This window comes from Pogona vitticeps, chromosome 4 (assembly GCF_051106095.1).
Source record: "Pogona vitticeps strain Pit_001003342236 chromosome 4, PviZW2.1, whole genome shotgun sequence".
In the NCBI taxonomy this organism is placed as follows: domain Eukaryota; kingdom Metazoa; phylum Chordata; class Lepidosauria; order Squamata; family Agamidae; genus Pogona; species Pogona vitticeps.
This window is the reverse complement of record NC_135786.1, coordinates 158,011,756-158,083,844: the sequence shown is the minus strand read 5'-3', so window position 1 is coordinate 158,083,844 and position 72,089 is coordinate 158,011,756. Positions and strand designations below refer to the sequence as shown.

The 72,089-nt window shown below is 42.0% G+C and overlaps 1 protein-coding gene across 1 annotated transcript; it reads left to right on the top strand.

Moving 5' to 3' along the window:
• Positions 1–16,690: 16,690 nt before the first annotated feature.
• On the top strand, positions 16,691–55,692 carry PXDC1 (PX domain containing 1). Its single transcript, XM_020789793.3, has 5 exons — positions 16,691–17,748; positions 36,025–36,116; positions 39,645–39,762; positions 45,709–45,820; positions 52,334–55,692. Exons 1-5 carry the CDS (start codon positions 17,493–17,495, stop codon positions 52,449–52,451), a joined length of 696 nt encoding a protein of 231 aa, XP_020645452.1. The 5' UTR covers positions 16,691–17,492; the 3' UTR covers positions 52,452–55,692.
• The last annotated feature ends 16,397 nt before the right edge of the window (positions 55,693–72,089 follow it).

Sequence of the window (72,089 nt, the reverse complement as noted above, 5' to 3'; positions counted from 1 at the left end):
GAACCCTGTCCTCCAGAGACCTAGTCACTTGATCCACTACACCACACTGGGAATTACTAATAGACTAACAGTGAAGGAAAAGTCAACTGCAGTTTTCTTCTGTATGCGGAATTGGGAGTAGGGGGATATTGTGCTTTGCCCCAAGAAGCACAATGTCTTGGACCAGCCCTGCCTGCCATCTTTGAGCTCAGGATGGAGTACAATAGAAGCAATATAAAACTATTCAATATTTCAAAACTATTACCAAATAAACCAACCAACCAACCAACCAACCAACCAACCAACCAACCAACCAACCAACCAACCAACCAACCAACCAACCAACCAACCAACCAACCAACCAACCAACCAACCAACCAACCAACCAACCAACCATAATAATAAAGAAGCCTCCATGGCCTATTAAAGTTGTGGGATCCTTAATCCCCCCAAATCTTGGTGAATAACAATGTTTTAACTTGGCACTGTAGTAAGATTAGTGTTGGTGCCAGTTAAGCCACTAAGGGGAATGTATTCCTTAAATGAGGTGCTACATCTGAGAAAGGCCTCCCCTCTAGTCTCTGCATACTGGATTGTTCTCCATGGCAGGATATGGAGTAACTCCATCCCCAGCAGATCTTAATGGTTGGGCAGCTGTATATGGGGAGGCATTCCCTCTGGTATCCAGGACCCAACCTGTTCAAGGCTTTATAGGTTATCCTCAGCACCTTGAATTCAGACCAAAAGTATAGACTCATAGAATAATTGAGTTGGGAGTGGCCTATAAAGCCATCGAGCCCAACTCCCTGCTCAATGCAGGAATCTAAAAGCAGATCTAACAGATGGTTGTCCAATTTTCTCTTGAATGCTTCCAGTGTTGGAGTGCTCCCAAGGTAATTGGTCCCGTTGTTGTACTGTTCTAACAGTTAAGAAGTTTTTCCTGGTATTCAGCCTAAATCTGGCTTCCTGTAGCGTGAGCCCATTATTACATGTCTTGCACTCTGGGATGGTTGAGAACAGACCCTACCCTTCCCCTCTATGACTACTTTTCAAGTATTTGAAAAATCCTACCTCCCCCACTCAGTCTTCTTTTCTCAAAGCTAATCATGCCGAGTCCTTTCAGTCTTTCTTCATAGGGCTTGGTTTCTAGTGCCCTGATCATCCTTTTTCCTCTCCTCAGAACTTGCTCCAATTTGTCTACATCCTTCTTAAAGTGTAGGTGTCCTGAACTGGACATAGTACTCTAGGTGGACACAGTATTCCAGAGTACTACTCCAGTACTCTAGGCATAACCAGTGCTGAATAGAGGGGGACTAGTACTCACAGGCTTTGGAGACTATACTTCTGTTAATGCATCCTAAAACAGCATTTGCATTTTTGCAGTATATTTGCAGCCAGTGCAATTATTTCAGAACCAGGGTCAAATGGACTCTGAAAGGTGTTCCTGCTAGCGGTCTAGCTGTTGCATATTGCACTCACTGCAGCACCTGTGTTGTCTTCAAGGGCAGCCCTTTGAAAAGTGCACTGCAGTAATCCAACTGGGAGGTTACCAGTGCGAGAACTAACATAGCCAAGTTGGCTGGGATCCTATTGGCATTCAGTTAAGGTCTGTATCATGCTGTGGTTAATAGCAATGAATGGATGCCAGGGAGCATCTTTGTTGAGCTACTGGGCACATGATCAGCTATCTGGTGCCTTCTCAACAGCTGCAATCAGCTGCAGCAATTTACATGGAACTTACACAAACACCAATAGGATTCTGACCATTTTTAGATTCACCTCAAGTGGTGTGAAATTTCAGGGAGCTTACCTGAGTTTGGTTTCTGTTGAAAATTGTGGAAGACTTATAGTATTTTATAATATCTGAGTTTAATTATAAACACATAGATTGACACTCAAAGTCAGTGATGAGGACCGCGGGAAGTGGCAGTTCAAAAGCATCCAGATGGCCTTCAGGCAACCCAAAGTCCTGTTTGCAAAAACTGGACAGCAAAACCCTTTCTAATATTCTTTGCCAACCTTCTCCACCTTTGCTCTAAAGTTTAAAAAAATAGAACCAAGGTAAAGCTCTTGGATTGAACTCGATTACTCGGCTTTGCATGTTATTTACACATCCCTGAACTTTTATTTGACATGTTTTAAGGCACGAATCTTGGTCCATTCTATTGTATGAAATTCCATATCATCGTTGGAAGAAAGGGGATGGCTGGTTTTTCAAATTGCTTTCTTGCAAGAAAAAGAATGCTATGCTTTTTTAAAAATAACTATTTTAGTGTACATTATTAGGAAATACATGACAGTGTGTAAACTGTCTGGCTCTGCAAAGCACGAAGGGTCGTCTCTCACTCAGTATTACAGTATAGTTAAAGGCAGAGGGAGTTCAAGGCCCGAGGCTCTCTATCTTGACATGAGTGGCTGGATGTAGAACACAGACAGTGGCTGGATGTAGAACAAAAATAGCTCCATTCAGCTTCCTTTCGGAGAAGCCACCCTTTAGCTGCCTGAAAGAGCTTGCAAAATCACTTGCCTCTGAACTCATCATTTCCTTTCAGGGAAAGGAAGATTCCTGAGAAGATTTTGTCCCAAAATAAGAAGTATTCATTGGAAGACAGCCTGGGGATGGCTTCTCCTGTACAACTGCCTATAAGAAGTACTGTACATCACTGTGTCAATGAGCAAGGATGAGCGTGTCTGTACCAAGCTGGTGTAACCTGTGGTCATCCAGAATTCATGGGATGGCAGCTCTCTTTAGCCCTGCCCAGCATAATCATGGGAGAGAAGTGAAAGGAATTGGAATCCAACAACCTCTGGAGAGTCCTACCTGCCCCATCTTGGATCTATCATATACCTTTTTTTTTCTGTGCTGACCAAAGACATTTTGCTGTCTGGGGCAGAGAACGAACTGCATGCTCTCCCATCCATGGATCTATTCTCTGGTGACTACACAACATTCGTGTGGCTGAGAATCAACCTGACCCTTATCCATGACTACCTGCACCTTTTTTTGATCACTATGAGGGTAGGATCACTCCGTTTTAATTCAGTTTCCAGCACGTGTGATTCCTGGTATCAAACCAAAACAGATCCCCCCAAAATTGTACTTATCAATCAACAACAAAATTCAGCTTTTCCCTGTTCCCCCACAGAGACAGAAAAGGACTTCAAAAATAATATTTCTTTCTCTCTCTTTCTCTACAATCTAGCACTACATTACTTGAGTGACAAAGCAATTTAGTGGCATGTCACTTACTTTTTTAAAAATTTCAACTTTCTTCTACTCTCTAGAGAAGGAGACAGGAGAGGATATGGAAGCTGAGAGGAAGGGGTGGGTTAAATAGTCACTTGTTGGTGTGGCTTCCAATCCTGAAACCACTTAACCCTTGTGTATGTGGATGCAAGGATTGTTCTAAAAGTCAGATTGCACTTTCAGGTGACACTGTGCAACCTGATCCAGCCTGGGAATACATCACTGTCTAGTCACACCTCAACAACATTCATTTTGAAATGGATGCTGAATCGGAACCGAAATCTGACGACAAACATGCAGAACTGTTCCATGGTGTTTGTTCGCGGTGATGGCCAGACATCTGAAAACATGCAGGTGGTCTTGAAGACCAAAGTACCAAGGCAGGGCTTCAAAGAATCAAGGTAAAAAAAGGTCTTTCTGTTATCATGAAAAACTGCAGACTCAAGCAACAAAAAGGTAGAACAATGCAGAAATGAATGTCTTTTCTTGAAGAACCCTAAGGTAGATTTTACAAGGGTTGTTTCCAGAGAGCCATCCCACTGTTCAATCAGGGAGAAAAATGTCTGTCCCTCCAGATGTTGCTTGATTTCAGTTCCCACTGTCCTCAGGCAGGATGGTGTGAGAGGGTGGATGGGATGCGAAGTCTAGCAACCTCTGTGGGGCACAGGTTTTTCATCCCACTTCTAAACCAATACCGTTTTCAGAGGCTGCCATTTCTTCAGTGTCTCAAGAGGTCAGAAAAATGTATTTTCTGCAAAACTGCCTTCTGTAGAAATGCTTTTTTATAGAGCAAGATGGATGGCTTTCAGCAACTGCCATTGGTACAGCAGGCACATTCTAATGGCCATATTCTCTCGGGCACAAACATTACCAACAACAATTATTCTAAATTCCAGAGAGGTGTCAAAGAAGTCTGTTCTCTGTATATATAAAAGGCACTGGCTAGGAAATGGAAGGGAAAATAAAAATATGTTTTAATAAGAGATCTCTCCACAGAACATGGATAAATATCACCAATTACTTTCTGGAGAAGCAGATGGATTTCCTTCCCATTCTGAATTTTACCCAGAAGGAGCTGAACATAAATTTTCATAAGAGGTGCAAAATGAATAGCTGAAATAAACAAATACGCACACTCTGGGGAGGCAGGGTGGGTAAACAGAGTTAGAAATTTTCATCTCCAAGATGCATATCCTAATGGTAATTCACTGTTTTATTTCCTTGTGGGACTGGACATTTCTAAAATGTACTTCTCTTCTAGGCGTGCCATCAAATTGTTCTGGGTGTACCAGAATATTTCAGCCAAAATAATACAGCCATGAATAAAACATCCTAAAGAAAACAAAGCAAAATAAAGTTCCACAGTAGGGTGTACAAAAAAGGACAGAGAATGGTCGTTGAAATGGTTCATTCTAAACAACCCTAGGAAATCCTGGGGGAGGGAATCTAGGGATCATCTTCAAATTGGTTGTGTCAATAGCGTTCCTGGGCATTTGTGGAGATTCCTGTGGTGCACCTTTGAACAGTAATGGGGCTCCTGTTCTTTTCCTGGGAGGCCCTGCTGCAGCTGGTAAAAGATCAAACTACTCCTGGGCCTTGGGTGGGTCCCACAGCATTAAGCCCTTGTGACGGTTCCATGATGATCCCTTGGTGTTTCCGTGAGCAATAACAAGATTCCATGCTTTTCTCATGGCATGTTCACCTCATGTTCACCTGAGGCATCTCAATAGACATTTGGAAGGGCAACTGTGTGTGTGTGTGTGTGTGTGTGTGTGTGTGTGTGTGTGTGTGTGTGTGTGTGTGTGTGTGTGTGTGTGTGTGTGTGTGTGTGTGTGTGTGTGTGTACGCGCACACACGTGTGTATTTTAGATTCTAAAAGTAATGAGCATATTGCAATATTACCCTCTCAACATTTTGTGACTGATGGAGTTTGGTAGGCTTTCTAGTTACATGGCATTTACAGTCCTGACAGCACCCTGCAGGTATTCTGTTGAAGTTTTGTGATTACTATACACTTACAGAGAAACAAATGCAGGTGTGGAAATCTTTTGTCTAGATTTTAGACATGCCACCCAATGCCTGTGTAACTCACTAGTTGGCCTGGATTCTAAATGTTGTTTTTTTTTGCAGGGTGTATATGTTAATGTTAAGTCTCCAGCCTTATAGAACCGGAGATACAAGCCAAAGATTTGGGCCAATTGTTTTGTGAGAGGAACCAAGCCTTTCTGTGTGAAAAACCAATCAGTGAAGCTGTTTATAGTTTTAGTGAAGCCATCTATATGAAGATTATTAGCGTTGTGTCTTACTTTCGTGTAGTCGGGGCCTGGCCAGACAGGGAACGCTGGAGCAGTCTGATTCACACTTAAAACATTCTTATCTTCAGTGCAATATATCTTATCATGAGAATGGTCCAGACAGGTCTTTGGGTTGCTGGTTTACTTACAAGTAAGATTTAACCAGTTTACTCATGAGTTAGGAGGCAACAGTGCAAGGGGGAAATATTGGATAGAAGGTTGGGGAGATAGAAAGGAGGTAACCTCCCCGCTTTCTCCTCAGCCAGGTCTCTGCCTTGTGGAGACCCAGCCCATGGAGTTGGTCAGTCAGTCCCTCTCTTTCTCTCTCCCTCTGTGAGGTGTCAGTGAAAAAGCAGCAGTGGCTCCACTGGCAGACTCCAAAACCCTGAGTAGGCTACCCAAAGATAGGCGCTTCATTCTTCAAGAAGGTGTGTCTGTTTGAGTTTGAGTAAAGTCCGTCTTCAATCTGGCTGGTTTTCCCAGTAGTTGCTTTTATTTACTTTCCATGTACAGTATATCTCCCCCTCCCCCACAAGCAACCACTAAGCTCCCTTCACGACCTTTTTTTGCAGTCCTCATTCGGTGGGTGGTGGTGGCTTTCTTTTTTTATTTTTGTAAAATAAAGTAAGTGACATAGTGAAACAGCAATGCATCTACCCTGTTTTCCCCAACATAAGGGAAAGCACCCCAGAGGAAGACCACTGTTGCGATACAAGGACATCTGCAAGTTGGATCTGAAGGCCTTAGAAATGGACCTCAACAGATGGGAAACTCTGACATCTGAGCATCCAGCCTGGAGGCAGGCGCTGCAGCATGGCCTCTCCCAATTTGAAGAGACCCTTGTCCAGCAGGCTGAGGAGAAGAGGCAGTCCCGAAAGTAGCAAAATTAGGGAGCTGGACAGGGGACAGATGTCTTCAGTGTGGAAGGGATTGTCACTCTCGAATTGGTCTTCTCAGCCACACTAGACGCTGTTCCAAGACTTTTTTAAAGAGCATGTTACCATAGTCTCTTGAGACTGAAGGATGCCTACAAGTTCCTCTGGAATCTCCCTTAGTCATATCCATCTGCCCATCTGCAGGACTCTTGCTATATCAAGAAAGATGGGACCTGGGTCATGTTTGTGACAATATATTATAGATTCGGAGCACTGGAGTGTTGATATGGTAGCACTTTTGTAATACTTGAAAGGTGGTTATTCAGAGGAGGAGCAGGATCTTTTCTCAATCATCCTAGAGTGCAGGACACACAACAATGGGCTCAAGTTACAGGAAGCCAGATTTCGATTGAATATCAGAAAAAAAAAACTTCCTAATAAGAGAGTAGAACCAATTTCCTTGAGAGTTGAAGGAAGGAGGCATTCAAGAGAAATTTAGATAACCACCTGGCGGATATCCTTTGATTTGTATTCCTGCATTGATACAATTGCTCCTTAGAAATAATGGTGTCTGCAGAGCACGTGTAACAGAATAGCATACTGGAATTATATATATACAGTATATATAACAAATAAACCAGAAGCCAACATTTTTAGAAGCTACCAAATTCTAGAGATATCATCAAAGAAATCCAGCCCCACTAAAACCAAAGGGCATTTTGCACATGTACTTCCATGAGAGTAGAATTGTGCCTCATTGATTTAAATATGACTTTGTAAAAGCAGTTCTTTGCATGCCCATCTTGTCCCATCTGGTTGCAATTATATCATTTTTGGCCACAAAATCACTGTCAATTGCATTGCTGTTTGACTTTATAAAGGATGGTGAAGTTACCAAATTATTGATATTTCCATGCAAATTACATAAATCTGCACAGTGACTACTCAGTAGTTTTGAGACTAGCAGAATGAATTTCTGAAAATTGACTATTGTGAACCAGATGAGTCAGGAGGAGAAAAAAAAATCATACCCCTTTTCAGACACTTCTCTTTTTTCCCTTATTATTATTGCAGCTGTCTTGAATTTGTTTGAAAGTACAGTACAGTATTCCAAAAGGGAGCAAAGTACTCTTGATTTGTGCTTCTGTATACAAAAATGCTATGGATATGAAAGCAGCAGGACTTCAGCCAAGGTGTATGAGTTGCATGCACCTCAAAATCACCAAAGGAAGCCTTCAATCAGCTGCAGTTGGGCATTCCCACTGTGCATGCAGAGCTGTACTACAGGATTTGAGCTCACAGCTTTAAAAGCACTTTGAATGTTAGAAGCCTATGATCCTTGGTGCAACCTACACCTTCCTCTCATCCAACATGTTTTTGCCTCAATACTAACAACAGAGCAGTAAGCCAACACTTGAACAATATGGTGTTCCTCTTCCACCATTTTGTGTATTAAATGTTCATCACAAAACAAGTAAAGTAATTTCTTATGTAGTTTATTAAAATAACTTAATCAGACTAAATATAATTGATTTGCATACTAGAGGACATAATACACTTTAAAAATGGAATCAGTGATATGAAATAAAGGCTGTAATTATATATATGTACTTATGTATACATACTGTTACATTTAATAAGAATTATGTCTAAAAAATTCACAAGTATATAGCTTCACTAAATTGTTTCTCATATGCCAATTTTCCTGTAAAGATTGCATGAACACCACATGTACATGATTACAAGGAATGAATTACAAATTTGTTCTGTAGCATGCATCAACTGCTCATAAAAAATGACAATGCATCCACAGTTACAAGAATGGAAATGACTCCAAATGGGGGAAATGGCTTACATTTGAATGTGAGGAATAAGTAGATAGTGAAGGATTCCCCACAAGTCCCTCCTGCTCTTTCTCTTCAGGAAAACTCTCCTACTTCACATTAAAACAGAAATATATACATGGCAGCCAAACCAGCACTCAACTTTACACATTTAGTAAGCTGAGTATGAAAATATGGATCAGCCATCATTGTATGTGGTTGTGACATCAGGCTACTTGCTATTATACTCTTGTTGGCCTCAATCCATTCTACAGCATGGAAATAATAATAATGATGGTCTACTATATATGTAGATTATAAATTTTGTAGAGCTGAAGTATATAGAAGAATGGAAAGCCTCACCTAGGATTGGAAGCTAAGCCTCCTTGATCCAAAATGAAACTCTGTCCAACAAGAATATAGTAGCAAGTTGTGTGATGTCACAACTACATACAATGGCAGCTGCTGCATACTTTTGTACTCAGCTATTTCATACGATCACATCTATAACTATGGCTTGGCATTAGATTTGCGGGGAGCTACTGGGTATGCTTGCACACAAGTCAGAATCTTGTAGAATTCTTACTTTTCAGGGACAAGGCAGTAAGAAGAACTACACTGGTCTGCACTGGCTGATTAGTCCCAGTGGAAACCAGTAAAGGTAAAGGTAAAGGTTCCCCTTGACAATTTTTGTCCAGTTGTGTTCGACTCTAGGGGGTGGCATTCATCCCGCTCTTCAAGCCATAGAAGCCAGCGTTTGTCCGAAGACAATCTTTCCGTGGTCACATGGCCAGTGTGATTTAGACACGGAACGCTGTTTACCTTCCCACCGAGGTGGTACCTATTTATCTACTCACATTTGCATGCTTTCGAACCGCTAGGTTGGCGGGAGCTGGGACAGGCGACGGGTGCTCATTCCGTCGCATGGATTTGAATTTACGACTGCTGGTCTTCTGACCCTGCAGCACAGGCTTCTGTGGTTTAGCCCACAGCGCCACCACGTCCCTTAACCAAAGTGGGTGAAAAAGCCACATGCTTTCTCTCCATGGTTGGTTTATTGTGATGCAACATAGCAATCTAACCTGTTCTTGCCTCAACAAGTCAGATACATTTATTAGTGAGAACACATTTTATTTATTTATTTAAAATACTTTTACCCTGCCTTTGTCCTAAAAAAAGACCCAAGGCAGCTTACATCACTAAAAGACAATATTTAAAGGTACAAATACTGAAAAAGGCTCAAGCAAATATCACACTAAAATACGACCAACCAAAGCAACACCAAAAACCCATTCAAAACAGTCAGGTGCAACAATCCGTTAAAAAACTCCACTCAAGCAACAAGTCATTGGGGGAAAGCTTGTCTGAAAAGAAGGCTTTTCCTCTGGCTGCATAAGTACAGCAGTGATGAGGCCAGCCTGGCCTCCTGAGGGAGGGAGTTCCAAAGTCTGAAAGTGGCAACAGAGAAGGCCCTCTCCAGTGTGCCCACCAAATGCACCTGTGCAGATAGATGGTGGGACCGAGAGAAAGTTTGTTGAGCGCCCCATGAGGAAGGGAATGGTAAACCACTTCTAACTATTCTTTACCTAGAAACCCCTGATAATGATCACCACAAGTCAGAATTGATATGATGGCGCATCATCATCATCATCGTTATTTAAAAACATCAGTCTTGTGTCCATGCTTGCAGTGGGTGTTAGCTTGCAGAGAAGAAAGCTGACTGACAAACACACACATACCCTGTTCATTGGAAATCTGTAAGTCTTGTCTGGGAGACAGCTGTGTAAATACTAAGGCTTAGCTATTGAACAATGCCTGTTTTGCACTTTTATATTTCAAGTTCTTTTTATAAAGTTAACCAGTTCAGTAGCTATGCATGTTCTTGATGTGCTTCTGTAGCAGCAGAGTGATCATTCTCCCCTATCTCCTTTTAAACATTTAAAAAGAAGAAGAAACAGCCCCCCCTCTCTCTCACACACACAGAGTCCAGTTATTTCAGAAACTTTTGTGACTGTCCTTTTCTTCTAAATGTTCATTGCATAATGAGAAAAAGGAAGTACTGAGTTACGAAAATGAACTATTTTCATACTCAGATTAACATAATGTGTTTCATTTGAAAATACATTTCTTTTCCTGTCCTATGATCCTTCATATGCCAAAATTCCTCTCATGCATGGCATACATATTCAAATAGTAGCAAAAAACCCTTCCTCAGTTAATGAGGCCATTTAGCCACGTCTGCCTGTAAATCTGCAACTTAAAGATCTTTATGGCATCATGCATAATCTTATAAAAGTCTTATAATAAGAATCCTTCTGGAAAACTAGGTGTCATTGAAGGATTTTATATCTGCTGCCAGTATATCTTGCATTATTTCCAGGGGTCACAATCTAGCACAACTGAACATGTGCTTAACTGTAATGAATGTGAAATCAGTTTATGTATGCCGGATTTTCAGCTGTGAAGGTTAAGAGAGTAGTACACAACTGAACTTCATGGAATAGTTTTCCCAATGCTGTTGTTTTTCTTAGATAAAATTAAAATGCACAAAAATAAAGATCACATCCAGAAAAAACACTGTACTGTAGCTGTAAACAGCTACTAAATGCTACTATTATTCATCTCAGTCCTCTGACTGCAGTTGATTATGTGAGAAAAAAATGTCATTACCCCACAGACAAGAGAGAGGTATCCAAGGGTAGTTGATATTTTAGAGCATAAAGGGCTGTAGCCCACAATTCCACTTCCCAGCATTAGAATATATTCCAAAATTTAAAATAACAAATGTATGTGGCTTTGCCAGGTTTAAATTCCCTCAATTTCACTCTTCTCACAGTGCCCTTTCTCCTCTCTGCCCCCTTATCATTGGCTAGAGTCCTGTTCATCAAGGTGTTATGCAGTGATGCTGTTGTAAGTATGCTGAGTGTTTTATCCCAGCAACAAAGAATGCTCAAGTTGATTACACAGTCGGCCATGTGGTCCCTGTTTTTACCGACTGTGATGTGTGCTGGTAGAAGTGCTTCATGGATAGCACTTCCACCTTGGCACAATTATAGCTACCACAGGTGTTAACATCAGGTTACGCCTGTGAAGCTATGCAACAGGAGTTCAACCTTTATTTTACATTTGTCTTTCTTTCTCTTCACTGGGTACTCATTCTGAGTTAGGAACCCCTCTTTTCTATCTCATGTGAGTTATTTTCTCTCTCTCTGGTCTGCCAGCTCAGTCCTCATTTAGCTATCCCCTCACCTAACATTCCTCTTCAGTCAGAGCTGACATCTGCTAGATGTATCACTATCTCAGTATTGCCAGATTCTGCTTCTCCAAATTCAGGCAGTTGCACCTGCACATTATTGAAACTTTTTTTCTTTATGCAAATGATGCAGTGGGTTGTGAAAGCACACATAAACAACATCTTCCAGATGTATGCGGCCAGTCTCCATAGTGGCTTGAGTATTGTAGAAGTTCTAATGATAAAATAATAGTCTCCCAAAATGTGCAAAAAACACTTTCAAATATATGTAATATTAGTAATGATCCTATCAATATTGCTTTGAAATAATAATAGAAATAAAAGGATTAAACAATAGCTCTTTAAATTATCTTTCCTCTAATAAACTGGCTTCTGTTTTAAAAAATGCACCTGAGTACAATTGTTTCTGCTTACATGCAGAAGGCTTCCTACCTTTAACATAAGGTTACTAGTGTTTAAGAAATCAATTAGCCAGGTAATTTTACACGTGTCTACTCAAAGGTAAGTACTATTTTAGTTTAATTGAGGTTTACTGCTGGATAGTTATGGAATGTATTGAAGCAAAACAGACTCTGAAAGGAGGCCTTTACCCCTTTCACATGTTTCCTTACACAGTAGCTTCAGCTTCCTCACTGACTGTCATGGCCCTGATGGATGGGTTCTTCAGCAAAGGTGAGCCAGGATGAGATCTTGAGATCTCTAATCTCCTGAGGAGCCTGATGTTTCAAGTGTCTAGATTCTGTAGAAATATATGAGGCTTGTAGCCAACAATACACATGCTTTCTCTTTTATTATTACACTCTTCCCTTCAATAATGCTGAGGTTAGGAGCACTGGATTCCCTTGTATAGTCCACGTATAACTCTTATGCTTCCCAAAACATAACTAAAGCCTCTATCAGAGAGGGAAAATGGAGGCACAATCTCTGAACACACACTCAACAGAGCAGTACACCATCGTGACCTCCCCTACCCCAATGTCCTGGTGTGACCCACCGCTCTCTCTGGTCACCACATGGAGCTGCCACACCAGGAGAGAAGGCCGGCCCGGACAGGCCACTGCCACACCACCAATGACAGGGGGCTCAGTAAGTCTGAGATCCATCTTTCTCAGGCCCCTTCCTGGAGACAAATAGCAGCACAGTATTTACTGAAATATTTATTTATTGGTGAAAAAAACTGTGTATAACCAAAACTGTGCTGCTCAGACCCATGCAATTCAAGGGAGAACTATATTATAAGAAGAGGCAAAGCAAAAGCAAAGCAAAGTGTGCTGCTTACATACCGCCCCATAGCGCTTCAAGCACTCTCTGGGTGGTTTACAAGTTAATTCTGCAGGCTACACAGTGCCCCACCCCCACTGCGAGCTGGGTACTCATTTTACCGACCTCGGAAGGATAGAAGGGTGAGTCAACCTTGATCCGCTACCTGGGATTGAACCCCAGGTCGTGAGCACAGTTTTGGCTGCAGTAGAGCAGTTTAACCACAGTGCCTACTGATGTGCTACCTTTTGTCATCATCAGTACACCTGCTAACTCCCCTAGCTTTTGTTGGGGCTGGGCTGTTGCTGTTTTTCACAGTACTTGTACCTGTGGACAAAACACTGCAGATTGGGAGAACCGCAGGTTAACTAGGAAGGCTAGCAGTTAAGAGAGGCTATTGAAAAGAAATGCTCCTTGGCACACTGGCTCAAAGTCTCCTTTCCCAGAAACTATTGAAATTGCTGAAAATGTGGCACGGTGTCCCCAGCACCACCTGTCTTGACGTCATAGTTTGACATGCCCTGCCACGTGCTGCTGCTCTTGTTTTATCACAAAGAAATCCAGTGTCTAAATAGTGGTAAGGCATTATGGATAGCTTAGTGGTTTTGGTATCTGGCTGTGGAGCCAGAGGGTTGGGAGTTTGATTCCCCACTGTGGCTCCTAGAAGTCAGCCTCTTTGGCCTTGGGCAAGCTGCACAGTCCCAGGGCGCCCTCAGAAGAAGGAAATGGTAAACCACTTCTGTATATTCTCTACTTGGAAAACCCTGGAAAGAGTTGCTACAAGTTAAAATTGACTTGATGGCACACAATTATAATAATTATTATAAGCATAACAGCAGTAAGAGGCTGGAATCCTTCCCCTTCTTTTAAATGGACCTCACCAAGACAGGACACCCCCATTTCCTTCCTCCTGCCAGAGGAAACGATGTCACTTCCCTTTCCCCTCCTTCTCATTTTCAGTATTGCTTGTAACTATTGTTAAAAAACAAGCATTAAAACCTGACACGTCTGTCAGTTTCTCAGCGTTGTGTCATTGCCGGCTTTTGTCCAGGCTTTCTTTCTGTAGAAGTCGAGAGAAGGCTTCAGTTCAGAGTGTGCTCATCCACTATCCAGACTTCCCTTGAGAGGGTGACTCTTTAGCGCCATGGCCTCCTGCATCAGTTTTTCCACAACACAAACAAGCCCTCTTTTACCTCTGCTTGAAACTATGCTCAGAGCCTGGACCAAGGAGGGTTAAGGCAGCTGTGTAGAACAAGGCAGCTCCTGCGGTCCAGACTAGGCCTTTTTTTGCTTCGGGCAGGGGTGGAGGAAATTTCACTTCCTTGCTTAATCATGTTGCTGGCGGGTCTATGGGAGACGAGGAGGAGGAGGAAACTCCTCATCATTCCACAGCCTGTCTGTGAAACCTGAAAGTTTTTTTTTTACCCTATGCTGCACTCTCAGAAACAGGCACAAGTAAATCACAATCAATACTTCATTGAGGCAGAGCTTGGGGGAAGCTACATCTGTGGACTACAGCTCCCAGGAAGATCAGGGGATTCTGGGAGTTGTAGTCTTGAAAGTACTAATGGTGGTTATTAAGGACCCATATATGTACTGTTCACATTTTTAGGCACATTCTTTTTGTTAAAAAAAAAAGAAATTTAGGGCAAGGATCATATGTATGTAGCGAAGTCCTGGGGAATAAAAATTGTGTGCCATCAAGTTGATTGTGACTAATGCCAACCTCATCCAGGGTTTTCCAGTTATAGGAGTATTCAGAAGGGGTTTACGATTCTCTTCTTCTTGGGGGGGGGGGTCCTGGGGCTGTACGGTTTGCCCAAAACAACACAGGCTGACTTTTCTCCTAGGAGGCACAGTGAATAATCAAACTCCTCACCTCTGGCTCTGCAAATAGGTGCTCCTACTTGGTAGGCTATATTAAGGAACTTTTCTAAAATTCTTGTTTGTTTTTCCTGCTACGAAAGGGGCTGTACAAGGGAACAGAGAAATGGAAAAATAGCCCCATAACTGTAATATGGGCCCAACAGAAAACATTTTACTGGCTATGAAGGAAAATCTAAATGATACCTGCATTCCAGTCATTAATAAATGGATCACAACAGTGTGAGGCAGTCCAATGCAAGCCACACTGCAATGAACTGAAGTTGTGCAAGAAACAAGCTTTATTGCAGCTTCTATACCTTTCAGTGAGGCTTGTATTGGCCATTTCATGCTAGACTATGGCTCAGAGATGACACAGTCATCTCTCTCCCAATGTTTTTATCTTCGTGGCACCGTTCCACCTACTTGTGACTTGTTTATGGGTTCCAATGACCATTCATAAGTGAATGGTTCATGACTCATGACATGCCACAGAAGTGAATGGTTGAGGACCAAAGGTTAGGTGCTCCATGTCTGCTTTTGAGGAAGCTTTTCTCTCAAGGAAAGGAAGAAGAGGAGTTCCCCATTGTGTTCAGCAGGCATTGTGTTAACCACTCAGGTCACTTAAACCTGCATATGTGGAAGGTGCTGGAAAAAAATTGTGCAAACATAGCAGGACTGGCACAATGACCTGGCTTTTCAGGCTGTTGTTGATGCATTTGGAATCTTCCCACTTTAATAGATCCTCTCTTTAGAAGCTAAAAATGCAAAACTGAGGCTGGTGTACTTTAAGCTCATTATGGGAAGGCAAACTCACTGGAAAAGACAATAATGCTAGGAAATGTTGAAAGCAGCAGGCTGAAAAGACCAAAGATGGGATGGACTGATTCCAGAAAGGAAGCCACAGACTTGAGTGTACCCAAGTGGGGCTGTTAATTTTGGAAGCCACTCATTCATAGGGACATTATGAATCAGAGATTACTTGATAGCCTGTCACCACAGCAATTTAATGTGCCTCCTACCTAATCCTGAGCTCCAAAAACCAATGGATATCTTTTTATAGTGCTGTTGAAAGGCAGCATTGTAGAAAATTTAAATGCTAGCTAGATCCGGTTGTTGTGCCTCCCCTTACTACGGCTGTCTCCATCGATACTGTTCTATACATAAACCGGGTGGGGCAACTGATACTGGAAGTTAAAAAGAGGACTGAACCTGTCCCCCCATTCAATCAACGGTCAATCCCTTCAGCAGGCTTTTGGTCAGGGGACTGGTGGCAGAGTAGAAGAGGGGTTTGCTCCCATGTCCTCCTGCCCCAGTCATGAGCCACTTTTGCCTCAGCCATCTCTTGGCCACCTTCCTCTCTTGGAGGACAGCTTGTATGTGTCTACACACACCACCTGGCCTGCCCCTGGAGCCCCTATAATAACCTGTTGCTCTTTCCTACAGTGGAGGACCGCGGCGTCTGGTTAGATACTAGCCTTCAAGTAAAATTCAGCTGCAGGACAATTTGGTTTTTGTGCCCAAAATGAGAGGGATCATCATCAACCTCTCGGAAAGGCCTTGCCCCCTTGAGGACTGATTCTTCGGGTGTTACGGATGCCGCTGGGGAATGCTGTCAAAGGGCACTGCTTAAAAAACGGAAATCCTGAATTATAGCAAAGCTTCCCTCCTCCTCCTCTTCACCCCCCACATTTGTAAACCGGTGTCGACGAGGATTTCTCCCTGACAAGACCCGCCCCGATCGCGCAGGCGAAAAGTACCGAGGAGTTCACAGGCTCTCCCGCCCAGCCCTCCGTGGGCCCGGGCCAGCGTCGGGACAGGCCCCGGCCGAAAAGCAGAGCCGTCCGAGGGGAAAGGCGGCGGCGGCGGCGCGGGAGGTGGGAGCTGCGTGGGAACCGCGACAAGGACGAAATTGCCGGCCTTTCCTCCGGAAAACGCAGCTTGCATTTTCTTGCGAGGAAAAGGGGGGGCGAGGGCGGGGATCCCCCTAGGCGGAGAAAAACAGAGGAAAACTGGGAGAGAGGTGGTGACAAATCTCCCACTCAAGTCTCTGTATACACGCTTCTTCGCCTGCGCTGGGAGGACCGCTGAGTAACCCACCTCGGTTTCTTTAGCTTTGCTTTTGATTGCTCTTTTAAAAGGCACATTTTCGGCCCCCGATTATTTGCCAGCACCCGGTCGCTCTCTTACGGATTCAACGAGATCTCCTATTCTAGAAGCGTCAGGGAGCGGTGGTGGCGACCGAAGGGTCACTTTTGGCACCTTCCCGTCCTCCCCTGGCGCCTCTCTTTCTTCCACGTGTTGAATGCCAGGATCGGCAACAGGCTGCGAAGCCAAGCGCTGCCCATCCTAGGCGGTGCGCGGGGTTTGGCTACCCTTTGCCCGGCCGCGAAATACTTGGGGGGGGGGGAGAGATCGCAACTTGCAAATCAGACAAGCAAGCAAGCAAGCAGGCTTGTAATTACAAAGAGAGAGAGAGAGAGAGAGAGAGAGAGAGAGAGAGAGAAAGAAAGAAAATTCCGGCGAATAAGACGCGCGCGCCCCGGGGAGGACGGGGCCGAGCGGCCGCGCACCATTTGCCGGAGAGCGCTTCTGTCCCACCGCCGGCTTGTGACACCCCCCCCTCCCGAGCGGCAACGGAGGCGAGGAAGACGCCAACTCCTCTTGGCGAGGCGGCCGAGGCGGAGGCGGAGGCGGGCCGAGACGTCCCTTCCTCCTCTGCCCAGGCAGGGCGCGCCGGAGGAGCCCGCCTGCTCCGCCCGGAGCTCCGAGGGGAGCCGCCGGCCCGTCGCCCTTGCCTTCCCTCTCTTGCCGAGTTTAGCGGCGCCCTTGGAGGACTTCGCCCCGTGTCCCCCCCCCTCCGGGGGCGGCGGCGTGGCATGCGCGGGCAGCGGCGGGATGGCCTCGGCCGTGTTTGAAGGGACCTCGCTGGTGAACATGTACGTGCGGGGCTGCTGGGTGAACGGCATCCGGAGGCTCATCATCAGCCGGCGCGGCGACGAGGAGGAATTCTTCGAGATCCGCACCGAGTGGTCGGACCGGAACGTCCTCTACTTGCACCGCAGCTACTCGGACCTGGGCCGCCTCTTCAAGCGCCTGCTCGACTCCTTCCCGGAGGATCGCGCCGAGCTGTCCCAGTCCCCGTTGCTCCAAGGTATGCCGGGCGCCCCGCTCTTTCTGCCCCCTCCGCTCTCCCTAGCCGGTCGCCCTCGACTCGGAACGAAGCCCGGGGGAGATCGGTGGCCTTTTCCTGCCATGGAAGTGGCTTTAGCATCAGGGTAGGTGGCGTGGAAGCCTTTTTTCGCCTCCTCTCCGTCCCAATCGGTCGGTGGGTCTTAACTGAAGGCGAAGATTGCTCTGTTGGAGTTACGCATTGGAGTACAGGTACTGTACAGGGAGATAACGGGAGGAGAGTGCCACTAGGCATAGCTAGAGTGCTTTCCGAGAGGCAAAGCATAATTAGAGCCGGGAATCAGCCCTGGGTCGTGTTTTGGGAGTATGGCTGGAACCTACGCTGTAAAGATAAGGAAGCATGTGAAAAATGTGGTCGGGTTTCCCGGGTTTAGGATGATTGTCGGGCTTAAGCTCTGGAAAGTGTGAAACAATAGAGGCAGTGCCTCTGAGCATGTGAAAAACGCCTCTCCATGCCAACGGTAGTCAACCTCACGGCACGTGAAATGGGAAGCAGCCTTTTCTAGCTCAAAGGTCTGGTGCCTAGGCATGCCTGAGGCAAGCGAGCTTAGCATTTTGTTTAAAAGACTAACCATTAGCCCTGGTGGTGTGAATAAATGGGATTTTAGGGCAGACTTTAACCCATGTGGTATATGGGTGGAGCAATTAACGGGGAAGTCATGGGCTGCCCCATTCTCCCAGAGCCTCTCTTCCAAATGCCCTCCTCTTGAGAATTAAGATCTGGATCAGCTTCCAGGGATAGGATGGGGAGAGGAAGTTGGAGTAGATCATAGGGCCCCACCAGGACTAGTAGGGTGCATTTCCAAAAGTGAAGGATCCTCTAGCTGTCCTTGCTGCTGGGGTGGGTGGGGGGACGGACCTGTGGTTCATTTACTGGATTTATGTTCCTCAGGGGCTGTAACATGGGATGCTCTTTGAACACTTCTAGGTGTTCCTTCTCCTCTTCTTCCCAAGCCCCTAGGGCAGCCAAATGAGAAGTGAAAGAAGTAATAGCAGTGGGTAGCTGTTACTAGGGGAGCATGGAGAGTGCCCTCCCCAATCTTGAATGCTCTCCCCCATGGGTCTCTGCAAGTCTATGGGACTCTCAGTAGTGATTACTGCTGTTGTCTCCCTGTGTCGCGGTGAGTGTTGGATGTGCTGATTCAGCAGGTCCTGTTACTTCCATCAGCACTGTTAGATGAGCACACAACCTTTTGCCGCAGGATAAGTGGGGCAAGTCACTTGGCCGGGATAAAGTCACTTTGTGCAGTGATCTGTGGCAGGGTAATTTATAGAACACCCCGCCTTGAGATGGGTGGGTGGGTGGGTGGGTTCCGTGGTCTCTATGATTCCTTCTAGCCCTATCATTCTGTTCCTTCAAATCCCTCTTATCCATCCAGGGTTAAAGACATGAACAGAGTTCATGCTCACCATGCACCCATACTAACAGTTCATGTCTTTAAAGGAAAATGTCATGTATACATAGAAAGCCCACATATATAGGGAAGAATTAGGTGAAAGCATGAGATCATCACAACTTACCTCATCTTTCTCAAGTGGCCTGCCATAACCTTCCTGAGCAGTCGTCTAGAATGAGACACTGAACACAGCTCTCATCATACGCCATTCTGGCTAGGGAAAATGGTGCATGTAGTCCAACACATCTGGAGGCAGCTAACTTGAGGAAGGTTGGCCTAACATCTCACAGTGGCTGTGAATGTTTCTTGAATTTGAAACTTTCTGTCATCTTTAGAGGAAGGGAGCCTCATAGTTGTGGGGCAGCTCTTAAGAATGCCTCCTTGGGCAGATTTGGGCTCCAGATTTGCTACACAGGTACCCAGGACTGGCAGTAAATCAGAGCAGAGACGGATGAAGAACATTGAATGGTCTCTAGAATTTGTGTTGTCAGCTGAATAGGCCTTTCATGTAATTAGCAAGGATAATCCCAGGTGAAGCTGGGAGGCAGTTTCTATCAGTTGCCATTATGCTGTGTTTTGCATTCCTAACTCTGTAACTCAGGTGTAACGAGTATGTGGCCATACTTTATATTTTGGTTTTGAAATTGCTCCTGCCTGCTTTCTGCCTACATTTACAAGCACTTTACAAATAGTATGTGAGACTCTTAACAGGGACTTTTTTGTTTCATGCATTTAAATAACATTCTTGCCCTGGCCTTTCAGCCACAGCAACTTGCAGTGTTTACAAAAATAAAATATGTCTTTTAAATGCCAGCACTGTTTTAATCATCTTCCCCCCACCACACACAGACTTATCTTCACAACAATCCCATGAAGAATATCCCTATAATGAGATAGTGCACTTCCTTTAAACTGATAGGTTGGAACCTGTTAAGTGAATCACAAGGTGATATGAAGCAGGTTTTTCCTCTCTTTGTTTTAAATAAAAGAGGGAAAAGAGTTAGGGTTCTTCCAGACTGAATGATTTCAGGCAGCTTATTGCATGCTCCCTACACTGCTTCTTCACCATTTGTATTGGTACTGTTCACACTCTGCATGCCCGTGTCCAACATCTTGTATTCCAGGACTCTCCAGTGCCTCTGTCCACACAGAGGATGAAAACAGCAACATTTTCTCCTAAAACCCAACCTTCATTCCCTTCCCTCCTCCATTAATTCTCCACCTTTTTCACTCCTTCCCCCACTATTTTTCCTGCCCCTTTCAGAACGCCCCCTTCTTGCTCTGGCATCATCTCACTAAATTATAGTTTTGAGAACAATCAGTACATCTTTCTGCAGCAAGCCCTTTAGAAAAGAAAATACAACAAGTTTAATGCTGAAATGGTTCATTTCTTGTGCTAAACTGCTGGTAGTACAGAGCAGGTTCACCAGTTTGTATCAGAAACCGAACCCTGTTACTTTCACTCCGTTCTGCTGTTTGCCCTAATTTTTTTTAATGTTGTCATGTAATTTTGACAGCTTTTAAGGATACTCTAGATCAGCCATTCTCAACCTTTTTTTGCCCACAACCATAAACACGATATAAAAGAAATATAGGCCAAAATGGGATTGTATAACTTAAATTTGTATAAGTTAAATACATTTTTAAAAAATGAGGTGGATACAAATGCTGTGATAGTTTTGAGACTTTGAGGAAAGGCAAAGAGACTGGGATTGAAGGGAGGCAAAAGCAATACATTGATTGAGGGAACTCAATGGGCTTGGTTGTCCCCTGTGTGATACTGTGAGGAGTCCTATATATACATGTGCCAAGTGGATGTCAGGAAGGAAAAGAAATGCTACCAAGTCACAGCGAAGCACTGGGCAGACAGAAGGGAATCTGTTGACATAGTTTGGCTCTGATTGTTAAGGAACTGAACTGGGTAATCAGGCTCCGTGTATGCAGACTGTAGATAGAGGCTCCGGAAACTTTCAAACAGAATGTAATTAAAAGATGGTCAGAGGAAAGCGAAGCAGAGAGAAGGACCTCAGTGGCTGCTTCTGTCTCACCAAGTTACAATCCGCCAGGCAAGGGAACTCAAAAGTAGCTGAAGAAAACAAGAATGTATAGTTAGCAGCTTGACCCTGTGCTCTGTGGCATCTACAGGCCGGACAAGGATGGAGAGACCTTTGACCTTCCAGATGTTTTGGATTACAGCTCCCAGAATTCCTTCCTGAAAGCTGTAGCATCTGGGAGTTGGAGGTGAAAACATCTGGAGGGCAAACAAACAAACAAACAAACAAACAAACAAAACAAAACAAAACAAAAAAATCCCACTTCTGCTGTAGGGAAACACTTGTGCTTCTTATAGTGGCCCTAGTTATCCCATAAGCCCCTTGCAGTTCGTGTTGTGATCTGAAGCTCTATACATACCGTAAACTGCCTGTAAGCTGCTGTGGAGTGTCCTCTGTGTGTTCACACAGATGACTGGTCCTCTTGTTTCACAAAGTGGGGAGGCCGCCTCATGTGATAGATGATGGCTTTTATGTAGTGTGCAATCGCCTAACTGTTCTCCTTGGTGGGACAGAATTATATATTCCTCTTCAGGGCCCTCTGAGGTATTTGCTGTCCTCAAGTGTGGGGGAAGACTTGTTTCCTGTCACTGAAGTGAGAATCCAGGGTGTGCTCCAGAATTCGTTTCTGAGCCTTGATGCCCTGGTTTGGGCAGTGTCCAGGAGTGCCTTTGCACTGTTAAGACTAGTGTGCCAGCTGCACCCATTCCTGCAGAAGTCTGGTCTGGCCATGGTGACACCCGCCTTAGTTATAACCCAGTTGGATGACTGTAATGCGCTCGATGTGGGGTTGCCTTTGGAATGTGTTCAGAGCCTTCAGCATGCGTCCAAAATGCTGCAGCCACTGCTGGTTACAGGGAGCGCATAACCCCCTTGTTAATGCAGCTCCACTGGCTGCCAGTCCATTTCTGGGCACAGTTCAAAGTGCTGGTTTCAATCTATAAACCTCTAAACAGCTTTAGGGTCCAAGCAGTCTCAAGGACCTTGTCATCCTTTATGAGCTTGGCTGGATATTAAGATCATCCGGAGAGGGTCTTCTCTGTCACTGCTCCCAGACTCTGGAATTCCCTCCCACCGTTAGTGCAACATTTTTTGTCTCTGAAAGGGGTTGCTGTGAAACTGGTCCAGCTAGGGATTAAGTTAGTTTAAGGGCATGGCTCACACAGGTGTGTTGAATATAGCATCATTTGTTGACTTGCAGTTGTCAGCGAGACTCCACATTGACACACTGCACTTTTCAGGGGTAGCAGTTCATCAACTGGCCCTTGCATGCTGGTGGTGATAGTTCGGAAGGGTAATTATGTAGCCACAAGCCTTTATTTTCAAATGTTACAGTTCTGCACAATGTGTTGGTCATTAGTCCAGTCCTTATTGTGCAGGCAAGAAAGCAATTTATAAAATTGTTGCACAAAGTTGCAACCAGGTTGCAGCTACTCTTACAGTCTTATGTATTCTGGGAAGCCACATTCCATCAAGGCTTTTTGAGGAAGTATATAGAGCACTGTTTTGTGTTGCTATGATATGATATGATATGATATGATATGATATGATAAAATTAATATAATATAATATAATATAATATAATATAATATAATATAATATAATATAATATAATATAATATAATATAGGCAAGGTTTTTAGGGCACTACCAAATATAAATACTACAAATACTGTTCTGTACTACATTTCACAGATATTTTTCCCCCTTAACAGATCCACCTTAGAAACTTGAAAGTTGAACAGATGCTTGACTTTGCTCTTGTGGTCACACATTCCCGGGGTAATTCACACACTATTGCAACTGATTACAATGGAAAGCTTGTAGGGGGGAAAAGTTCATCACTGACTGTAAACAGCCAATCTAATTTACATTCATGTTATACTACAGTACTGTTGTTATTTTATGACAGGGTTTCTCACATCCTTTACAGCATAAGCTTCAATGACAGACCTGCATATCAAAGACCGCTATCACCACAATGTACAACACCCACTGGCTTTCTGACCAACCAACCATGAGCCCTGTGTTTGATATCTATATTTTGATGCCATGTATAAATATTTGCCACATTAACTCTCTTTCTCTTTTGTCTGATGAAGTGAATTTGTCCATAAAAACTCACATCAGAAAACATAAAAGTTAGTCTTTAAGGTGCCATCATGTTTCTTGTCTTTTTTAACTTTCTATTTCTATTTTGATTTTACCTATAATTTTTGTATTGAGTAATTGAATGAGGATAAATCAAGTGGCATGCAACACACATCACTTGATAATGGATGGTCACCTAGCCTGCAGGGAATTGTACTCTGTTAGTTGAATAGCAGGATATCATCCACCTACCCCTATCCTACAGACTTAAATTCATAGCTAGACTAGAAGATATATCTTCTCACCACCACATTTGCCACCAAAGATGGTTGCCTCCCTTTGGTAGGGCTAGGTCTACCAAGCTGACCCTTGCTTAATCTGTTCATGTCTTTTGCATCAGTAAGATGTAGACACTGTGGCATGCTTTAATCATATCACAGAATCATAGAAAAGTGAAGTTGGAAGGGGCCTACAAGGCCATCAAGTCCAACTCTCTGCTCAATGCAGGAATACACACAAAGCAGATCTGCCAGGTGATTATCTAAATTTTTCTTGAATGCCTCCAGTGTTGGAGCCCTCACCAACTCCCAAGGTAACTGGTTCCACTGTTATACTGCTCTAACAGGAAGTTTTTCCTGATATTCAACTGAAATCTGCTTCCTTTGAGCCCATTGTTGTGTGTTCTGCACTCTGGGATGATCGAGAACAGATCTTGCTCCTCCTCTGTATGACAGCCTTTCAAATATTTGGAAAGTGCTATCATATCACCCCTCAAGTCTTCTTTTCTCAAGGCTAAACATGCCCAATTCTTTCCTCGTAAGGCTTGGGTTTCCAGCCCCTTGATCATCCTTGTCGCCCTCCTCTGAACTTGTTCCAATTTGTTAGCATCCTTCTGGAAGTTTGGTGTCCAGAACTGCACACAATACTCAAGGTGAGGCCTAACCAATGCTGAATAGAGGGGGACTAGTACCTTGCTGGATTCGGAAACTATACTTCTATTAATGCAGCCTAAAATAGCATTACCTTTTTTGTAGCCACATCACACTGTTGGCTCATATTTAGCTTGTGATCTACGACAATTCCAAGATCCTTCTCATTCGTAGTTTTGTTGAGCCAGCTATTCACCCATCTTAAAACTGTGCAAATGGTTTCTTTTTCTGAGGTGCAGTACTTTGCACTTACGTACCCCTGTTGAATTTCATTCTGTCGCTTTCGGCACAGTGCTCCATCCTATCAGGGTCATTTTTCTTTCTTCTAGGGTATTAGCTATTCCACCCAATTTACTTACTTAAAGTAAATTTTTGCCACTTTCCCCCCAATGATTTAGAAGCCTTGCATTGCCTTTTACCCTAACTTGTAGGTTATTTTCTTAGTTCTTGTAATCCATTCAGTTTCTCCACTTTCTGGCTCAAGTAGAATTTTGTCCCTCAGTGTTTGTGCTGTTTCATATTCCTCCACTTTTGCCACGTAATCTTTATTACATTCTTCTTGGCTGCTGTTTTCTTTTCTGATCTTGGAAACGTGAAGTTGTTTCCACATTTGTTTCTGGTCAGCTGGAAGCAAAAAGGAGAAAGGAATCTGGCAGACACTTAACTGTCCTCAAGTGCCCCCTGTGGACAGCTCTGCGGTTCAGCTCCTAAAACCCTTACATAGATGAAGAGAATGGGGGTATTTATTTATTTATTGCTAATTTAAAGTGATTATTAATTGCTTTTCTTTTCTTCCCACCAGGGTCCCCCAAAAGATGTACAATAAAATGCATTTTAAAATATTCTCTAAAAACAGATTCAGGACCATTTTTTAAAACCAAAGGCTAATGTTTGGAACGTTTCTCCTATTTTATAATTTAGTAATGTAACTGTAGGTATTTAGTTTCCTCAGCAATATTTTTGAAAACCCTATTTTGCTAGTCCTCACAGCAAACTGTGTATTAACGTCACACCTTGCACAGAACTTACAATTGTATTTTATTTATTTGTTATTTGCAAGTTGTGTTTTTGTCCCGCCTTTCCTCCATGAAGCTCAGGATTAGCATATGATGCCTCTGCCCTGATTTTTATGTTCACAAGAATGTTGTGAGATAGGTAATGTTAAAAAGCAGTGACTGGCCTGACTTCCTTCTGAACCTCATGGCAAAGTGGGGATTTGTACCTGGGTCCCTCAGATCCTAGGCCAATGCACTAGCTATCAGACTGAACACAGGAGCACGCCTAGAGTGGATAAAATCAATTATTTCTTTTAAAAAATCAAATACATTTTACCACAATTTAAATTAAAATATTATTAGTTTGATTTTAATTGTAAAAAACAAAAGAAAAAAACTGATTTTTAAATTTTAAATTGTTATTTAAATCAATTTGATTTAAATGAAATCCACCCTGAGTTGACCAAAGGTTTAATGACCTTATGTATGTTTATTCTATTACTATTCTTTTATTTAGTGAGGCTGTTTGAGATTATTGGGAGGGCGGCACTAAGTAGTGCTCTGGCTGGTTGTGTGGTCCTGGACCTTGAACTCATATTTGTACAGGTGAGAAAGCTGAGATCCCAGTACATTTGTCAGACTTTACCACAGTACTTGTTTCTCCTAACAGACTCTGAATAATGTTTTCATGATGGGCTTTAATAAGCTGTGTTGTTGCCGTCTGACAAAAAGTCTGCAAACACAAGTGCTTTCACTGAAATTTCACCCATGAAATCTTTTCCCCCCTCTCAGCAAATGAGGTGTGAACAATACAGCATAAACATGGCATTACCCAAGATTATATGAAAATTATTAGAGATGAAAGCCAAACATGTAGATCCTGGTGATTTCCCCATGTGAAGTTGTTTTTGGCAATCACAACTATAAGTTTCATCCATGCATAATTTTTTTGAGAAATTAATCTCTAGGGCTGAGTTCTAGTAACAGGAATGGTTGCCCCACGGTGGCAAACACATCCATTATTTCTGATTAAAAGTGAGGGATAACAATAATGCTAAGGATTTGTAGGAGACAGTTACAGGCCGATAAATTTCTTTACAATACTGTAAATGCATGTTTGCTTGGATAAAATGTCAGACCAAATGATGGTTCATAAGGAACTGAACCCTGGCTCTGCCTTTCTTTCAAGTCAGTTGGCAGCTCTGTTATCATTCAATAATGTGTTAATTGCTGGTCAGTTTTTATTGAAAGAGAAGTGTGTCCAATTAGCTTCAAAATGTGCAGATGTTCAGGAGCAATGAAATGAGACGGGGGATTTGGCTCCAGAGGGGACCTTGGCTCACCTTTCCCCACAGTGCATTTGGCAGAGATGGGCTAGTTCAGAGACTCAAACAGTTACTTCTGACAGACCCCTCCCAACTTAATTTTTGTTTTTAAAGAGCACCATGCTTTTGTAGTTCCATCAAGGTGCAGAGTGCACTTTGCTTTAGACAAGTGTGGTGCCTGCAACATGGAGGAAGGAGTTCTGCAGGCTGAAAAAAAACAATCTTAGGGCCTGCTTACCACCCCTCCATAAGAGATGTTACGTTTTGCCCCCTTGGGTCACTATTAGCCATGGGGAAGGAGCAACTGAAACTGAAAACAACAACTCTGAGTAGACTCACTGATGAGTAATGGCACTTAGGTTAGCCATGAAGTGTGAAGCAGTCCACAAAAGCAAATGCCAAGGAAGGCTAGTTAGATGACACAAGAATCTTCAGCAACAAGACCAGCATGACTTACCACCACCATTGAAATGATTTCAAAGGTTTCCTCTGAGATCCTCCTTCTTTCTCATGTCTTCTGCTTCCTGTATAGTCAACCATTGTAGTCACATGACATATAGCCTGTGATAGTGGTTCATGTTTTTTTAACTTTTGGAGTGAATCAAATGTGCTTATGTTCATCTGTATCCCTTGAGCATGACGTAGTTCCTTCCTTTTCTTTTGGCCTTTCTCTGCCCCCTCCCTTTTTAAAAAAAACAAATTTGTGTGGGCTCATCCATATGTTGGCAAAATGCCGTTGTTGGCCACGTACTGATCTGGGCTATGTCTTCCTATTTCTGTGCTTCGTTACCCTCTGTGGAGGACAACCCACAGTGCACTGCAGTGGCAGTCAAAAGACAGTAGGGGGACTGATGCTCCATAATTGACAGAAATATATCAATGTGCCGATATCCATGTTTGAAAATTAATTTAAAGAAATTAAGGGAGTCAAACAGCAGCAGGTGAGGGAGGTGGGACCGCATGCCAGATGCATAGGAAATTAATTTGTTTTTGGAGTACACATTGAATGGGATGTCACTTGTACTGCACAATGAAATGTGGAGCAAATTTAGTGGTAGCCTCCCAGCAGGCTGGATTTGATGTAGAGATAGCATGGAGGGGGAAACAAAAGAATCAATAATGGCTGTTGTCTAAACACTCCCCCCAAAAAGAGTTGAAATTCATGAGGAGCAACTTGGAAACATTTTGGTGGTGTGACTGAAGCCTAAGTATGACTATGTTCAGATCCAACCCGTTACCTTTAAATGCAAAGTAGGTGATGAAGATAATTTTTACTGAGACGTTTGGGTCTGTAGATGGATGTCTGTGGCAGCTCAGGAGGAGACCAGCCATTCCCAAAAGTGGCAGCAGCTGCAGTTGCTGGGGTGGTGCAATAAAGATAGTTTCTCATTTGATACATGACATTAATTGTGGTATATTTTATGGCTGGTAGAGTCAACAGTTCAGTAATAAAGCTTGTGCCAAATCTTTGCCTGGAAAACAAAGGCTCTAATTCTTTAATGATCTGACTGAAACCAAGTACAGTATTTGACTGCCCGGATTTCCTTTAGTCACTGCTGTCATTTAAAAGATATAGCACGAGCCATATATTATGGCAGCACTACTTACAGATTAAGGATCCAGTTTCTGCCTTTCACTGGAGACCATTTATTTTCGAGAACTCTGGTAAAAGAGTCTTGTCTATGGATGTCTTATGACCGGAGCAGGGCCGTGTACCCCCCATAAATGAATTGCCCCTAACTGCTTAGTTGGTGAGCAAACACTGAATCTGCAAATTATCCTCTCCTAGCTGAAAGCAAAGCACTAGCTTTTCAGCTGATTTGTATTGCCCCAAGATCAACTAACTATACTGAGGTTTGCAGCTAAGTCCACAGCTTTGCGAACAAGTCCACAAAATTTACAAGTGGTCTTCTTCCTTTTACTAACCATGTCCCCATTCATACCTGTAGTACAGTACTAGTGGCTCTAAGGGGGAAAGAAAGAGGGAACAAATGTTTGGGAATTTTTTCTGCCTAGGTGTCTGGAGGGCATGTTTACAGCTAGCTGCAAGCTAGAAGGAACTTTATCAAAATCTACCATCTTTCCTGTGATAGGCATTTTTGAAACTTGTCAGGACGACTTTATTTTCATTAAGCGCTTCTGTTCTCTAAGGGCAAAGGGCCAGCTGGCCCACACGTGCTGGCAGATGCCAGTTTTGGAGCATGTTTCCTGCCCTCATGTACATTTGCTTCATCTATCTTCCTTTGTAGTGTCTTTAGCAACATCTTCTCTGCTTTCTGTTTATTGGTTGATTTTGAAATCTAACATGTGCTTCTCTAGGCGTAAGATCCACTGTACACAGAGAAATGTAGTCACCAGAGAAATCCTTTGATTCCTATCTTTTTTTAAAAAAATCTGAATGAAAGTATAATCTTAGCTCTCAACAGTGTCATGTAGCAATTTTTAGGGATGCAGCATTCAGATATATTGGACTCCAACTTCCAGAATTCTCTAAGAATATCCCAGACCTTCACTTATAGACACCTATATTTCTCTCACATGGACCAGAGCCTAATTCTCCAGGGCTGCATGGTTGTCTCAGGCCTATTTCCTGTTGTTAACATACAAAAATGGAAGCCGTCACAACACTCCTAGGAGGTGTAGTCTTGATACCTTTTGGGTTCTGTGGAGGACACCTCCTGAAGAACTATTGTGCCCAGGAAGCACCGCAGCAGCTTTATTAAGGTGTGGGTCTGTGAAACTCCCAAGACTCTGCCTGATGGATTCTTGGAGAATTCTGAGAGCTGGGTTTCAAAAAATATCTCCAACAGTTGTCTAATATGAAATGGTCCAAAGGCAGAAAGCAGGCAACTTGTGACCCTGTGGAAATTTGGGGAATGCACTGCCCACGAACAGTAGGCACAATGGGAACTGTAATCCAGGAAATGTCCAAAGGGCTGTAAATTGCCCACTGTTGCCCTAAGACAAAACCATTGTAGATTTTGCAACCTGTGTGATCTTGGGAGTGACATCTGATATTAAGTAGGATCCATGGAATTTTGCTTCAAGAAGAGGGATAATTTTCATCAGGAATGTGGTGAAGGATAACATCCTCCCTCCTCATCTGTCATGGGCCATGCTCTTGATCCCACATCTGCATTGAAGAGATGCTGCGTACGTTGGGCCCTTGCTTGGCATTCAAGTCATGCAACTGTGGAATGATGCTTTGTTTTACTTCATTTGGATGCATTGTTTTGATATTTATTTGTTCAAATTAACATAATAATTTGCAATTGTTTCAACATATTTATATTCCTTTATGGAAATGAATGATCTAACTAGATTCCCACAGTAGAAGGGTGTTGGCCTTTGAGCAAAGAGACAGTAGAGATTTGTGTGAAATTCTGTGCATATAAAGACTGACTAAACTGGAATATGGCCATTAAAGCAAGTTTAATATCTCTGGACCAGTGTTTCTTTCATCACAGTACCCAATATTCAGTAGTGGTGAGGACTGGTTATATACTTTGTATGTATGTATGTATGTATGTATGTATGTATGTATGTATGTATGTATGTATGTATGTATGTATGTATGTATGTATGTATGTATGTATGTATGTATGTATGTATGTATGTATGTATGTATGTATAGACAGACAGACAGACAGACAGACAGACAGACAGACAGACAGACAGACAGAGAGACAGACAGACAGAGATAGACAGACAGACAGACAGACAGACAGATACAGTGGGGTCTCTACTTAAGAACATCCCTACTTAAGAACAATCCAACTTAAGAACAGCTCCATTTGCTAAATTTTGCTTCTACTTGAGAACAGAAATCCAAGATAAGAACAGGAAAAAAAAACCTTTCCTGCTCTTTTTTTAACCTTAGGTCATCTTAGGTTAAAAAAAAATTCTCCCCCTAGTGGTAGAGTACGTATTAACCAGCTTTGCATTAGTTCCTATGGGAATTAATGCTTCAATGTACGAACGCACCTCTACATAACAAAAAAACAGCCAGAACGGATTAATTGGTTTTCAGTCTATTCCTATGGGAAATTTTGCTTCAACTTAAGAACGTTTCAACTTAAGAACACCATTCCAAAACGGATGAGGTTCCACTGTAGTTTCTATGGACGGAAAAGAGCAGATACGGATTAAATGGTTTTCAATGCATTCCTATGGGAAATGCAGATTCAACATAAGAACCTTTCAACTTGAGAACCACCTTCCAATACGGATTAAGTTCTTAAGTAGAGACCCCACTATAGATAGATAGATAGATAGATAGATAGATAGATAGATAGATAGATAGATAGATAGATAGATAGATAGATAGATAGATAGATAGATAGATAGATAGAAAGAAAGAAAGAAAGAAAGAAAGAAAGAAAGAAAGAAAGAAAGAATGAATTGCTCAGAGGCTTGATTCAGAGATAGTACACAAAATGGACACATCACTCATCTAGACACGCACATTATATGCACATTATATGAATGTAGATGCATATTCACGTTGAATATTCACATTTGTCATAGAAAAGAGTGCTGAACTAATATTCAGGAGACTTGAATATTCAAATCCTCATTCACCAATGAAATGTGTGTGCATGGCAGTGAACCACAAATGTCTCACATACTTTGAAAAACTTACTAGGGTTGTGAATTGCTGCAGCATAGCAAAAGCATATCCACATTAGCACTCTTCAGTCTTGCTTCAAAGTGTGCTTCAAAGAGGGGAGCATGCTAGCCTCGTTTGCTCCATTATCACTTTAATCACAGAAATATGAACAGGAGTGGGGGAGAATTCTATCCCCAGATCACTTCACCCCGTGAGCTAAAATGAGCATTTTTGGCTTACACAGAGAGACCATCCTTTCTTCCCAGCATCGTGTTTCTGTGATTAAAGTGATGACAGAGGGAGCAGGGGTAACATACTCCCATCAGCATGACTTGACTCCACAACAAAATTCTGTATAGATTTTTCTCTGAATGGACTACAAGACATAATTCAGTAATGTATTTTGTGAGTATATTGTAGTTATTCATGCAGTTTCCTCAGCAATAGTACAGTGGTAAATTTTAAAATGCAGGAGCTCATAATGATATTCCACATAGCCATATGCCTGAGGAAAGTCTATAGACAGAGTTCCTACTCCAGTCCTCTGAAGATGCCGGCCACAGAAACTGGCGAAACGTCAGGAAGAACAACCTTCAGAACATGGCCAAAGAGCCCGAAAAACCCACAACAACCATAAGGGATCATACTTGTGTATGTGTATGGATGCACAGGTGGTCACAACAAAAGCTAAACATGAACAGTAACCTGTTCTGGAGAGAGCGCAAGTGTATTGTGATGTTCTCTGAACATATTGCTGGAAAGTGTAAGAATTGATTATCAACATAGAGTCATCAGATCAGGGTAGAGTCATCAGATTCTCAGTGGGGATGGGGAGTTCCTAATTCTTGTGGTGGTGCAGATCACTGTAGAAGTTATTTAGGCAGTGCCTGGTGAATTTTGAGACCCCAGAAGTCTATGTGGAGCAAATGGTCTATTTGTCATGATTGAGGGATGTAGACCTAATGTAAGTCCAAGTAAACCTGATGACATTAAACACAGTTCCTTACAGTTCTGAAATTATGTGTAATGGGCGGTTTTAAGGTGCAGAAGGAGTACCCAGTTACAAAGATAGTTATTAACTATCATTTCAAATGATAGCTGTAAGTACCATAAGATTTTGGGACAATACTGACAAAAAAAAGCTCAGTGTTTTCTTGCTTTTCTGGACCTTTCTTCTATGTAATGACCCAAGACATTTAGGTAACTGTATATTTGACAGCTAGGAGGTGGATATCCATAGATCAGAAGACAGTATTATTCCATTCAAGCTGACTCACTGTTCGTTAGCTGACTTGAAAATAATGCAGATGTACTGGCATTGCTGCTAAATAGAGATATAGCACACTCCTAAGCATATTTAATCAAAAGTGAAGAATCCACCTATTTGCCTTTCTGGTGGTTGTCCCCCCCCCTCCCACGGTTACCTTTCTTCATTGCCCAGTTCATTTCTGTGCACAATCATTGGAACTACTGTAGGTGATGTTGACCTTGGTCTGCAGTGACATGTCCTTACACTTGGGGGTCTTTTTCAGTTCCTTCATAGTTCCCATCTTCTGTCTTAACCCACCTGAGTGGGGAGTGGGGGATTTGTCCCCCCCAAATGCTGATGAGCATTCCTGCCATCCCCCATTACGGACCAGGGTGAACAAAATCCATGGGAGTGGGAAACCGACAACTGGAGGGCCGCATATGCTCCAGCACTTGTTGACATCTTCGCCTCCCGTAGAAGGAAGGCTTACAGCCATGTTTCATCTTTTGTGCATATTCATCCCTTTGTGATCAATTTCTTTCTTTTGCACTTTTCCCTCAGCTTGTGCTGACTTGTTAGCTCAGTGGGAAATTTTAGTGTGTACAGTAAATTGCCTAGAGGCAGAAACATGGGATCTGCACTCACTTTCTCATGTTCTTATTTTCACCAAAAGTTCCCAGAGCGATTTACATAAGTTAAAAGTAATGTAAACTATGCTAGTTTACATTACTTTACATTTACGAACCTAGCAGTTCAAAAGCATGTAAATGCAAGTAGATAAATAGCTACCACCACGGTGGGAAGGTAATGGCATTTCATGTCTAGTTGTGCTGGCCACGTGACCATGGAAACTGTCTTCAGACAAACTCTGGCTCTACGGCTTGGAAACGGGGATGAGAACCGCCCCCTAGAATCTGACATGACTGGACAAATTGTCAACGGGAACCTTTACCTTTACCTTAAACTATGCTATGGCTCTGACAAGCACTTTTGTTCTGTAAGTAATTATCTTTTCCCCATACTTATTTTTTTCTTTCTGAAGTGCTGTCACAAGCATGTTATTTGTTTTATCAAATATTTTCATAAGTAAACTTTTCTGTCTCCCATTTATGGTTGATTGTATTCAGTGCAATTTCGAAACTTAAGACAGTTCACTTGTGCCACTTACATGACTGCAAATGTTATTAAAGAAGGTGGTATGGCCTCTGCATAGGTTTGCAGAGTATTTCACTGTTATGCTGCAACCGAAAGCATGCTTAATCAAAGAATTGGATCCAAAGTCAATGGGATTTCTGAATAGACATGCATAGGGTTGCACTGTTGAAGTGTTTCCACACTGAATAACTAGTTACTGTATGTGGGAATCTTGGGCAGTGTGTGGTGTTATGGTACCCTCTACTGGACTGTCCCGGAAACTGCCATAGAATGGATCTCTTTCCCTCCCTCTCATTTGTTTTCATGCACAAATTTCCACACTATTTTATGAAGCAACATTAAATCAAACTTATATTATTTTGAACAGTGAGCAATAAAAAAATAACAAGAAAAAACTTATAGATAGGTGCATAGACAGATAGATGATTGGATTGTAGGTAGACATACAGAACGAAAAAATCCCTACATTTTGTCACACTTTAGAGGAGGCTTTCTCAACTAGTGCTCCCTTAAGAGTGTGTGGACTACAAATCCCATTGTCCCCAGCCTACATGGTTGTTGGCCTTAGGTTAAGGCCTTGGGAGCTGTAGCTCCACACAACGGGAGGGCATTAGACTCGGGAAGGCTGTACCAAGATTAGGAAGAAACAGAGCCAAGGATGGTCTATACTGGGCTTGGCTGGGACAGTGGATAGTAGAGATTCAGATCAAACTGTATCCCAGTCATTTTGTCTAACTTTCTCCCATGTAGATGAATGGTTTTCTTTCATTGTAATGGGGCAAAATAAAGCATGGCAGTTAGATACTCTATTTCAGGAAGATTCATTGTTAATAGTAACTAGTCATTAACAAAAAGACGAACAATACTTGAGATAAGGCATATCGACCTGCTGCATGTCCAGTGAAGTGTTTTAAATTAAGCCTCATTCAAGGGTGATTCGTCTTCATGGGTTTCCAGGGAGAGAGCTATCTTGTAAGGTGGGGATGAGCAGTCACACCAGACATGGGGACAAACGTTTTGCTCCATGACCCTGCCTTGGGCTGCATGACGCCTGTAGATTGCTGAAAAGGGTCATTTCTTTTTCAAAAAAACAAAACAAAAACAAAACAAATACAAAAATAAAAAACAGACGAACAAGAAACAAATTAGGGACATAGTTATGACCAGAGGTAAACAGGGAGATGGGTCATCTTTAAGATTCAAGGGTGCTTTTTTAACTTCTGTAAGTGCTGGGTTTTTCCACACCTCAAGGGGATACAGAATCTTTTTGTTGCCAGTCTTTCAGTTCCATGATTGTATGGACAAGGCACAATTCTAAAACTTAGGCCTCGTTTACAAGCCCTTCATGTTGTACATTTGTTAGTCATGAGGCCTTCGGGTCTCATTCTTGCTACATTTTGTAATGTAATTGAGCATCTTGGCCAATGATGCCTTTTGCATTCATAATGCAGAGGGGGTGGAATGGGAGTAGTTTAGCAACCTGATTTTACTTCTTACTTTTTGCAGTCATTTTGAGATGGGGACAGTTATAACCTGGGAAAGGGTTTAGGAGTATCATTTGGCGGTTGCTTTTAATGAACGGAAGGCAGTCAAGCAAAGCTTATACCATACTTAGAATGTGTTAGACACCACAGGGCTCTTTGATGTTGTTTTTAAAAAACCTGCCTAATCTTTTTTTTTACTCAGGACTTGTCTGCAAGGTTCAACTGGAGCAGGCTGGATGAAGCTAAACAGAGTTGCTGAAGGTTTAGAAGTGGTCTGGTATGCCATTTGGTGCAATCCTTGCATCCAAATGGCGTACACATCTCAAGCGACTCCACTTGGCTCATCTCTGTTAAGAAAAACAAAAATAACCACAAAACACCTCCTCCTTGCCCCTTCCCCTCTCTTTTCCTTCTGGGAGAAATTTTTCATTTTTTTAAAAAAATCCTAAGTGATATAGCACATCAATGCTGCATTAACAGACTTTTTGTGGGGGGGGATTGCTTCCTTCTGTCTTCTTAAGCCACTTAATGATTGGGAAATAGAAAGTGGAAGGGAAATTTCAATCTACATGCTCTGCTGTGGTTTGATGCCAGCAATGACATGTGTTGGAAACGAATCAAAATGGAGCAGTCCTACCCTCACTAAAACAGTAGCAGCCCCATGACAGGGATCCAGAAAGGTGTGGGTAGGAAGAGCCTGGGGGTGGACTGGTTCACTCTAGCAATTATGTCATCTGATTGTCACCAAAAGGAGTGAACCAGTCAGTCCTTGCAGCAGACCAAACAATGGGACAAATGCCAGTCTGACTGCATCCTCCCTTTGAAATTCTTAGGGATATATATGGCATTAGATCTATATGTAAATGTCCAAAAAAAGAGAGTGAATGCTTTCATCCTTTGCCTTTCTCATCCCTTGCCCAGACTCCCTTAACATTTCTTTTCCTTTATTTCCAGGACTTATCACAATTAAAGAGTCCCAAGACATAGAAGCCAGGCTAAATGAAGTTGAGAAGCTTCTCAAGAATATTATAAATATGCCTTGCAAAGTAAGTTGGCCTCCTTGCTGGTCTGAGATGGGTTTTAAAAGGACTGTTGTGCTCTGTTGCTTTAAATGTGTTTTCATTTTGATCTTAGTCACCATTTTAATATAAGGCTAGTTTAAATTCTTTTTTAACATTTGTATACTTACTGTTTTTAGCTTTTAAATACTGTCTTAATGACATAAGCCACCTTCGGTCCATACCTCAAGCCACTTTTTCAGGAGAAAGGCAAGACAGAAATATTTTAAGTAAGTAATGAAGAGTGCCAAAACTATTTCCTAGCTTTTTGCCTGTCTCTAATGCCTTAATCAGTCAGCGAGAGACAGAGAGATCCAATAGATATTTGTTTATTTTCAGCTGAAAGCAAGAAAATAGGCACAAACTTCACTTGCAGAAAACATGCAGAGAACAAGCGCGCCCCAGATACAAAAGTATGCATTTTTATAAGGCAGAACATGAAAGAGGGGCTAAGAGGGTGGGGGGGGGGAGGAGGAGAAATGGGAGGAGATTCTGTCATTAGTAGGCGTTACTGCAGATGCTCGGCTGTGGGCAATAATTCGTTCCTCCGTCAGACGGCCTGAATCCTGCAAGGACAACTTTCCAATTTAGAAATACTTTAATAGTAAAGTGAAAGAAACTCAGACAGGCACCCCCTCCTCCCTTGTTCATTCTTGCCTGCCTAAGCAAAACCTTAATATAACTGGTTTACATATAGCAAAGCAAGTTACAGAAATCAAGATGGCTACGGTTAGGCTAAGATATATATTTTATATGTATTAATTTGATCCCTTCAGTAATATTATTCACCACTAGTTTTCCAAGTGCCCCTTTTCATTAACTGACAAGCAGCATTTAGCCCTGGTGCCAAACTGAAGTTTCCTCCAGATTATTCCTAAAAAGATTATTAACTAGCTTAGAACAAAATCACAGCCTCTGGTACCTGAAACAGAAATTTGTCCAAAATGAGTGGCTTGGCCCAAAAGCTAGAACCCAAACGCATTAGGTAGAAGGTGCTACCATGTTGACCAGCTAAGTGCAAGAAATCAAGTCTCAGGTATTTATAAAATTCTTTGGGAATTTTTCCCCAGTTTAAGTCGGTATGGGTTTGAAGCCATAGACATCCATACCCATTTATAATTTGGGAATGTTAATTTAAAAAAAATCACTTTGTAGAGATCATTTGAGTTTGAGGGTTATCAAACTAAAAAACTCCAAGTAGAAAGCTGCAGATACATGAAATCAACCAACGAAAAAACAGGTACATGGGATCATTCTTGGAAACCTGGTACCCGTGTCAATCTAGTGCTGGACACCTTCCACTAGCATAAAAAGCTGCAGGCTAATGAACACTGAAGCACCTGCCGGTTACCCTAGCACACTTAAGCCTCGTTTTGGTGGCAGCCACTGTCAGGTTGACTATACCAATGACTACATGATGCCTGGAAGAGGCAGCACTAGATATAAGGCTCTTATCCTTGACAAGATGCTAGAGATATTTAGCTGGGGCATGAAGAAGCTATGCTCACTCACACTTAGTATGTTATCCCCCTGCTAGATGGAAAGAGCCCCTAGTAGACTCAACTCCCATTCGTTTTCTTTGGAGATTTCTGTTTCTGGGAGAATGTGCAGATCAATGGGTATAGCATGCTTTGGACCTGGTCTGCTGCTAAAATAGTATCTGTAGTGAGCATGGAAGGGTAGCCCATTTCTCGTTTGAGTATTTTCCAGTTTGTAAATTGCAACTAATAGTTTCTGGCTATGCTGTTAGAGATAGAGAAGAAAATTGTAGTCCAAGAAAAGAGTAACTTTTCAAAGTTCTGACACAGACCATGTGTTTCTTTCAACATAGCCATCTGTGGCTAGCCATTCAAAAAATGGCTAGCCACTTATGGGTTACACCCTGTCATTTGAAGAGTGCTGGAAATAAAAATTACTCTTTGCAGTATTTTTATACGTGGCCTGCTGCTGTAGCTAGATCATGTATGTACTGTGGGACAGAACCTGAACAAATTATTGATGCTTGGAGCTGAGCATTGTTTACACTGACTTGTAGCAGTTTTTCTGTTCTGGACAGTCTCGTCTCCAGTCTTCCTGAAGGTGCCAAGGAACTCAACCTGGAATCGCTTGCATGCAAAACATATGCTTTGCTAGTAGGTTATGGTCCTTATCCGTCTGGGCTCAATTTATAGAAACATAGGAAGTTGCCTCACACTGAGTCAGGCAATAATTCTAGTTCCGTGTGAACCCCTTTGCAACAACTGTTTTATACTTGTTAAACCTAATTTTGTATGAAGACAAGTTTCAAAGATTTCATGACTGGAAAACATTATTCATTCCAGGTCTGTTGGTGAATTCTGAGGTTCACTTGTCATGGAGCTCCCTGTCTGGTAGGTTTAAAAGCTAGAGAAAAACATTGCAGCTCAGCAGGTGTTGGCTGGCCATAAAGTCACCAGCCACCACTCAGAAGTGCTGGCAGCACAGACAAGATGGAGACAAGGAGACCTAGGGTTCCAGAGCTAATTGGGTACTAAGTTTAAGTGAGGATTCTTGATTAGAACAAAGGTGTTGAGTTTAGTAGATTCAGGACTACAGTTAGCAATTCTGCAATGGAGAGCAGCAAGTTGTCTCTTTGCTGAACTGGAGTGGGGTGAGTTGTCAAAGCCAAAACCAAGAATAGTGGACATTTGGCCCTCTAGAGCAGTGGTTCCCATCCTTGGGTCCCCAGATGTTCTTGGACTGCAACTCCCATCTCTGAGCTGACTAGGGCTTTTCCCTATGGCCCTGGGCTGCAGGGTTTCAGATTGTGGAGACCTCTCTACGCACACAAGAACACACGGAGGTTTGGATTAGAACAACTGGGTTTAATCTTTGCACGCAAGCTTTGGAGTAAATCTCTTTGTTGTTCCTGATTCTAGATGAAGAGCTCCTGCAAGTCAATGTTTGTTTCTCGCAGTGATGTAAAATAAGGTTAATGATATGGGCACTTACATACAACATAATCTACTACTGTATAACGTTAAGTTTACCAGGGTCAGCCTTGCAATTAGGCAAAGTGAAGCAGTTGCTTCAGCCAGTGGAATTAAATTCAGGGGATTTGTTATGATTTACTGCCTTGAAGACGGTGACCAATTTGTGGGCTTTTCTGCTCCAAGTGCCAACATGACTTGATGGACTTGGATATGCTGCATTTTTACTCAGATTGATGGAAAGTGTTTGAAAATCAGGGACACAAATGGATTACTGGTTGGCACATAAAAATGCTGTGCTTTTCATGTGTGTGGAGCTCCTTTTCATCTGAAAAGTGTAATGTTCCTCATCCGTACTCTGTGTGATTGTGACACCTCTGTGCTTGAATGACCAGAACAAACACCATTGTGTCTATGAACCTTGAGCCTTCCAATCTTGGAATTTGCTGCTTTGCTAAATAAATGCTTAAGAGAAAGTATATCTAGCTTGGCTGCAAAAATTTAGATGTGATCTCATCCCTTTCCTTTGTAACTGTAATCATCTCTTTGGTTCTTCCCACCACTCTAGTATTCGAGATCCGAAGTTGTCCTCACTTTCTTTGAAAGATCTCCGTTAGATCAGGTGCTAAAAAATGACAATGTCCATAAAATTCAACCAAGTTTTCAAAGTCCAGTTAAAATATCAGGTAAGAGATCTGTTTTTGCTATGGTTCAAGTCATGCTAAATATTGAGTTTTCTCCCCTCTTTCTGACTTCTATGGTCAAAACAGAATTCCTTTTACTCTACCTCTACGTTTTCTCAGGCTTCTTCAAGGATTGCATATCCAGAAAGTGAAACTCACTGTATTGTGTATTTGAGTAACCTCTAATTTTCTTTGAAACCAAATGCTATGGGAGGGTTGTCATTTGACTGAATGGATTTCCATAGCTGAGAATTAAGGCGATTACACATTGTCATTATATTTCTGTGCTGGAATTAAGATAAATAACAGATGGCCAGGCAGTCACACAGAAGACTGAAGACATGTTGGATTGGGGAGGATCCTGCTGAATTTCGTCAAGAACTGAATTTAGTTAAGAGAAATCTTTCTGAATTTAGCTGAAGAAAACATCTGTATCTTGGCATATAAATCTTCTCTCAGTGGTCCAAATTCTTCTCTCTGATACTGTGCTTGTGGCTGTGGTGAAGGGCCTGGAGCCAATAGGTTGTGTAGCCATAGACAAAGGCTGGTGTAACTATTCTACACTGTGTCCACACACAGATATATATGCATGTGTACTCTCCCATTCATTCATCCATTCACTCCCACTCTGACACGCCTTATTCACCCACCCATTCTTTTTCTCACGCAGGCATACAAACACATACTCTATACACACAAAATACAAGTCCATCACTGCAGCTTACATTTGGAAGAAATCTCCCTTCAGTCATGTGATAAATCCCCATCACACACCACAAATGATGTTGGGATCCTGCCCCAAAATAGGAACTTTTCACTCTCCTCAATTTAACGCAGTTGCTCAATCCAGAGCAAAGTCCCCACAACTCCAAGCTGGCCTATCCTACGGATGGGGCTTTTTAGATGACACCACTCTGACGGCAGAAAGTGAGGAGGAATTAAGAAACTTTCTAATGAGGGTGAAAGAGGAGAGTGCAAAAAACGGTCTGAAGCTCAACATAAAAAAAAAACCCAAGATCATGGCCACTGGTCCCATCACCTCCTGGCAAATAGAAGGGGAAGACATGGAGGCAGTGACAGATTTTACTTTCTTGGGCTCCATGATCACTGCAGATGGAGACAGCAGCCCTGAAATTAAAAGACGGCTGCTTCTTGGGAGGAAAGCGATGACAAACCTCGACAGCATCTTTAAAAGCAGAGACATCACCTTGCCGACAAAAGTCCGAATAGTCAAAGCTATGGTTTTTCCTGTAGTGATGTATGGAAGTGAGAGCTGGACCATAAAGAAAGCTGACCGCCAAAGAATTGATGCTTTGAATTGTGGTGCTGGAGGAGACTCTTGAGAGTCCCCTGGACTGCAAGGAGGACAAACCTATCAATTCTAAAGGAAATAAAGCCTGAGTGCTCACTGGAAGGACAGATCCTGAAGCTGAGGCTCCAGTACTTTGGCCATCTCATGAGAAGAGAAGACTCCCTGGAAAAGACCCTGATGTTGGGAAAGTATGAGGGCAAGAGGAGAAGGGGATGACAGAGGATGAGATGGTTGGACAGTGTCATCGATGCTACCAACATGAATTTGGCCAAACTCTGGGAGGCAGTGGAAGATAGGAGGGCCTGGCGTGCTCTGGCTCATGGGGTCACGAAGAGTCGGACACGACTAAATGACTAAACAACAACAACAAATTGAGTTGCATTGATCTCAATGGACCTACTTGAGGTAGGACTAGTGTTGGATTTAGCACATTGTTTGCCCCAGCTGGATATCCGTTGTGAGAAGCATTTCCTTTCTGTACTTGATGAAGCCCATGGTGTCCCAAGGACGAATCACCAAACAAAGGCTGCAAACTACATGAAGAGCTCTTGCTATATTAATCAGAGGTTCTCAGCAACTAAGGTGTTCCCTTTTCTGTTTGTTATCTTCAATATATAATTTGGCCCTAATATAGATCTATCCATAGGCAGCTCATAAGCTGCTCCTGGCCTCTGGAACTCTCACAGGGGGCCAGGCTGGTCCAATCATTGTTGTCCTTCTGCAAGCAGGCAAAGGCCTTGCTCTTCAGGCAGGCTTTTCTTTAGTGACTGGCCAGGAATGGTTTTAACATGAGATGGTTTGTTTTTTGTTGCTTCTAAAGCTGTTTTAATAATGCCTTACCCAACACTCTAAATATAATGTTATTGATTTGTTTAATATTTTATCATGGTTTTTAGTGTTAACTGAGTTTTAATGATGTAAGCTGCCTTGGGCCCTTTCTTAGGAAAAAGGCAGTGCAAAAATACTTTAAATAAATAATTGGAGCAGAGGGTCACACTGCTCCAAAATTTGGGGTCCAAGTGTCCCCCCGATCTGACCATGAGCAACTCATGGAAGTGATGGGAAATTAGTGGAGTATTTGGCAGCAGGGGAGGTAGGGTAACCATATTGGTCACACTTAAAGCTATGGGGGGCAGATTGTGCACCCTGATTTTTACAATCACCTGGCATCCCACTCCAATTCATGCAGGGTAAAAATGAGCCAGCTTTTTGCTAGGGTAGATTATCTTGAACTTAACTCCTCAGGTATTATTTAATGTACCTGAAGTTTAATCTACCTGGAAGAAAAAGGTTGTCATTTTGAGAAAACAGAGAGAAAGGGGAAAACTAGCATTCTGCTCACATTTCACATTAGAATTGCTGCCAGCTTTGTTGGCAATTTGTATTGTCAAAAGAAGATTACAATGGGAGGAATATGTTTTTTTGTTTGCTGACAAAAAAGCAAACTCCCAACAAATCCCTCTCCAGCTGGAAGAAAGGGAAGGGGGGGGGAATCAAGCCTATAGGATGAAAACCAATTTGAGTCTCAACTTTCCTTCCCCTTTCTGCAAAGTAATTGTTTGTTGCAAAAGTTGACTCATGCTTGAACTGCACATCCTGATGGGGGAGAAGGAGGCAACAGAGATTTGACACAGGCCTCACAATAAACTCAGAATGTATAAAAGAACATCACTCCCCTACTCAGCTGTTACATCTGAATGAAGATAACAAGGACATATTTAACACCATATAATAGAAAGCTTCATTACAGCTTGCGCAGTGATACGGTGCCCAAAACCTTTAGATGTTCATATGTTAAAATTTCAGGTTTGAAATGTTCTACCTAATTAGGGAAAATCTCCCATCATTTTCGCACAAAGCCCTAGGATATGAGGTACAAGAGTCCTTTTTTTCTTTCTGTAAGATTTTCCCTCTCTCCCTGCCCAACTTTGAAAATCTGTTACTGAACTCTGTCATTGCTTGGCAGAATTCCAGTCAAGACAGCAGGGCTTCAGCCTCCCACAGTAACTGAATACTAAGAAGTTTACAGGCTCCCTCTTGCTGGTAGTCTGTTGCGGCAGGACCAACAAAGAACCTTGTGGCATCGCAAGGAATACATGTTTTATTTAGTGCAAGCTTTTGTGAATTGTAGCTCATTTATACTGATGCAGGAATCAGAATGATGGAAATAGAGGGCTCTGATAGGCCATCTAGTCCATCCACCCTAAATGTAGAACAGATCTCTGCCATCCACCAACGGAGGAGTCTAATGAAGACATTTTGCCTAACGGTCAACCAAAGTCTAGTCTGCTGGAATTTAAGTCCCTTGGATCTAGCCCTGCTCTCTGGGCAGCAGTAAACAAACATTTGTCCTCTTGTGTGTGAAATCTTTTTAGGTATCTGGGGAACACAACCTGTCCCTCCTTAATATTTTTTTTCTTTAGGCAACTCCTGACTAATTTCCTCAATCTTTCCTTACAGGATTAATTTTTTGTATCCTGCTGACCATCCTCATTGCCCTCTTCTGAACTTGTTCCTATATAGTCTATATCCCTCTCAAATTACAGTGTCCAGAATTGGGCACAAATGTATTTTATGTGCAAAGAATAGTTTAGAGCGCAGATCTGTATTATACAAATTTCAAATAACCACAAGAGAATCAGTATCTGCTAAAAATGAGTTGAGACTTTGTATTAGATTAAATAAGGACTCAATGTGGAAAAACTGCTGACAGAAACATCCTAGAATGGCAGGGAAGTGTGGGTAGCCAGTTGCAATTGTCTACCCTTTCTAGAGTCATAAGTGCTCATTCCTAGAACATTCCAAAGTCTGTTGTAAGAAATGTGTTGAAATAATAATATGCATTGAGCCTCTCTGTGCAGATAATCTTGTCCTTTAATTCCTGGCATTATCAGTCAAAAGATACGGAGCAGGTCTTCTCATCTTTTCTTACATAATAGATGTGTGTATATGTTCATGTGGGGGGGGGGGAGAATAAAAGTGGCATAAAAATATATCACAATTACCAGGGAGAAATTAACCCACCCACCCCCTGAATTCTGTGAATAATACAAGATGATTACATAATCAAAACCTTGATTGGAAACACCCTTCGTGTCATAATAAAATCTTCATGGCTTATACCATGCTTTCTGAGCCCACAGTCACTGTTTTTGCGTTGATTTCAGTTGTACTTCTAGAAGCTCTGCTGGTTGTGTGAAAAAAACCCCTGCTCCTCTGTTGTGTGCTGAATTAAACCCAGGCTGGCTTCCTCTCATGCCTTTGCACCTGAAGGGTTTTGCCAAATTGCAGTAGCATCTATAAAGCCTGTCAGGTTCAACATGGCAGAGGACAATTAACTTTCCCATGTTCAGTTTGCCTGAAACAGTGTGCAAGCTGGCACAGAATGGCTGGAATCTGCAGAAGCTCCAACAATGGCACAAAAAAGCTCTTGGTTTTTTTTCTTTAAGAAGACCTGTGTTAGGGCCAGGTGGCTTGTGTGTGCCCTGGGATGCTACCAGAACCATGGGCGGGGGGGGGGGCACAAAAGACAAAATGCAGCACCCCATCCTTTCTTTCATAATGAATATCTTATGCATAGAAAGAAGGGGCAGGAGAGAGAAAATGGAGGACTTCTAGCGGAAGATGACAGTATCTGGACCCTCTTAAATGTCTGTGAATGAGACAGTTTGGTGGTGCAATAAAAACTTAATTTGGAAGCACCAGGCTTAGCATTTTGCAGCCATATTTAACAGCAGTACACTCCAACCATGGGAGTTTCATTACTACAAAGGGTCATAGGATCAGGAAATTACTATCCTTAAACTTAAATCAACCCTGAGTGTTCACTGGAAGGACAGATCCTGAAGCTGAGGCTCCAATACTTTGGCCATCTCATGAGAAGAGAAAATTCCCTGGAAAAGACCCTGATGTTGGGAAAGAGTCAAAGCAGGAGAAGGGGACGAGAGAGGACGAGATGGTTGGACAGTGTCATCAAAGCTACCAACATGAATTTGACCAAACTCCGGGAGGCAGTGGAAGACAGGAGGACCTGGCATACTCTGGTCCATGAGGTCACGAAGAGTTGGACACGACTAAACGACTAAACAGCAACTTAATTCAAAAATTATTGTGGAGTTTAGCTATGGAGAGGAAAGTAACTGCATTTCCTTCCCTCTTTTCCTGACATGGAGAAAGCTTGTCTTCTCCCTTTTTTTTATGATAATACAGCTGCCATATTCCTGTACCATTCCTGTATCTTTGGCCATGCTGGGTGGGGCTGATGGGAGTTAAGACCAAAACAGCTGGAGGGTATTCATCCAAGGATGTTACATCAACATGGACTGTGTCTAGAAAACAGTTGGAAGTGACTACATGTCATATATTTATTTCCTTTGAAATTAATTGGAATTTGCCAGACCTTCCAACACCAGCTTTATCAAAGAGGTGACTCACACATTTCCTGTAGCTAAGGCTTATCCTGTAAAGGAAAAATACTTTGAAGAAAAATGTATCTGTATGTAGTTTTTGAAGAAGAAAAAGATATATGTCCTTTCACTCTAGATATTTGACCTGTCATCACATGAGCTTCTTTCCACCTTTCTGAAATTAGTCCTCATTTTTAATGCCTTTCCTTTCCTTTTTTTCCCTCCCTATAGAAATCATGCGATCTAATGGATTTTGTTTAGCCAACACTGAAACCATAGTTATTGACCACAGTATACCAAATGGTAAAGAAAAGCATTTGGATGTTGATGCAGCAGAACATTTGTAAGTACCCATGAATTCTTAGAAACTGGTTTGGTAGAGGAAGAAAAAAAACCCGGATTGCCCAACCACATATGGGATTTGACTTGGGGCTGAGATCATATTTGGGAGGGAGGGAATTACATTTCCCATGCTAAAGGGATAAGATGTGATATGGAGATGTGGGAAAAGGGAGTGTTGAGGTAGCCTGTTGTTACCTGACCCTGGGGTGGGAGATAATAGGAGAAAGGTAATATGTACTATTAAAAATGGGACAATCAGAGAGATCTAGGTTGGAATTACATCTTTGCAATAATCCACAGCAAAGGTATTTACTGTGGATTAGGTGCAAACAGGCATGAACCCACTTGCACCACATGTGCTGTTTTAATTGAAGTTACACTTGCAGATCACACTGGAGACTCACACCTCTGCCTGCCCAGGAGCAGGAGGAAATCATCAGTCACAGGTGACAGAGCAAGTCCTAGCTCTTGTCCCTATTCCCCAGCAATTGGATCCCATCAATCATGGCAGGGGATCAGGATAACCTACTGGCTCAAGTCCCCCTCATGGACCAAGCTCACAGCAGAAGGCAGATTGGGGCTGGCTTCCATCTCACTTGGGTACCATGGGGAGAGCCGGCCAGTGAGTGAGCAAGGGTGAAAGGGACCCACAGCAAGTCTGGCAGAAGAGTAGTGGGGGATTGCAGCTGGGGCTGAAATGACACACTCTCTGCAAGCCAGCAGGCTCTGTCATGAGTTCCCTGAAGCCTTCTGTCTGGGCAAGCTTTCTGAGGGGAGTAAAAGCCAGATAAAAGCCCTACTGCAGTTTTTTAAAGTGCTTATTGGCCGCTGCAGTAGGTTTTGTGCCATGTGTCTTAATTATTTTCCAGAGCATGTAGTTTTGCCCAGGTATGCATGAGAAGAGGAGTGGAATGAGGATAGATGTTTTGGAAGGAGCTAAAATTGAGGTGAGGCAAAGGGGAATAACAGGGAAGGGCCGTTGCTTAAAATACCAGCATCTCAGAACATTCAGCTAACTTTCACCTACTCAGCTAACTTTCACCTACGAAAACCAACCCCAGCGACCATGTCTGATTACCTGTATTGGTACTTTCCCCCACTATAATAGGATAAAATCGAGCACTGAAAGATTAACATTTATCTGGACATTCATAAGAAGGCAAGGTTTAAGAAGCAAGAATGACTTTCACGTCTGCATCTCCTTAAGTAGGATCTTGAGGCAGGATCCAAAGCTTGGAGGAACTGCAGAATCCAGCAATAGGTGTAGAGGGGCAATACTCCCTTCCTATTGCACGTCCCTTGCCCTGTGCTTCAGAAGACTGCTCTGGACATCTGAGGAAACTGTCCAGAGCTGCTTTGTCTCTGAGTCACACTTTCCATTATAATGTATGACTAAGGTACGCTGCCCGTTTCACTTATCACTCCGGGACAGAAGCAAACATGTAGCCTTTTGACTCCTGATGAATAGCAGCAAACCCACCCGTTCTGTTGCAGCCATGCATCAGCGTTTTTCAAACGTTTTTCTGGGTTGTTTTCCCACCACCTCCAATTCATTTCTAAGTTGTGCACAGTACTTATCCTCTATTGCTCTGGGTGGTAGTTTACACCTCTTTTGTCTCATGGTTTTTGTTCTTGAACCACTGGTGAATGGGACATTCCTCTTACCTCCTCCGCAGCAAGACCACCAACTAATGGGAAACTGAATTCTCTTTTCTTGTAATGCTATAAACTAATTTCTAAAACATAATGTTACAAGATCTAATTTTTTGCACAGCACATACTATTGTGGATGCTAAAAATGAGATCTGATATACAATATACCTTTTTTTAAAAGAAAATACCATTTTACAGGTTAGCTGTTGCTTCAATTGTTAATACTGTGTTGCTTTTGTAAGCTCTTTAAAAATGGAGAAGTTGGAGGAAAAAATCCCCAAATTCAAATATCTGAAACAACTTGAAAGTAATGAATATTTGTTACTTACTAAATCTACCCAAAGAAATGATTTAAGTGGTCATCATATTATTTTTTTTAAAAGCAGCACTACTTCGAACCTTTCCTAAAAATTATAAATATTGACTGAAGTCCTGCTGCTTAACATAGTAAGTCACAATTAGAGTAGGCCCATTGAATAAATAAATGAAGATTTGGTGAGCCAGCTTGGAAGCTTCAGAAGAGTCCCTGAAGGAGGTGATTTCACCCCCTCTGGCCCCTGGGGGGGCCAGGGTGAGCCTCCAAAGGGTTCCTAGGGTGTGTTCCATAAGACGGACCTCTCCATAAGGCTCACCAAATTTTTAGGAGAAGAAAACAGATCATTATTTTCCTGTTTTCTTTTCCTAAAATTTGGTGCGTCTTATGGAGAGGTGCATCTTATGGAGCAAAAAATACGGTAACTAAAGCAAAGCGCACAATGCCATAGTGCAGGGTATGAGCCTAGTCCATCTTGTTGTAACAATAGGAATGTGTGCCAGAAATTGACTTCCACAGGTTGCAGCCAGATCAAACTATACCATTTTCATAGACAGCAATGCTGACAATCTGATTTTCACTGTAGAAAGTCCCTGGGAGATTGTATTATGGCAGATGATTGATGAGTCATTCACATAAATTTAATTAATTTCAGGTAACAGTATCTTCAAGAGTTTAAATATTTGCAGTATAAAAATGGAACTCTTCATCTGTCAGGACAAGAGACAGGCAGAGGGGAAAGAAGAAGAAGAACTATTAATATAAAAAAGATGACAGTAGAACGGTCATCATTTGATCTGTAGCATCTGTGGACTCAGGTGTGCAATAGGAGCAGTACTGCAAGATGTGGGTGTAAAGGGTGTCTGTGATCAGGAACCGCTTGGAATATTGGATAGTTTCAGGTGTTTTAGATTTCAGGAAGTTAAATGCTGCAGTTATATAATAATAATCTTAGAACTGCAGAACTGGAAGGGGCTCTATGGATCATCAAGTCCAGTCCCTGTCAAGAAGGCACAGCAGAGAATCAAACTCCCAGTCTCTGATTCCACAGCCAGATACCTAAACTTCAGAGTTATCCAACAGTTATTAGTTCTCAGCTGGTATGGCTGAACCATCAAGTATTTATAGCTTAGCACTTTGTCAGAGAAATCTTTCCATTACCTCTAGCAAGGTGCTAACAAATATAACAGTGAAGCACCGCTTTAAATAAAAAGTTGTATATTACAAGTACCATGAAACTGGAGGTGACCACCATATGTGATGGTAAAACAAGAGAGGCAGAGAATGCAAACTTATTCTCTCCTTTTTAGCTAAAATGTAAGCCTCATTTATCCATAACTGAAATGAGGGCCAGTAAAAATGTTCAGGCAACTTTTCTATTAAAAATGCCCAATATGCAATTTCATGACTCACCATTACCAGCCTGAAGCTTATCTGAACATAATACCATGAAACTCACTTAAGAAAAGAGTCTGGTGGTATGGCCATCATTAGAGATGGGCATGAACCTGAAAAATGGCGATTCATGATGGCTTGTGATTGACCCTGAACCAACATGAACCAACCAGAAAACTTAACCGGTTTGTAGTTTGGTTCATGCCCATCTCTAGCCACCATTAATCTGGTCGTTTGGTGGCACTCTGAGTTCATCCATTCAGAAGAAGTAAACCACCTTTCATGTTACAACATAATTGTAAACAAACTTTGTGATTGGGTGAATTCATTAGAAATTGTAAAGGCAAACATATATAATTTATGGAACAAATTAGTATAAAGAAGCAAGGGTGAACCAATTACTTTTCTAGAAGCCAAATTGTTTTATGTTACTAGGGATGTGCATTTAAAATACTTCAAACTACAAATCCCATGATTCTCCTTTCTGGGAGTCCCCTTGTCAGACTTGGACCTTACAGAAATACTAATTGTACCCACTTGGAAAAAAGACCCAGCTGTCAGGCTTCATTCCTTGGAGAGGCCTAACTTTCTGTTTGAAAATGAAGCTGCTCTGATAGTTGCTTGGAAGCTTTCTTTTCAAACAGAAAGCTTAGGCCTCTCCAAGGCATGAAGTCTATCATGACACTAACAGAACACTCTCTCTCTCTCTCTCTCTCTCTCTCTCTCTCTCTCTCTCTCTCTCTCTCTCTCTCTCTCTCTCTCTCTCTCTCTCTCTCTCTCTCTCTCCTCCAAATAATTTTTGGCCATATCACAAAGCACAGTAAAAACAAGGTGAATTACAAACTAAAATGTAGTCAGTCACGTGCCTCAGATACTAAAGGGCATCTTACTGAAGAGAAGTATAGATTCCACTTCATGCTGCCCAATATGTGCTAAGCTCAGAGGCATTTGAAGCAGATGCCAAGGCTTTTCAGAGTGAAATTGGAAGAGCTGAAATGTATGATTCATTGCCCAAGTGTTCTAAAGAAGTATAGAGCCCAGTGCCTGAGGACAACAAAGGAAACTCTGTGTCCCCATGAAACGCTTTCAGCACCCTCGGTCGTGCTGGTGTGCTCAAACTGTAAAATAATCATGGTTTTGGAACACCATGATTGGGAAAATAAAGCCGTGTCTTGTGAACTACAGTTGTGTTACAAATCATTGGCTGAGCTGCAGAAATAAAATAACATAACATAAAAATTAAAGATACAGTATAGTAGGGTGGTGCGTGGTTCAGTTGGAGACCGACCACTGTGTTATCTGAGTGTTCTTTGAAGAAACTATAGAGGAATCTTACATTCTGGGGTTGTCATGCCCTTTCTTTACTACAGCAGAGATATTGTGAGATATTTTGTACAGAGAAGCCTTACGAAAACCAGTTCAGAACAAGGTCAGAACTTGACATGATATATGGCACAGCAAAAATGGCAGCCATAGATCAGGTTCTTCCCCTTTATTCACAGCAAGACACTAACAGAACATGAGCTTTCTTTTCCCATTTCCATATAACTGGGAAGCCTGGTGGCAGCTGGTGAAAACCATACCACAGTGTGGTAATGTCGTGTATGGCCTAAACTTTCCTACAGGTATTATAGGACATTGGAGTGCCACTTTTGACAGTATCTCCTGTTGTAGTTGTAAGCCATTGCTCTAACCAGGCTGGGTGGAGTGTTCGGTAGTCCAAAGAAATAACCATCTCCATCTGTTCCATGGAGAGGTGCTGATTAGAGATGGGGGTATTTCTTTACGAATACGAACATCCCCTCACAGGTGGTGTTAACGAGGATCCAGCCCCTGTAGGGTCCGCTCACTGATCCGCTGTGGATGGCGTGATTCTATGAATGGCTCTGCAGTGCGCAATCTGCTCACTACTCCTGGCAGAAAGCAGGAGGATGCACCTCACTGCAAGGTCGAAGAGTGGCAAGCGGATTGCACGCTGCAGCACCATTCATAGAAATTGTGCCATCTGCGGTGGATCTGTGAGTGGACCATCCGGCCCCATGGGGATGGACCCTTGTTAACACCACTTGTGCAGGGATATTCGTTTTCATATACAAATAGCCTCATCTCTAGTGCTGATTGTCAGGGACAGGCAAAAAGTCTGGCTGCAAAAACATTGGGGGGTTTTGCACAACGAAACAAGTTTGAAGTTAACATTCTCTTGGAGAATTGTGCTATTGTTTTACTGCAGCTGCCAGAAATCCCCAAGAATTCCTCAGGCAGATTTTTGGGAATTTCAGCCCACCTCAGCCCTTATATTTTACTCATCTAGAATAGGCTTCTCTTCCAGTTTGTCTTAGGCCTACTTCCTGCATAGAAAGCCTGGAAGAAAGGCTGGTTCCAGGTGAGTTGCAGTCTATGTTCTCATCCCTGTTCCCCCCACTCACAAAAGGAATGGCCCATTGTTACCAGCCAGCCCCTCACTGGTTTCTCTTAGACATGGGCTATTCGTGTTTGTTTTTCTGGAGATACAATACAAATCGCAGCACCACAGAGGCCCATTCCATTCCCCCAGAACCACCTGGTCCACTCTGGGGTCCTTCATCATTATCATCATGCCAATCCAGGAAGGATCCCGACCAGTGCTTCCCCAACTCCCTGCACAGCCGACCACTCATCAGCTGTGTGGGAGGACTCCACCTACTGCCTCCTTCCTGCAGTTGTCAGCAGTGCCGGGAGGCAGGGAATACAAATAGCGGATGTCTAGTTTCTCTGGTCAAGCTTGATTCATAAACGGCAGTACCCATTTCCGACCATGAAGTGGGGTGGCGCTGCAACATTGGAAGTAGCAGACAAGAATCTTCTTTGGCTTGAGGGCCGTTCTGGGAGAATTAAATAGGCTAAATAGGCACAAGGAAACATATGATGTAGCATTATAAGCAGCAGCAACAACAACAAACACTGAGTCCCAAACTTCTAGAGTCATTGCTTTGAGTACCCTAATAATATTTCTGCCTCTTCTCCTCTCTCTTCTCAAGTTCTTCTGCTTTTCTCTGCTTATGTTGTGTCTAATTTATATGTCCCATTCTAAGCATGTTTTCCCATGCCTGTACAGTATCATGCCCAAATATGAATGGCATTATTTATCTCTGTTCTTTTTCAACCTCCTTCTAGGTTTGAGAATGTTAGCGAATTTACCTCAGAGCTTGAGGACAGTGAGGACCCAACAGCGTATGTCACCAACTTGTCCTACTACCACCTGGTTCCATTCGAAACGGATATTTTGGACTGAGACGGTTAAGGAGACTTCATTGATTGATATTGAGTGGATATCTTTATCTGTGCCATTTACTGGTCCCCTAACTTTGCATTTGTCATACAACTGCGCGATGCGAGAGAGAAAAGGGCAGAATGCAAATATGTATGTCTTGAAACTGGCATTGTTGCTTGGTTCTTTACTGTGGCTCCTGAAGGCGCCTTGCAAGGATGTGGTTCTCTTATGAGCAAAGGGATTTCCATTTTGCTAAAAAGGAACGCAACGAGGATATCCATTGCTAAAAAGGCATAAAGAAACATAAGAAGCAGCAGCAACAAACGTTGGTGATGCACAAATCATGGGCCCCAGTGGTTACGGAGGTACAGTGAAACTTGGAACAGCCGTCCACAGTTCTTCTCTCTCAAGCTCTCTCTGATGCATGAGGATATTTCTAAACCTTTTTCATTCAAAGGCCTCCTCTGTTTGGACACCACTTGCTTTCTTCTTCTTTCCTCAGAGTGACAGTTCAATAACAAGTGTCATGTTAATTTGTGCATTGAAAGATACCAGAGTAACTGATGCCTTATGTCATACAGTATGTGCCTATAGGAAGTAAGCACATAAATCAGTTGTTAAATTAACTTATTATAAGCCTGAAGTTTTGTTTAACCATATGAGGGCTTTTGTTTCTCACTTGTAATAATAGCAACAATAATAATTATGATAACAACAGAGGAATTAAGCAGGTTACATTCTAAGATGATGAATACAGGAAGAAAAAATTTAATTACTCTCTCTGAAATTTTGAGAGTTCTGCTAGAAACATTGTTATGACTGCCCTTTCCCTAAAGTAAGAACTGTTTACTATTTTCAGTATTACAATGTTTACACCAAAGGGGTACATATCTTCACATCTGTTTGCTCTGAGGTGCTGGGATGTGTCACTTTTACTACAAGGAACCTGCTAGAAATGGTCTTCCTATCGTGAATGGCCTTCATCTGTGTTGTTACTGTAATGTATAGAGGGAGTACAGAGTGGGAATCACAGGACAGAGCCACAGTGCATGATGGTACTACAAACCCATGTGAAAGAAATTTTGTATATTACAAATGGCAGAATTTTTGTGCCAGAGGAAGCTGTTTCCAGTGGCAAACCAGTGGCAATTGCAGCACATACTCCAGTCCCAAGATAAAACTGATCTTGTGTAAGTTTTATAGTAGTGTGACATCAACATTAGCAGAAACAGCCTGAGACATTTGCTACCTGAGGTTGAGCAGCTGACAGTGCTCCTTCACCCTGATTAAGACACATAAGCCAAATTATTTTGGCAGAACTATCTCTCTTCATCCCTGGTGATAAAATGGCAAGTGAAATAGCTAACAATTTGCCACTCTTTCATGAGATCTTTGTTGCTTGCGGTAACCACTCTGCCTAGTGGTAGGGCTGGTCCTAAACAGCAGGCACAGGCTATGTGGAGAGCATGCACATTGACTAAATTGGGAATGTGGTAGATAGCAATCAATAATCAATTATCCACACTATCCATTCACTCAGAAATAAACTTCAAACATGGCCCATGGGGACAGTATAAAGCTCTGACGTATGCCATCATGTTCTTTAAACTTCTTCTATGAAATAAGCTACTTCCCCAGCCCACCTTAGCACAAATCTCCTACCTCCTCTGCTTGCGTTTTGGGCTGGACTGAAAACAAGGCTGGCTCAAACCTGAGGCAGATTAAGAAATGGTCCTGACCTCCCACCAAGACAGTGTGCATAGAACCTGGGAGATGTCTTGACTTTTTTGGTTTCATTTACCAAATGATAAATTTTGTTTACCAAATGCCCAGCATTCCCCCACCGCAACGTATTTTATTCACATTTACTAATGAATAAACTGTGGTCTCTCTGAGGTTGCTGCAAAGGGACAGCAATCGCCAAATCCAGTGTCTGTTGCCCAAATGGAAAACTGGTAGCAGACTTCCCCCCCCCAAAAGGAAGTGCGACCCTTCCTAAGTCAATGTTAGGCAAATTATTTCAATATATTAGGCAGAAAATCTCATAACCTTGTGTTTTCATTTTTTATGGTGTAAATGCAAGAACAACATGTCTATCTTTAACACTCTACTGTCTTTTCGTGACACCCAAAATTTGCTGCCTGAGAAACCAACTCCCTCTGCCTAAGGGTAGGACTGGTCCTGACTGAAAAGCTCCACATATTTCTTTAATTCAGGCATAGCCAAAGTGTGGTCTTCCAGATGTGGCTGAAAAGTAACTCCCTGCATTCTTCACCACTGGGTCAGTAGCTAGGGCTGATGGGAGTTGCGGTCCAATATCATCTGGAGGGCCCCTTTTTTGCCCAACTGGCACTAATAGCTGGCACAGCAGGAGGAGATGTGCATGACATAGCTTCTTCTACTGATACACCACAGTGACAAGGAAGAGCTGCACTGAGAGACTGTGATGAAAGGCACAAGAAGAGTTTTAAAGGCCATAATCCCTGTACCTTTCACTTAGCCACTGGCCAAGTGCACAGGATGTGTAGGTTTTGCACTCTGCAAAAGGAGGCAGATAGGGACAAGATCCCACAGCCTGAAGTACAGAGTGGAATGTGGATGGAGAAGGAGAACTAGTTCTGGTAACGTGGAAGAGAAGAGTGACATGTGAACTCTGTGGAAGACGAGGCATGCAGTTGGGCAGCAGCAGAAGGCCTTGAGCCTTTGAACTGCTTGAGTGGTTGGTTTGGGCTCACAGAACAACAAAAAGCACCTGTTTTCACCCTTTAATCATCAGTCACTGTACTTGATGACTGAACTCTATTACAAGCACACTGATACCATACAGACCTCAGATGGTTTAAGGGTTATTTCCTCTCCTCAGGGAACCTTATGAACAGCGTTTAATATCTCCTACAGTGAGTTTTCCATGTTGACCCTAGACTACAGTTCCCAAGGGAGGAGGAATGTCACTTAAACTGGAATAAAAACGATGGAGGTTTGTAAGATAATACCTGCCTTAAATAGTATAGTTGTTGGAATTTATGTATAGGAATTTACATTCCAAGTTATTTGTTCTGGTTTGTTTTTGCTTCTCCCCTTACTCTGGAGAATATGGTACATCTCCTTTCTCCTGGGAAAGTCCTCAGTATTCCTTTGTACAGCTAATTGTAAAACAAAATTTGCTAATGTAAATAGTAATAAATTATTGAGACCCTTAACTCTTTGACGGGATATGTTTCCACTATATTTTAATGAAATAAAATATTACTCTCATCTTAAAGGTAATGCCTGCTATGGGACTTCATTTTGAATTTGTTGTTGCCGTTGCTTGCTTATGAGAATGTCTTTTGTTTTCAGACCATGAGTTCACATAACCAGCCATGACTAACCTTTGGGATGGGGAGAAGGATGGCTAGAATGATGGAAGTTGCAGTCTGACAACATCTGGAGACCTAAGACTGAGACAAGCTGATATAATCAAATATTTTCTCAGCTGACTGGTAGCAACTCTCCAAGGTCTCTAGAAGTTTAATTTTTAAAAGATCTGTTTCCAGAGTAATGATGAATGAGAATGTTGCTTGCTTTGTTTGTTTGTTTTATAGGCCACCTTTGTCCTGATAAGGGGACCCAAGGTGGCTCACAATATTAACAAAACAGAATTAAAAACCTAATAAGTTAAACATTAAAAAACAACCCATACACAAATTAATGAAACACTGAATAATTAAAAGCACATAAGCATTAACAATTACATTTATTTTTATAACAATTTTCCAAAAATGCAAATGTTCACAAACATTTAACAGAAAGAATATGAAAATGGTGAATGTGAGGAAAAAGCAAAACTGACAAAAGTTCACTCATGGCAACAGCGGGTGTTGAGTGCTTAGCTCTCCAAAGTCTGGCTTGGAATGCCTGTGATGGTCAAGTCGGATGCAATCCTCTTCACAAATTGGATAGAAACAGCTTGAGATTTTAAAAACTTTAAAATTAAAACAAAATTTGCATGTGAGAGAAAATGAATCTGAGGCTCTTCAAATGTTGACGCGTGAGACTAAATTCATGTAGGGGCATACATTTTGTGCATTTTAATCCTTTTCAGGAGCTCAAAGCAGTAGACACTCCTTGCAATAATTAATGTTTTCTCTCTACAGCAAGGTACTTTTGGCCAATAAATAGTCCAAGTTCACTCACTAAGCCTCATGACTGAACAGGGATTTGTAGTGGGTTCCCCTGAGTCCATCAGTGCTTCTTTGTTTGGTGGAACAGAAATCTTTAAAAAAAATCATTGAGAACCCAGGGCATCCTTTTTGCTGAATTTTTGCTGAATTACATGGTAAGTGTGCTGCACAGCTGTTGCTTTTTGCCATTCAGTCAGTTATTCTGCGGATATAATTAATACCTGAGAGAAAACTGTAAATCCTGCTCTTAAGACCAAACGTGGCAATGGATTAATGCTTCTGTTTTCAGTGAAGCAGCTTTTGAGAATTGCCTGAGTTCTTGGGAGAATAAACAGCCTGAAGTAGGTTTTACAGAGAAGTAACTGGTGATATTCTTACACTGCCTAGGACATTATGACTTTATAATAATATAATAATATCATCGTCATCAACTTCAGCTTCAGCTTCAGCTTCATCATCATCATCGGCTTCAGCTTCAGCTTCAGCTTCATCATCTTCAGGTCAGCTTGGCTGGTCTTTGTAGAAATGGAAAATGAAATTATATTTTAAGGCCAGAGATGTGAATGTGAGAAAAAATGTAGCCAACAGGGAAAAAGATGTGAAAACAGCAACATATTTCTTCACTCTTGTAATATTTATTAAAACTTGGTAACTACTGTTTGTGGTAGTTTTGAGATGTACTAAAGGAAAGTTTGTTTTTTCCATATGAATAACAATTCATTTCACACAATCATCAGCCAGGCTAGCCGAAGACATTTTGCCACCTGAGGCATAGCACCAAATGCCACTCCCCTATACATACTGAGTCAAAGTGCATAGCACCCCTAAACCAGCCATGTTATTTAGTACATGAGGAAGAAATTTTCACAAACACCTTTTCCAATCCCTGTCAGTAAGAATACAATCCTAGCAAAAGAGATAACTGACATTTTGCTGACATTTTGTGCTTGAGGCAGACGCCTTATTCAGCCCAGTGGTAAGGCTAGTCTCGACAAGGAGATGTGATGGAAGCCAATGTCTTTGATGTTACATCCAATCTAGCAGCAGAAATTTTACCTTTATGGCAGAAATTGGTCAGGTACACTGAGTATTGGATTTGTTAAAAGCCTTTTTGCTGATGTAGCCAGCAAATTAATTTTTAAATCATCCTATAAAAATAGCTCCTTTAACTGAAATGTTTGCTGAACATATATTGTGGTAATAGATTTTTCTCCTAGTCACTTTAAGAATGTCCGTTTTTCTTTCTTTTTCCAAATTGAAGTCTGTTTATGTTGCAGTTTCCTTTGTGTTTCTTCAGTTAAATCCTTCATTGGTTTCCACAGATTTTTTAGAACTCTTAATATGTTTTATTTGTGAGGTACAAAAATCAGCATCTCCTTGTGTACTTAGTATTGATACAACCTGTACATGGATGCTGTGCAGCAGCGTGTGATGTCGTGGTTTTTCTTTAATGCTGCTTGAAGCCTTCTATTCCCAAAGAAACTTGTGAAATGATGAAATTACCTGCACTCAGTGGTGAGATTGCTTTCTGTAGCTGATGTCAGCATGAAGCAACAGTTCCCTGGTTACAGATGGATATTTTTGTGTCCTTAAAATGGCATTAATATGGAGGCTGGAGCATTACATTAACATGATTTGCAACCTCACTGTGCAGCTTTTACTTTTTAAACTGTTAACACTCTTTGGGAATTAGGTTTGGAAGTCCCAGGACAGAAAACTGGGCTTCTCAGGGGTTCTCAACCCTTCCTGAGGTTTCCAGGCTAGACGACAAATTTCACGGCAAGCCACGCTGGAGAAGAAAAAGTGATGTCTGCCTCTGAGGTGGCTTTAAAGCCTGAGTAAACCCCATCGTTCATTTCAAGATGGAGTCTCGTTCGCTTGCTCAGTGCAAATATTTTTTATGTATGTGTGATGTCCTTGCATTCAAAAGCCAAGGGGCTCAGGGAAGAGCCAGTGGTTGCATGCAGGTGTGTCCTTAAACACTATTTCAAACAAAGCAGATTATTGACAACCAGTGTTATGACTCCTGAGCTGCTCTGTTGCGGATGTTTTGACAGCACCAGTTCAAGAACTATAAAAAAAATCATGTTCCACATGGGTAGGAAGGTAAGGACCGTCCAGCTGCCCCTCAAACCCAACCCCAGCTCTGATTTGCTGGTGTTTCTCTAGTTTAGCCAGGTTTTACCTGACAGAGAGCACTCTGCCTGCCTGTGTGTCTGATGAATGTATTTATGATCAGCAGCTAATTCTGAAGTTGTGGTCACCATCAGATTCCTCTGTGGAAGGAGAAACAGGCAGATGTGAGTTTCCCTTTCCCGTTTCTCCAACTTGCTTGATAGCAGTGTCAAGTTGTTAGACAATGAACTAAGCCCTCAGAATACTATATAATTTATAACACTCCTTGACCATTCAGCCTGTGATGTCCATTCAGCAGTGTGAACCAGATGATTTGTTATGCACAAATAAAGTTCTCCCTCTGAATATCCTCTAGAAGCACACAAAAGTATCCAGAAAATTGTTCTTTTTCTTCTTTTTATTGAATATGCAAACAGGATTAGATGTAATAGTATTTTTTCTTAAAATATATATACGTAACAACTAACAAGCATAAAAATCTTAGTAATGAAATAGAAATGGTCCAAATGACATCTTCAGGCCTTGTTACATCTATGAAATATGTCTTCAAACACAAATAGCTTTAAAAAAATCTAACTATGTCCTAAAGTTCTAAGGTCTACATTGTAAGCAATTACATAATCACATTCAGTTCAAGAATCATGCTTACCCAAACAGAATATCTCCCTGTAGATTTCCTCTCCTGATTAAACTTACATTGCAGTAGCCTATATTTATGGATAGGACATTTATGTTTACCTTATTTATGTCTCATTTGCTATACTTGCAGGTTTCATTAGTCGTGAGGCCAATGAAAAATCCCATCGCTTCTGCTACGTGAGCAAAAAAAATACCTGATAAGAAAAACAGACAACACCAACAATCTGCCTTTTCTAATTTAGCAGAATGAATGTGAATACCAGTGTTAACTATTAACACTGGTATTCGCATAACCACAGAACCTAATGGAAAGCATCACACCTCTGCATCCTTGGGAGAATGAATGGGATTGCATAAGAGGTCTGCAATTACTCTGCAGTAACCTCTAAAGACCAATCAGTACATTGCTACATACTAGTTTAATGTTTTGGGCACAACTCATGTTCAAAGTTACATCAGCTTGCCCTGAAGCAATGACTAACAGACTGTACATTGCTGTTCAAACTTCCATGTTATGACCACATCTCACATACCCAGAACTACAATTCTTATACTGCTTTTAAGCATTTCAACATTTTGACAGATTTCAACCTTTCTTCCCCATAAAGTTAGCTATCTTGACAGCACAGTTCCACTCTATGGCCAGAGGGAAGGAGGGGTGTGAGGAACAAGACAGGCCCAGAGCCTCTGAGCAAATAGAAAACCTTGAAGGCCAAGAGGGTGGCCATGGCAACTAGTATGGTGTAGTGCTCTGAGTGTTGGGCTGGCCCTCATGAATTCTAGGCGCAGGTCTCCACTGTGTCCTGAAATTCACTGGGTGACCTTGGGGCAGTTACTCCCTGTCAGCCTGACCTACTTGATGAGGTTGTTGTGTTGATATAATGGGGAGGAACTCATTTGGAGGAAGGGCAAGGCATAAACATAACAAATGATTTAAAGGTGACCTAGGTTCTAGTCCTCTGTTTGAAGGCACCCTCTGTTCCAAGGGCTGTTCAGTCCAGGACCAGTTTAATGATAATTGTAGGAGGAGAGGGGTATCCTTGAATGTGCCCTTAAAGTAGCTGCTCTGAACCTATCCATTAACAGTGAGCACCTGGAAGTCAGGCTGAGTAAATGTTTATAGGTCAACTAGGCACAAATGCAACTGGTAAACTGGGCTATAATCCTATACAGTAAATTATTTCTCTGTTTTACAGGAGTGATAGCACAATCCTAATGTGAAGATGCATTGGCTATAGTGGCCTAATTAGGTGTACACTTGTGAGCCTCATACTCTTCTGCCAGGAGACTCTTCGTCTGCTATTACAGAGACATACAGTACTCCAAAAAAATGGCTCTGTTGGCTACGATCTGCTGGCAGAAGAATCAAAAAGGAGGATGGAGTTAGGATTGTGCCCTAAGAGGAACAGGCCAGACAAGGAGCAGCTGAGAGTATGGGAAGTGGGCTGCAGGCAGACAAGACACAATAGGATGATTCACTCCCTTAGGACAACATGCTGTGTTTTCCCAAGTGGGTCAGCTGAGTAACGGCCCTGTCATCAGGCACAATGAGTCAGAGGGCTCAGGCAGCAGATCTGGGATCTTATTAAAGGAGAACAAACAAATACTTGGTTGCTGTAGCAGTTTTACAACCTGTGATGGGATTCACAGTAATGGGATACTTTACCTTTATTTAATTCTTTACTTTTATTTAATCCTTTATTTGGCTGGCTTTGAATACTAAATTATTTTAACTGGGGGGGGGAAGGGACAATTTGTTATACCACCTCAGGTGTCCCTGAACCTCTTCTTCCCTCACTGTGTTGGTAGGTCCAGGGGCAAATACCCTCTAAAGTCCCTTCATGCTCCATTGTCAGCCAACATCAACATTAAGCAGGAATCCAGAACCCTTCAAATCAAGCAAAAAAAGAGGCTTGCTTTAAATATGTTTTCCCAGCTGGTTGAAAAATTAGGAGGGAAGGTGATATAATGATCTGTGTTTATGCCCCCAACCTCTTTGTGTTCAGCAGACACTGTAGTTCTAAGATCAGCTAGAGGAGAACCTAGCTTTTATAATCAGAAGGTGATAAAACATTTTCTTTCTAAAGATGCAGTCCCTTAAAATATTTGTGTCTGCACAAGCAGCGTGCTAAGGCATCTTGTGCTTACCTGCCAATGACAAATTAGCAAACAAACAGATTAGTTTACAACATGTGGAGCTAAGAAAACTAACACTAGGAAAACAAATGAATGCAGCCTCATAAGGCAGCTCCACCTCTAATGAGTAGGGTGGCCAGATACATGTGTATGAAAAGGAGGACACATGGGCGTGGGGGTGGAGATACAAAAACCGGACATTTTAAAGTTTTTTAGTTTTGCCTGCCGGATGGAGGACATGATCCTGAAAAGTAGGACATGTCCTCCTTTTGCTGAACGTCTGGCAACCCTACTAATGAGGGGCTTACTCTAAGGCCTGCTTTGACCCATAAGTCTTCTTTGCAACAAGGAGGGAGTGTGCTGGCCCCCACCTCCTCTGTCATCACTTTTAATATATGAAAAAAGAAGGGATGGCTCTGCTGGCTGGGTCGCCTCTCCACAGAGACAAAACCCCGATGTTTCTGTGGTCTCTGCAGCATGAGGATCTTCCACAACCAGAGCCATTAAATGCTCATACATTATGTCTGTATGTAAGTCCTTCATACGTCTTGTTGAACAAAGCCGTCCCCAGAGGTTTGCTGCTGCCTGTGGTGGAGGACAAGAGATCATCCGCCCACCTCCATTTCATGAACACACGCTGGCTAGAAAGTGAATGTTATTTCCACAGCGACAACAAGGCAGCCTCCTCCAAGGCAAACTATGGCTCACACAGCTTTGTCTTCCGGCACTTTGCCGTCACACTCTGGCTCACAGCATCTGCCACTGGAGGCAGCAATTTCATTCTGCCTAATGATAGGGCCAACCCTGAACCAGCAGGCACAGTCTGCTAGTCCCTTCCGTATGCTCGCTGAACATGGTTCGAAAGCAGCAATGGGACACAAACAAGCTCTTCTTTACTATTCGCACTGCAAAACACTTTTGCATTGTTCCATAATTCATCAGTCTCTCAAATAATTCATATTACGTACTGTGTCACGTAGCTCCAAACTTAAAAAAAACATATTTTGTTATTTCCTGCTTGAGAGCAAAATGTTTACCAAACATACCTCACATTCCAAATTTTTCAGGGTTTTCAAAATGTTTAATTCACTTCTTGCTCTCTCATACACACTTAGAATGAAGAATGCATTCCTACATCAGCGTTCTGCCATTGTCTGAATTTTTAATATAACGCAGATAAGGAAAACAGAATGATGAAGACTGTTTAGAGTGTGCGCTCTCCTGGGCGTGATGATAAATCTTCATAAATGTAAAGATGCAAACATTGTAGGCATGCTCTGGAGGAAGCTAAAGAGTCTTAAGTGCTCCCACTGTGTGCTTTGTCCAACATTTTCTGGATGGAAAACAGTGTGTGGTGGGGGTTGAAGGAATTGAGTAAAAATGAACCGAACAAGGCAGCCAAAGCAAACAAGGTCACGGGGAATCAGCACCTGTTGCATACTCTACCGAGAAAAATGTAACCTTCACAGCTACGTTCCCTAGTTTCTAACCATTTTAAATATGCAAAGGCACATGCATTATTAGAGACAAGATGTACAGTGGTGCCTCGCTTAACGATTACCTCGTTAAATGATGAAACCGCTTGACGATGAAGTTTTGTGATCGCAAAACAATGTTCTAATAGGGAAAAATCACTTAAGGGTGATCAGTTCCCTGCTTCAGGAACCGATTTTTCGCTAGATGACAATTTTAAAACAGCTGATCGGTGACTCTAAAATGGCCACCTGCTGTGCAAAATGGCTCCCCGCTGTGATTTAGGACGGATTCCTCACTTTACAGGCACCGAAAATGGCCACCCCTATGGAGGATCTTCGCTGGATGCTGAGATATTTAGCCATTGGAACGCATTGAACAGGTTTTCAATGCATTTCAATGGGCTTTTTCATTTCGCTTGACGAGGATTTCACTTAACAGCGATTTCAACGGAACGAATTATCCTCATCAAGCGAGGCACCACTGTAGCTCAATATTACTTACTGTTTATTGCTACAGAGGGAACTGCTGTCTAGGTTTAATTATACATTACTGATAATATGGGGGACACAGAAGGAGCCTCCCCAATGAGAGGAAACCATTGCAAGTACACCTGGGCATCCCATGGTACAGCTGGCCAATCCTCTACTTCCAAAGGCATCGCACTGTAAACTTGCTGAGGAGCAAAGTGACCCAATGGTCCTTTTTAGGACCACAAATGATAATACAGTGGTGCCTCGCATAGCGAGGTTAATCCGTTCCGGATTAACCTTCGCTATAGCGAAACATCGCTGTGCGGAAATAAAAAAGCCATATGGCTTGAAAACTCACCGCTGTGCGAGGTTCTTCCATAGCGCCGCCATTTTCGTGCCCTCGGTAAGCGAGGGCAGGGCGCGAAAATGCGGCGCGGACCTTCCGGCGGCCATTTTGGAACCGCCGATCAGCTGTTCTCCCCCGCTTCATTATGCGATATTCGCTAAGCGAATTGCTTAGCGAATATCACAAAGCGAAAAATCGCCATAGGGGCCATCGCTGAGCAAATGCTCCAGCGATGGCCCAGAGCGCCTCGTTAAGCGATTTCATCGCTCAGCGAGGCGCTCGTTAAGTGAGGCACCACTGTAATATCTATTACATTTTAATTTGTTTTTAATTTTTAGCTATATTTCATATAAGTCAATAATTTAAAACTATGTCATACTCAGTCACATGTAAGAAAAAAAATCCCAGTTATGGTTGTTGTGAGTTTTTCGGTCTGTTTGGCCGTGTTATACTACACTACACCAGAACACAGTCAGTGCTCTGACTCCTGTCCTCTGAAGATGCCGGCCACAGAGACTGGTGAAATGTTAGGAAGAAAAACCTCCAGAAAACGGCCAAACAGCCCAAAAAACCCACAACAAACATTGGATCCCCGCTGTGAAAGCCTTCAAGGACACAATTGCAGTTATACTGATTCTTTTCATACCTCTGTTGTACAGATTTTTTTTTCAGCAGCCATATAGTATATATATCAGCAGGAGCATTCACATTATTTTTAACTTCATTGATTCATTTCTTTCTATTTGGACCACTATAGCAGGCTACACTGCTCTTTAATTTTGTATCACTTCATTTTCTCTACTGTTTCTTGGGGCAATCATGCCCCCCTTATTCATTTTTTAAATAACAAAAATGGTGTATGGGTTGTATCAGTAGCTATAGAGAAGTACATGCTTTCTCTTCTCCCTTTCCCCCCTCCTTCCTTTACTCACTGGTTTTCCTCCCCCCCCTTTTTTTTTTCTGTATATGCCTCTCTCTGAGTTCTTGGCTTTCCTTTTCCTTTTCTTTTTTGCACAGAGCCAGGAGGAGGAAGCAGGGTCCAAAAGAGAGAGCAAGAGAGAGTGTAGACATTGACACTACACCTTTGCTTTACAATTCAAAGCAGGAAATGTCTCTTTAGCCCTTTTTCATCCATAAGGGAGTGGGGGGGAGGCTGTCTTCTTCAGGCTGTCTCCTTCTTATCAATGTATTCATGTTATCAATATATATATATATAAGGGTACAAGTGCAGTGGCCATAAAGTGGCCACAGTGCCCAGAAGCCCAGTTCCTTTACAAAGGAAATAAATCAACAACAACGTTCACACATGCTGGAATGATAAGGAAATCAAGCAATTCATCATCAGTACAATTTAAAACAACCTCCCAGTAAGGGGGAAATAAACCACTTGCCAGGGCAAATGAATTGATGTTGGCTCTGCATCATGTGACCATAACATTATGAAACCATCTAAAACATGGCCAAATCAGTATAATTGGGTTTCTCTTGGCGGGTGTGGTTCAGCCCTCTGATACAAATAAAGAAAAAAAGATTGATGTCATTCAGCTGAAATCACATTAATGTTCTAGATATATGTTTCCAGTAGACCTTCATGTCTGAGAAATCAGACTTTCAGATGAAGCTTATGTTTATATCTAGAAGATTGGTCAGAACATAAAGCATGCTTATTTGCAGTAACAAGCAGAAGCTTTCAGCACCTAAGGAATGCTCTGTTCTAAGAACAAACTCTCTGTTATTTATCTTTTGACCCACATTGTTAAATACAGTTGTGGCCTGTTTAAATACCAATGCAGAAATGTGAACAGAGCATGTGTGTGCGACAGTTAAAGTAAACATTACAGATAGCATATCAAGAAATGGAAATCCATCAGACAGACCTTCACGATTGAGCAGGTGTGTGTGTCTGTGTGTATGTGTGTGTGAGTGTGTGTGTGTGTGTGTGTGTGTGTGTGTGTGTGTGTGTGAGTGAGTGAGTGATGTGCCATTAAATTTTTAAAGATGCTGATGCTTATCTCCCAAAGACCAAAACAAGCTAGTCTGCAAACTATAGGAAGTGTGAAAAGCTCCATATGATACACAGATGCTTTCAATACTTAAAGCATTCCCTGTTTTTATGTACTATTTGCAATGTATAGTTTGAGACTGCCAGGTTAAAATCAAAAGAATATCCCATATGTGTGTGGCCATGTAAGATCAATGGAAGCTTCCACCTTGTTTTTAAAAGCTCCCGTATGTATGTGTGTGATTTTGAAATAGAAATAATCTGGGTAGAATTTTAACCTCTGCCCTTTTTTATGATAGCCCCAGTCTGGATTGGTGCTGGAAACACATATCTGAGTGTACAAAAGAAAATATTCCTTAAGAACATGCCCTGTTTTTAACGTAGCATGTGGAAAGTGCTAGGTAAAGGTTCACCTTGACAATTTTTGTCCAGTCGTGTTCAACTCTAGGGGGCGGTGCTCATCCCCGTTTCCAAGCCATAGAGCCAGCGTTTTGTCCGAAGACAATCTTCCGTGGTCACATGGCCAGTGCGACTTAGACACGGAACGCTGTTACCTTCCCACCAAGGTAGTCCCTATTTATCTACTTGCATTTGCATGCTTTCAAACTGCTAGGTTGGCGGGAGCTGGGACAAGCGATGGGAGCTCACTCCGTCATGTGGATTCAATCTTACAGCTGAAGATCTACAGACCTTACAGCACACAGGCTTCTGCAGTTTAACCCGCAGCGCCACCACGTCCCTATGTGGAATCTGCTATACAGTATTAGCTTTTTCCAAGCTGGTGCCTCTCACATATGCTGGGTTACAATTCCTGTCATCCCAAGAGAGCATGAACCATCAGCATGCTGGCCCGGGGGTGGGTGGGTGAGTTAAATTGCTGGTCCAACTCATCTGAGGGGCAGAAGACTGGGAGAAGGTGGATGCTTTACAAAGAGATCTTACAGTGGCAACCAAGTAGTTTCCATCATTATCCAACTCTCAGAATTTTGGCTCAACCTAGGTGTAGACTTTAGATAACAAGTCCCATGATACTTGATTTGTGGTGCTTAATAAGCTGCAGAACTATGAATGAAATGAGGAGTGGGGACAGCCAGGGTCAGAGGCATTTGTTATGCAACTAGCAACACTGTAGGCAGTCTGATCATTATTGTGCAAAGATGTTCAGGGAGAGAGAACAAAACCTCCCGTATGGCTGCAGATGTTCCAGGGGTACATAATGAACTTGCAGCAAATGCTCTGTTCACCTCAAGCTGTTTGAAATGTTGACTTGGAGAATGATCATGTATTGCTTTCTTGTTGAGGCAGAAAGAGGGCTGTGTATGCATGCATCTGTGTGCTTAAGAGAGAGACAGAACAGAACTAAGCCAAGAAATTTATGGTTCACCAAGTCAAAACGGGATTGCAAAGCAACTTCTGAGTCACCAACAAACACTGGGGGAAAGGTTTTTACTGTAGGCGGCACTAGGCTGTTCTGTTCTGCATAGATAGTGTACCTTATCCCACACAAAGCTTGACTTTGTGCTAATGGAAGAAGGAGAAGTAAGATGGCATGTGTAGTCTTTTCAAGATTATTACATGTTTTAGCATAAGTCCCTAAAAGTCTCAGAAGGAACATGGTGGCTGCTGAATTCCATGCAAGATAGAAGGCTCCACTGTGGAAAAGTTGGGGAAAAGAACAAAACAGCAATATACAAGAGATTCTCAACGGCAATACATTCTTCCAAGTTTTCTGGCAGAATTTTAGTTGTGACTTGGAAGTCACAATTTGAGGAGCAACTGCCTGCTAAAGTATGGTGATATTTTTAGATATTCTTTTATACACAGATGGCTTGCGACTGGAATGGGAGGTACCCCCATGAAATGTTTGGGTTGAGCCCCTTGTCTTGCTCCTCTTCCTCTTACATAATCATAATCAGAAGCCACTGGCAATGGTGCGGCTAAAAAATATTGTAAATAAATAAATAAATAAATAAATATATTTCTCTTTTTAGATGAATGTAGTTAAGTTAGGGTGAGAGAATAAAAGTAGTAATAGATAAATAGGCACATATGGGAGGTCGCATAGAGAGCAATGTCAACAATTGCTGAAGAACTGTATATGTTTCTCAGGATAGAAAAAAAGTCTTTCTTTGATCCACACTTGATACAACACAATCCAAGAATGAAAACCTGTCTGAAAATCTGAAAGGCTCAGAATCACAAACAACAACAAAAAAGAGCAAGCAAAAAAAATGTATGTGTGTGTGTGCGTTAGATTACCTGCTCCCATAAAATGAGGATTTTGTAGCTCTTACAAATATCTCCTACGTACAAACATCCCTTTGGGGAACTTGTTAAATGATAATTTCTGGTCCAAGGCACTCTGCTGCCGGAGGTGGGCAAGAAAACATGCCCTCTTCCCAAAGTCAGGGCCTGTAATACTTCAGTTGTACCAAATTATTTTGGCACCTGAGGCAGAGCATCTCACAAGTGCCTCTCATTCTTCATGTCAGTAAAAATGCAATAAAAACAGCTTAAATAATTAACCACTTGCTGTATTTCATGCCATTCAGAATTTCCCGCCTGAGCGGCTTCCTCACTGTACCAAATAGTTGAGCTGCCCCGGCTGGCCCCAAAATGTATCATTTCTCTGTCCCTGTAGGTTGACAGTGGTTTGAACATTTGATTCTATCCCTTCACATCTGAAATCTTTACTTTTCAGAGGAAGTATTATCAGTCATTCCCTTTGGTGCCTCTTAAAGGAGCCTCTTAAAACAGGATTTCTCTCTCTCTACTATTTATACTAGACGCATAGAGGTTGTTATGATTTCTTCCTCCATGTAACTGTTAAAAAGGTATCTTCTGCTTTATGAAAAAGTGCTAAATTGGTGCCATCATGGAGAATTTCTGCCTATTGGCAGAGTACATATGATTGCTTAACAGCCGGCTAAGGCTTTAAGGCCAACTTGTGTTAACACTCATGCAAGCCTGTATTTGAAGCTTCTTTTATCAGTTCCTTTCCTACCATTGCCTGTATTCTTTGATGTCTTTCTGTCTTTCTGTGACTTAAGTTCAAAAATAATCTCACTTTGAAAGCTTTAATCTAGGGCTGCCAGGTCAGCATCTTCCCTTGCTCAGATCTTTCAGGGCCAAAACCTTATGAGGGCAGGGAATAATACTTTGTGATTTCACAACGAATGGGTTCTTGTGATGTTTCAGGAGACAGACCATTGTTTAATGAGTGCAAAATAATGTGTGTGCATGAAAGAGTGAGAAAGACAGAGCACAGTTTCTGGCTCCAGTGTTTCAAAGGACATTGGCCAGTAAGTCTTGTTTCCAGCTGGGAGTGAGGAAGGGACGAGCATTAAAGCCCCCACCCAGAATACAAGCAAAATTTCTTCTCCTCCAGCATCACATGTGCTAAGATCTGTCAGCCAGCCCAGACCCTAGGAAAGCATAGACATTTCCTGAAACCTGGCAACCCTATCACAACAACTATTGTCCTTTCTAATTATTCTAAGTGTAGTACGAAAACAGGGAATCTGGGAAGCTGCCTTTCCCAGAGCAAAATGTTTATACATCTGGTTTCCAAATGGAGGGCAGACAACTGGGACAATTCCACCCCACCCCCGCACCAGCACAGTAGGAGCTTGCCTCAGGTCCTGTGAAGAACAGCACTCCTTCTCCCGACCTGACCATCCTCATCAATAATCCTCCCCCCAGACCCTCCAAGTAGTCCATACAGTGCCCCTAAAACCACATCTATCCAAAATCCCATAAACTCTCTGCAACATGGTCTATCAAAGGAGGCTTTGCAGAAAATGAAGATTCATGCTAAAAAGAGATAACCAGAACAAATGTCTCTTCGGTAGGCACCAAGAAAATTGCAGATTAGTTAAAGGTAGGGACTTACAGTATTTCAAAAGGCTGGAACTTCTAGATTTCTCCCTCTTATTTTGCTGATACAATCTTGAAGTCATCAGACAAACAAACAAATTTTTTAAGGGAGGAAAAAGAAAAACAAAACAGGCCCTGGTTCTTTATACAGTACTTCGCCTCTTAACATTTTCGCTTCCTTTTTCTGAGCCTGCTTTTGTGCTTTGATGGAATTCACTGAGCAATAGCTACCACGGTAACCAGGAAATGGCTATCCTAATAACGAAGAATCCCTAGAGAGCAAATAAATAAACTACAGACACAATCCTGCTTCCTGTGTGTTGCTTCTATTGTCCTGTATATGCATGCATGCAAGTATTTGGGATATATGTCCTCTCAGTAATTAGATGATAACATATTTTCAAAGCCAGTTATCAAATAAACCTCTGACCTAGCCTAATTAAGGAGGGAACCGGCTCTAATTCTAGACTATTGCTGTCCTTCTCCTTTAGAGGTGCCTGAAAAATGTTTCAGAGAACGTGACAAGTATAATATAACTATGGGTTGAAAAATAAATGTCTTCTGACTGGAAAACCCACTATTTCACTTTGTAACTGAAGAAAGAAGGGAAGAAAGAACATGGAATCATTACAGCTCATTTATACAACACACACAAAAAAGAATGAAACAATGTTAGAAAGAAAGAAATTCATGAGGAAAAACAGCAACATAATTTGAATCAATCACACATGCAGTTAAAAATTGGATTTAGTTCAGACAAATAGAGAGACACTAACAGACAGATATAGGAAATCAGGTTCAGCATATTGTGAGACAGGAGATAGAGCTGAAAAGTTCACTCATATATTACCAAAATGAAAGGAGACACAATCTCATCAGTTAAAAAGAAGAAAAACAAAATTTTGGTTAATCATAATAAAGAACATGCATATTTATTTATTCAATATTAAAAGCCATTTTATAATTCACAGAAGCAAACAATCGTTACAGTTCATTATGGCTTCTGGGGATCCCTAATACAAAAATATGACTTTTCCTAATCTCACTGGTTTAAATAATTAGGGTTTTATGGAAACTAATATTTATTATTCAAAAGGAGGTAGCTAGTGAAATAAAGGCATATGGATCTGGATAAGCCTCTTGTCTAGTCCGCTTTATAGCTGAAAATGATAAAAGTGTTATTAATTTGAAGAATCCACTCACAGATGCTTTGTGAAGAATGCTAGGGTAAGGCATATTTCTTAAAATTGGTGCAGAATGTTGACTGCTCCAGAGGGGAAGCCTGGAAAAGGCAAACACTCATACACCCCAATAAGTGTATTATACAAATTGCCATAAACCATTTAATACAGATACTGGGCAGTATGAGATTTTCTCTTTTCCAGGTTTCCCTGCTAGACTATCTTTCGGCACAGATTGGACAGCAATTTTTGCATCTGGTTGAGGACAAATTACAGGAAAATAAGTGGGATAATGTGCAGTGTTGCACATCACATATATACTTTGCATATTCCAAGGGATGGACATGGAAGATGCCTCCTAGAAGAACGTTAAGACATTTTGGGTGTTCCCTGGATGACTACACCTGTCAGCTGATTCTTCCACATCAGAAGCTCCAATGTAAGGCAACTCATTGTACAAACACCACTGTGTGATTTTTTGACAATAGTCTGTAAGTAGCCATCAATAGCGAAAAGGCCCTTGCTAGGATGGAAACTATCTCATACATTTATTAATGTGGTGTTTTGGACAGGAATAGAGAGGATAGTTCTATTGCCTAATGTACCTTTCAGCCTGAAGATTCTTAACACCTTCTGGCCATCTATTGCCTGTAAGTGATTGAGAGCTTTTTTACATATCTGTCTAACCACAATGAATGTACTTTGAAGATATAATTAGTGGTTTTCTGTTGTTTTCCATGCTGGAACCACAAATTTAACTTATTGATTGTAATTTATTATGAATTTTAGTGATAATTGGGTAAAAATCAGTTAGCTAAAATCTTGTTGTTTAGCATAGTAAATGACACCAGAGTAGGCCTGTTTACTATGTTAAACTAGAATAGGTCCATTTGAATGAATGGAACTTACAAAGGAGTTAACACGCCAAACGTCCATGGATTCAATAGGCTTCCTCTAGTGTGATTTACTACACTAAGCAACAGGATTTTGGCTAATGATACAGCCTTCTTGTGATTCGCATTGCAGAAGGTATAATAAGGGATGGGGTCAGAACTGGGAAAAGTTATTGTCTTGGATTCTAAGAGTTTACTCCCAAAAAGCAACTGTTCCAATCTTGAAATGAGAATGGAGGACATAATCAGCAGTTTTTCCTCAGGTCAACCCTCGACCCCCTTTATCACCATCACTCTGCTGGCTTCAGATCTGTGTTTGTAAGATAAACAGTTTTTCTAAG

Bases quoted from the DNA above. Each gene is read 5' to 3' on its own strand.
- PXDC1 (XM_020789793.3), top strand. From the start codon at position 17,493: ATGGCCTCGGCCGTGTTTGAAGGGACCTCGCTGGTGAACATGTACGTG. The intron at 17,749-36,024 runs GTATGCCGGGCG...CTTTATTTCCAG, and splicing joins CCAGTCCCCGTTGCTCCAAG to GACTTATCACAATTAAAGAG. The intron at 36,117-39,644 runs GTAAGTTGGCCT...CCACCACTCTAG, and splicing joins TTATAAATATGCCTTGCAAA to TATTCGAGATCCGAAGTTGT.